The sequence below is a fragment of the Dama dama genome, chromosome 1, assembly GCF_033118175.1.
Source record: "Dama dama isolate Ldn47 chromosome 1, ASM3311817v1, whole genome shotgun sequence".
Taxonomy (NCBI): Eukaryota; Metazoa; Chordata; class Mammalia; order Artiodactyla; family Cervidae; genus Dama; species Dama dama.
In genome coordinates this window covers 33,809,468-33,881,556 of record NC_083681.1, presented here as the reverse complement: position 1 = coordinate 33,881,556, position 72,089 = coordinate 33,809,468, and positions in this window count along the sequence as shown.

Here is a 72,089-nt window from a genome sequence, read left to right as displayed (position 1 = left end):
GGGTTGCAAAGAGTTGGACATGACTGAGTGACTAACACACACACACACACTGTTGATTTCTCAAATCTCATCTATTTGATTGACTCCTTGTTCCTCCATTCCTCTTAAAAGGTGGCCTCCAGACCTGAAGACAACCTCCAGATGAGGGTGACCAACACACAGTCTAATGGGCTTCCTGGTTGCCTCTCCTAAGAAGAACACTGATACAGGAAGACTGTACCATGCAGTGGGTTAAGGTGAAGAATACTAGCCCTGCCACATACTGTGTGCCCTTGAGCAATTATTCGTCTTGTTCTGAACCGTGGCTTCTGCATTCTGCAAATAAGCCCTTCATATCTGTCCTGAAGAACTGCTCTGATGATCTTGGATAAAATGTGCAAGGCATGTAGCGCAGGGCCAGCACTTAGAAAGCAGCTCTAAATATTAGGTGTTACAAATGATGTTGTGCTGTTCTGTTCTATTGTGGCTGAGCGTAGGAGCCCAAACTGAAATAAAAAGGAGGAAAATTCCACTCTGGTTAAAATTAGGTTACGGCAGTCAGCTTCTGCCCTATTCACTCTTTGCTCACCCCACCCTCTGTGTCTCCACCTGTTATCCAATTAACACCCTATTATGCTGAACACCTGCACGGAAGCTTTTTGCTGGCTTCTTTCCAGCACTCTCGTTACCGCCTCAGTCACCCAGAGCCCCCTGAGTCCACTGCCAGGTCTTGCAGGTGTTTGCCTGCAGGAAGGCTTTAGGTTTTGCTGAGCTTTCCCTGGGACAAGAAATTAATGGGGTAATTAATGCAAACGGCTTTGCAGAAGCTTCTCTCCTGGGTCCTAATCAGAAGAGATGCTCTTCACATCTCTTTTAACTTTGAAAATCTAACTCTGTGTGTGCATGTGTGTGTTGGTGGTGGGTGGGTGGGATGGGAAAGACACAAGGAGAAGGGACCATGAGAAACAAGAGCAAAGACAGTGGGAGGACAGAGGGAGAAAACCTAGCTGAGAAAATCTGTGCCAGGCAGTGAGAGGAAAGCTCAGTGATGTTGGCTTTTGAAGTCTCACTTTCTCAAGTGTAAGTCAAGGATATTGAGATCTGGTGATCTCATTACCCTCCTACATGATGGACCAACAGGCTGCTGCCTACAGGCTCCCATGTACCCCGAACAGTGCTCGATGCTGTACAGTTGTTATCACCTTTTTTGCTGAGCCCTGGGTGTGTCATCTCAGTGTTCAAGATGCTGGCAGTGGACTTACACCTACTCCCCTACCTGCTGGCACGTTGGCCAGAGGGTGCCGGACAAGAAGCTGCATTTGTAAAATCTCAAGGATGCAGGGGAGTACAGATAAGCTTCTCAGGCAGAGTGGGTACATGATCCACCTGGGTCCTTGTTAACATGTTGATTCTGATTCAGTGCTTCTAGGGTAGAGTGCGGAGTCTACATTTTATAAGCCCCAGGTGATGCCCACCAGGCTACTTGTGTAGCAAGAATAGAGACCAATTCCATTCTGAGTCAGTCTGAAGGACCCCTGCTTCCAACACCCAGTCTGACGTCTACCACAAATAGCCAGGCTTCATTGCACAACACAGCTTTGTTGTTGTTGTTGTTTAGTTGCTAAGTTGTGTTTGACTCTTTTGCAATCCCATGGACTGTGGCCCACCAGGCTCCTCTGCCCATGGAATTTTTCAATCAAGAAGGCTGCAGCAGGTTGCCACTTCCTTCTCCAGGCGATCTTCCCAACCCAGGGATCAAACCCACATCTCCTGCATTGGCAGGCAGATTCTTTACCACTAAGCTACCATGGAAGCCGCAACACAGCTTTAGGTGATCATAAAGATCAGTATCATGGATCCAGGATATGTGAGCACCCTGAGCCTGCTCACTGAGTCCTGAGTCTAACTCTGAACCTTCGAGCTGTTTATAGTCATTGACTCCGAACCAGTATTTAAGCCCTGTTTCATTCCAGTAAACCTGTTTTATAGCTGCCAAATTCAAGACCCCAAATCAAGTGGTAGCTAAGTTTTCTCAGGGTAGAAACGTCTATTGTTCTGAATTTAGAATGAGCAGGTCCAGAGGCAGGTATATGCAGGCAGATAGCTGATTCACACTGCTGTACAGCACAAACTAACACAACATTGTAAAGCAGTTACACTCCAATTAAATATAGATAAATAAAATACAAAAAAAGAAAATTAACATGAAATAGAGTTGGAAGATCAGAGTCAGCAGAGGCTCTGACATTTACACGCAAAATACTTAACCTTCCTGGGGCTCAATTTTATCATCTGCAAAGTAGGATAACATCCTGTAGTACCACCTATGGTGAAGCATTCATGGACAAAGCAAATGATTCCTAAAACTTTAAATGGAGGTAATACATGTGGGAGTGCTCTAAGTGGCTTTATTTTGAGACAGAATACATAAAGGTGCAATTTCTGTAGAATAAATCCAAAGAGCAAGGCTGTGCAACTGTATATTTGCTCTTTGTAAGTCAAGGATAGGGAGCTGGTCTGAAAGGTTTATGCCAATAGAAACTGTGCTTTCTTCACCTCTCCCTAGCCCACCCCAGCCACACCCATGTGGCTTGTGGGATCTTAGTTCCCTGACCAAGGATTGAACCCATGACCTCGGCTGTGAAATCATGGAGTCCCAACTACTGGACTGCCAGGGAATTCTCGAAACTGCTTCCTTATCCAACGACCTGCACTATAGTTTGACAAGACTACATTTATGGGGATGATGGGGCAGGACAATTAAAATACGAAATATCTTGGAAAATCTGATCTTCTGTGTCTCTATAATGATGCTACCTCTCTGTACACACATAGGTGGCCCGACAACAAATGAGGCGTTCAATTCCCCCAACTTCTGAGTCTACTCCAAGAAGCTTACTTGGTTAAGGTTATGGAACTCCAGGGAGCTGCAAATTTCTGAATCTGCCTGGCTCTGCATGGCTCTTCTGTGAGTCAGATCACGGAATCTGTGAATCCAAGAGTCAGAGGGCCCTTTGAGACTGTCCTGTGCAAGGCCCCCGTCTGCTAGATGCGGAGCGGGCACAGCCGGCCAAGACCACCCTGCTCCTTAGTCAGCGGAGAGCCAGGGCTGGGTTTTGAGGCTTGGCAACAAGCACGACACCTCCCTCTACAGCAGGTTGTCAGTCACTTCTTAGGGAGGGAGTCCCCAACCTCCAGGATCTAATGCCTGGTGATCTGAGATGGAGCTGATGTAATAATAATAGAAATAAAGTGCACAACAAATGTAATGAGTTTTAATCATCCCAAAACCACCCTCTCCTTCACTGGTCCATGGAAAAATTATCTTCCCAAACCCATCCTTGATGCCAAAAAGGATGGGACCACTGCTTTAGGGACTCAAGTGAACTCAGCAGAAGGCTTCTTCCCTTTGGGGAGCAGAGTGTGCTTAAAAACCAACATGCAGGGCTGCCTGTTTTCAGGACCACCCAGTCACTCAGTCTAATGTGTCACTTTTCAGTGAAAACCTTGTGATTTCATCATCAGGAAATTCAGTCAGAGACTGTGGGGAGTGAGGTAGAGCTGGAGAGGGTTAGTACAAGAATTCCTTTGAGGGGAGGGGCAATCTGAGGTCATCACCATGTTTTATATATATATATATATATATATATATATATATATATATATTTATGTGGTTGCTTCGAGTCTTGCTGTTCACAGTATCTTTGTTGTGGCACTCAGTCTTAGTTGCCTGTGGCATCTTAGTTCCCCAACCAGGCATCAAACCCATGTCCCCTGCATTGAAAGGTGGATTCTTAACCACTAGACCACCAGAGAAGTACTCATCACTGTGCTCTTGACTATGGGCAGTGCCAAAGCCAAGTGTACTTATTACTGTAAAAATTAGTGGTAGTAATGAGTTATTACTAAGATAATAATGTTAGCAGATTTTTAAAAATATTTATTCATTTTAATTGATTGATGACTACTTTACAATATTGATTTGACTCGTCATACATCAACATGAATTAACTATAGGTGCACATATGTCCCCTCCCTCTTGAATCTACTTACCACTTCCTGCCCATTCCCACCCCTCTAGGTTATTACAGAGCCCCAGTTTGAGTTCCCTGAGTTATATAGCAAATTCCCATTGGCTATCTATTCACATATTTTAGCGTATGTGCTTCCCTGGTGGCTTAGTCGGTAAAGAATCTGCCTGCAATGCGGGAGACCTGGGTTCAATCCTTGGGTTGGGAAGATCCCGTGGAGAAGGAAATGGCAACCCACTCCAGTATTCTTGCCTGGAGAATCCCCATGGACAGAGGAACCTGGTGGGCTACAGTCCATGGGGTCTCAAAGAGTCAGACACGGCTGAGCGACTAAGCAGAGCACAGTATATATGCATCCTTTCGCTCTCTCCATTCACTCATCCCCTCCCTCTTCTCTCCCACTCTTGTTCATAAGTCCATTCTCTATGTCTGCCTCTCCACTGCTGCTCTGTGAACAGAATCATCAGTACCATCCTTCTAGATTCCATATATATGCGTTAATATACGATATTGGTTTTTCTCTTTCTGATTTACTTCACTCTGTATAATAGGCTCTAGGTTCATCCACCTCATTAGAACTGACTGTTAGCAGAATTTCAACGGCAATTTTAACTTGCCTGAGCGTTCTCAGGACATCTGAGTTTTTCTAGCTCTGGGTCTACCATAATCGGGCTGTCTAACACTAGGACGGTAACACCATTTTCCTAAGCTTCAGGTTTATCATGTCTAGAGTGTAGATTCTGCTGATGATCAAATTTTGACCAGAGTTGACATCTCCTGTATGAAAATAAACTGTCCTCCACCTTGTACTTGACAGACTAATATAATCATGAATTCTCTCCTTCCCTGCTCCCTTTTTTTTTCTTTGCTGAGCAACTCATGGTACTTTTTTTTTTTTAAGATGAGTACAAGGTAGATTTTATCCTGAAGAATGTACTTTTATTTATTTATTTTTTTGAAGAATGTATTTTTAAAAATTAATTTACTTATGGCTGTGCTGGCTCTCTTGTTGCTGTGAGGGCTCTCTAGTTGTAGCAAGCAAGAGCTGCTCTTTGTCCGGGTACAGGGCTTCTCTTGTTGAGGAGCACAGGCTCTAGAGCACAGTCTCAGGGGCCCCACAGCATATGGAATCCTCCTGGACAAGGGATTGAGCCCGTGTCTCCTGCATTGACAGGCAAATTCTTAACCACTGGATCACCAGGAACATCCTCATGGTACTTTTCAGTTTTGACTCAATGCTGCTCCATAATCCTGCTTTTATATTTGCTCAAGAATGACAATCTGAATTTAAGACTGGTGGAAGGGGCCAGGACTCTGTTCTGAAGGGTTAGCCTGGCTGTGAATCTTTAATATGGCCCCCCATTTACTCCAAATACCTTGGGCTCTGCCACTGGGACAGACATGTGGACATCCATGAGTGGGCACCCATGTGTGGGCACCCATGAGTGGACACTCATGTGGATACCCCTGTGCGGGCACCCAGGGCACCCATGTGTGGATGCCCATGGATGGGCACCCATGTCTCATGCCTACAGGTAAGCAGCCCCCAACACCCGCTGCCCATTAGACTTGGCCTGGGGGATTTTTAGAAGTCATGGTGCCTGGCTGCACTCCATCCCAAATTAGATCAGGATACTCAGGTGGGGCCCAGGCATCAGTTTTTCCTTAAGAACCTGTGTGATTTCAATGGGGAGCAAGTTTGGGACTCAGAGATGGGAGACACGCTTCATGTCCATGAAGCAAAACAGAAAGGTCTTTTCTGACTTCCTTCTTGCTTCCATTTACACTGAATTTTTCAGAGGATGGTGAAGAGAAAGAAGCTGCAAAATGTACAGGTTGGAGAAGTCAGAGTGGGGAAGATGCCAGGATTAGAGAAAGTATAACGAAGGAGGGAGACTGGGGAGGAAACAGGGTGAGGGCCAAGGGGAGAAGCCCTGAGACTTCTGAGTTGAAGAATTTGGGATGTCACAGAAGGTGGTGGGAGAACTTGGGAGGAGAAGAGTGTCACCGAGAAACATGGTGGGACGCGGGTGTGTAGAAATATACTGCTGTCTGGTAAGGAATGCCTGAAGATATTTCTGTACAGAGGAATCATTCTTTGTAACTAATTAAGAGAAGGGAATCCTCTCTGAAACACTGCTCAAGTTCCTTGAGTGAAATTTACACACAAGGTTCAATTTATAGCCTGCCAGGCTCCTCTGTCCATGGAATTTTCCAGGCAAGAATACTGGAGTGGGTTGCCATTTCCTCCTCCAAGGGATCTTCCTGATCCAGGGGTAGAACCTGTGTCTCTAGTGTCTCTTGCATTGGCAGGCGGGTTCTTTCCCACTGTGCCACCTGGGAAGCCCAAATAAATCAATATTGAAGAAAAAAAGAAGGTGGGAGTTTAGTGAATACCCACACCCCTCATTTCTTCAGGTACAGTGACCCCTCCTTCCCTCCACTTCACATATTAAGTAATGATTCGTTTTTCCTTTCTTCTTTCTCTTGCCCTCTACTCATTCATTCATTCTTCTGTTTCTTTAAAAAGTTGTGACTTTTATAGCTAAATAAAATTTGAAAAATCTGGGCCAGGAAAATCTTTATAGTTCTATTAATAACATTCTGGAGTATTATATTAGTATTGAGCAGTAATAAAGCTTGCTTCCCAGGTGGTGCTACTGATAAATAATCTGGGTTGCCAATGCAGGAGATGTAAGAGATGCAAGTTCAATCCCTGGGTTGGGAACATCCCCTGGAAGAAGGCATAGCAACCCACTCTAGGATTCTTGCCTGGAGAATCCCACGGACAAAGGAGCCCAGCCGGCTACTGTCCACAGGGTCACAAAGAGTCAGACATGACTAAAGCGACTTAGCACACACCCATGCAGTAGAAAAAGCATAAGAGATCTCACAATTCTCAAAGTCCTGATAATTCATGAGAGCAGAAAACCTTCACACCCTCCTTTAGACCCTGTTTGCTAGCTGAGGTCCTCCAGAAAGATGTATAGAGATGGTTAGATATCTGCATTATCAACTTTCTGCTTGTCCTTTTTGTACGTTTTCTTGTCCCTCCCTGTATGTTAACACGTTTTCCCCTCCAATGTCATCTCTTTGAAGATAAACAACTTCATATATAATAACATAGGGAGACTTACTTTTTTTCCAAAAGACTGACTTCTTAGTGGTCCCATGTATATTGGGAGAGCAAAAGGCAAGATAAGACTCCCAGACCAAAAGGTAAGGAGAACTTCTGTCTTTCTTACACAGGCTGTGTTAGGCCTGCCAAACTAGAAACTCCTCCTCTATGGCTGCAACTCATAATATGCTTCTTTTTTTAAAAAAAGTATAATCCCTAGGTTCTATTTATTTAGTTAATAGTTTATTTATTTGGCTGTGCTGGGTCTTAGTTGTGTCATGTGGGATCTTTCAGTTGCAGCATGTGGGGTCTAGTTCTCTGACCAGGGATTGAACCTTGGAATCTTGCATTGGGAACATACAGTCTTAGCCATTGGACCACTAGGGAAATCCCCATAATTTGATTCTTTTCATCACAATGAGAGGAAAACGTCAGGACGTCAGTATGTAGTGTCAAGAAATGCCTCTATATTCTAAGCATGGTTTCTGACCTCTTTCTGAGGGTGGAAGTCTTCAATTATACAATCAGAGCCTCAAAACAGGTTCAGTTCACTTAGTGTTTACAGGCAGAAGACAGAGGAGTCGGCTGCTATGTCTGTAGCCACGTCCTTCCCATTATACCAGGGGCGCACGTCGAAGGAGGGACGTGTTCTGACCCCCCCCCCCCTTTTTTTAATTGTTTTCAGTGCAGAACCTGTAAGCCAATTGTATTATTCAAACATGTCTCTTACATAATTTGAAGCAAGTTTTTTTTTTAATATTTATTTTTATTTACTTGGCTGCTCCAGGTCTTAGCTGCAGCATGTGGGATCTAGTTCCCCGATCAGAGACTGAACCCAGGCCCCCTGCACTGGGAGCATGGAGTCTTAGCTACGGAACCACCAGTGAAGTCCCTGAAGCAAGTTTTATAAGGGCATCTCATCCCTGCCTTGCTTTTTAAAAATCTTATTTGGACAACTGAGAATTTCCTTCCCTATTCTTTAACGAAAACTTCACAAATACGTATAATTTCTGAGCGAAGATAGGCTTTTCACAGGAAATTTGCAAACAAAATATGTGCTTTTCTTGGTTGCAAGCCTATAGCTTCTCTTTTGGGAGGGCAGACACAGATCCCTTCTGTACTTAGGAACAACAGGCAATCGTCAAGTCTGTAAACCTTGCTGGATTCCCAAGAGAGTGAAAAGCAGTTATGATAATGTAATCAGTGGGTCTTTAAGGCTTCCTCCAACTGGTCTTCCATGGTGACTGGAGATGTGATTCAGGAGGGCAGTGGGAGTTAATGTAAAATCTTTTGAAAACCTTTTATGCAATTCAGATGGAAACTGAAACACTATCCAATTTTCATAATGTGCTATATAAGCACAATCTCATGAATCTTCTAACCAATTGGTCCTGGGCTTTAATCCATTCCAGGATCCCTTAAGAGTCACAGTGACAGAAACTTTGGGGATGGGTCCCTGATGGCCAAGATGATGGGTATATTTGTTAATAATTCAATAAAAACACCGTCCATAGGTTTTTTTTAAAGGATCTGACTTAGAGCCTCTGTTATTGCCCTCACCAAATTTCTAGGTTGAAGCCCTATGAATGTAATTGTATTTGGAGATAAGTTCTTTAAAGAGATAGTTAAGTTAAAAGGAGGTCATTAGGGTGGGCATTAATTTAATATGCTTGATATTCTTAAGGAAGAGGAAGTTTGGACACAGACTTGTGTGCACAGAGAAAAGACCACGTGAGGACACAGCAGGAGGGCGATCAGCTGCCAGCCAAGGAGAGAAGCTTCAAAAGAAATCAACCCTGCTGACACCTTGACTTTGGACTCCTGGCTTCCAAAAGAGAACTCTCAGAAAATAAATTCCTGTTATTTAGGCCGCTGAGGCTGTTGTATTTTGTTATGGCAGCCATAGCAAATGAATACAGTCACTAATATATTCTTATGCCTTTAGATTTAAAATATTGTGTTTATTTATTTTTGGCTGTGCTGGGTCTTTGCTGCTGTGTGCGGGCTTTCTCTAGTTGGGGAGAGTGGGGGTTACTCTGTAATCGTGGTACATGGGCTTCTCACTGCAGTAGCTTCTCTTGTTGCAGAGCATGGGCTCCAGGCATGCAGGTTTCAGTAGCTGTGGTGCACAGGCTTAGCTGCTCCGAGTCATGTGGGATCTTAGTTCCCCAACCAAGAACTGAACCCATGTTCCCTGCACTAGCAGGCAGATTCTTAACCACTGGGCCACCAGGGAAGTCCCAGATTTTTTAAATTATAAAAGTAAGATGATTGCACAGTGAGTGAAGTGTTAAATATTAGATTGAACTGGATTTACTGGGCAGTTAAGATCTAGTCAACAAACTATAGAAAAGAAATGTTACTGACAGAGATATTCTGTGCTGCAGTGACCAGAGGTGGCCCTCTGAAAAAGGCTTGGACCTTGGAGATTTTTACCGGAATCCTCCATCTACCACTTAATGCCAATGTGGTTTGGGGGCAAGTTTCTAAACCTTTCCAAATGTTCTTTTCATTTGTGTATTGCAGGACAATAGAATTTATGTCCAAAAACACTGTGAGAGTGAAAATAATATAGGGTGGCCTGAAAAAAAAGGCAAAACCTGGAAGTTGAAAATGATGTTTTATTTGGTGAACATACTGAGGATTCAAGCCTGAGACAGCCTCTCAGAGAACTCTGAGGGATTGCTCTAAAATAGGAAAGAAAGAGCCAAGATATACAGGAGGTTTTGGGAAAAAAAAACCCAGGTAGTTGGAACATCAAAAGATTACTATTAATTAAAGGAAAAACAAAACATCTAAAGTGAATAACTGTAGCACTTTTCGAAGTATGAGAAGATGCAAGGCTCTGGACTTCATGAAATCACTTCTCTGAGATGCACCTTAACAAACCAGGGCCAGTATCCTGAAACAGTATCCTGTTTCTCTCCATCCTGACGGTGCACTGTTGGGGGTGCCTGTAGAGGCTGCTGGCTTGATGGCTGCAGGGTCCTTTGTTTACTGATACGGCAGACAGCATCTTTCATCCACAACAGACATAACATGATTCTCTTTCTGGACATAAAACATGCTCAACATTAGACAGAGCAATTGCAACGATAATAATTCTGAACTGATTCTAGCCAATACCTCGTTGCCAGGACATTCGTGAACCTCTTGGTCAGGAATGCCTGGTAAATGTCTATTGTGATTTTGGTTAAGTTCCTTCCACCCCTCTTTGAGGTCATTTTCCAACTGTTTTCTACAAGTCCCAGTGATACCCATCTCACTGTCACCATCACCTTTGGACACATCAATTGCAAACGGTCCTTGGTCATTCATCCTGGGACTGCTTCAAGTTCACCACCTGGATCTGCACTGGTCTGGAAGTTTCTGTTCTGATTGCATCTGAACTCTGCTTAGATGCTCACAGACTTGCTCCAGCTTAAGATAATACCCTCTGAGGTCATTAAGTGAGGGGATTTTTAGAATGAATTTTGGCAGGGAAAGAACAACTTTCCAGCTGGGTTATTCTCAAGAGATTTCCATCCTATGATTATAAACTCCTTACCCCACAACTGCTTCCCTTGTCCCCCTCTCAAATATCTGTCCCTCTGAAGCAGCTGGGCTTAAAAAATATAACTTCCGCCTCATGACTGTTTTGTAGTTTAACTATTTCATGAATGTGTACAGCTAGAGTTCACATGAACCTTGAATTGTCTTTTCAGGAGTTAGGATGGACTTTTTCTTTTTTTTATTCTACTTCCCTCCCCCCACCCCCTATTTTTTGGCTGCACTATGTGGCATGTGGGAACTAGCTTCCTCATTAGGGATCAAACGTGCAGTAGAACTGCATGGCCTTAACCACTGGACCACCAGGGAAGTTCGAGGATAGATTTTTTTTTTTAATGTTTCATTATAGGAGAAAAGCCTCATAAATCATGACATTAGCTTTCTTAAAACATTTATTTATTTTTAGCTGTGCTGAGTCTTCTTTGCTTCAAGGGCTTTTCTCTAGCTGTGGCTAGTGGGGGCTATTCTCTAGTTGTGGTGCAAAGGCTTCTCATTGAGGTGGCTTCTCTTCTTGCATAGTGCAAGCTCTGGAGACCGTGGGCTTCAGTAGTTGCAGCTCCCGGACTCTAGAGCACAAGTTCAGTAGTCGTGGCACGGGCTTAGTTGCTCCTGGGTGGCATGTGGGTTCTTCCAGGATCTTGTTGAATAGCCATGTTAATGGGTATGAAGTGATATCTCATTGTGGTTTTGATCTGGATTTCCCTAACTATTAGTGATATTAAGCATCTTTGCACATGCTTATTGGACATTCGTTTACCTTCTTTGGAGAAATTTCTATTTAAGTCCTTTGCCTATTTTTGATTGGATTTTTTTGCTGTTACATTATGAAAGTTCTTTATATATTCTAGATGTTAATCTCTTATCATATATATGATTTATAGATGTATTTTCCCATTCTGTGGGTTACCTTTTCATTCTCTTGATAGTGTCCTTTGAGGTACAATTTTTTAAACTTTTGATGAAGTCTAATTTATCTATTTTTCTTTTGTTCCCTCTGCTTTTAGTGCCACATCCAAGAAATTAGTCAAATCCAATGTCATGAAGTGTCTTTTCCTATTCTCTTCGAAGAGTCTTATAGTTTTATCTTTTACATTTATGTCTGTAATCTGCTTTGAGTTAATTTTTTATGTGGCTAAGGTAAGAGTCAACTTCATTTTTTTTTATTCATGAGGATATCCAATTTTTTCATTACCACTTGTTGGAGAGACGATTTTTTCCTCATTGAAGTGTCTTGGCACCTTTGCCAAACATCATCTGATGATATATGTATATGATATGTGTGTATTTCTTGGCTCTCTGTTCTAGTCCACTGGTGTGTCTGTCTGTCTTTATGGCAGTATCATATTGTTTTGATTGCTGTAACTTTATAACAACTTTTCAAATCAAGATGTGTTGAGTCTGACTTTGTTCTTCTTTATAAGACACAGTGTTTTGATAACCTAATCTTAGAAGTGACAGCCAACTTGTCATATTTCATTCATTAGATGTAATTAATACATCAAGCCCATACTCAATGGGAGGGGATTACACTGGACTTTGAATACCAGAGGTAGTGATCACTGGGGTCAATATAGAGGCTGCCTGTCTTTTCTACAGAATATCTACTACCATTTCAGGAGACAATACTATTCTGTAATTTATTTTGAGAGACCATGAAACAGAGACTCACCAGGCATTCCCAGAAGGGCCACGGCATTAACTTTTTGGTTTACTCATATCCTTCTCAAATAATCTATCCAGGGTGACTCTGAGAAATGGTGGACAACTGGAGAAAAAGGTAAACCATGCTTGAACTGGTCTGACAGTCCAGTTGAAGGGACAAAATGTAGAAGACACACAAGGAGAATATTTACTGAAACAAAATTCAACGAATATTCACAAAGTGCCAGCTGTCTGCATAGCACTTTGCCAGAGGCTAAACCATCCAGGACACATCAGAGCATCTGCAGGTCTCAATATGCTGAGAAGTGCAGTAAGGCAGGTGAGGCCTCACAGTGCAGTCCCCTAGGTAAATGAACACCCATCAACACCTTTCAAACCGGAGGCCATGGGAGACTGTCATGGGTATGGAAGGCATTTCAGAAGGAGTATTTCAGGAGGTGATTTGTGTGCAGAAAAGCCTACTAACCTGGATGAAGCAGGAAGTCTGCAGAGAGAAGACTAAAGAAGCATGAAGGCCATGACGAGCCACCAGAGGGGCTGGACAGCCCGGCACGATCTACATCCCAGGCACAGGGGAGGGGATCTTTGCTGGAACTTGGCTCATCTGCTATAGGCAAGCAGCCCGCTGACCTCTTGTCAGCTACTTCTTCTGATATAGGGTGTACACAGTATCCGTTCACTGCCCTTAGTGTTGGACAGTTTTCCTGTCAAGCCCCTTCTACATTTTTCTTTAACTCTAGCCCTTTGATGGTAATTGATCTGTTAAGCTTCCACTTCTTAGTCTAAGTAATATCTTCCCAGGAAGCCAACCACCTCATATGGTTTTCTACAGTTATATGCATAGTTTTGAGCAAAGCAGTCTCAATGAAAACCTTAATCTCCTCTGTAAGGGTGAACATTTTTCTTCAATAGCATTCCTTATTTTCTGTATTTGTTGCCTATTTATTAAAAAAAATCAAGTTTTATGATTCTTCTCTTGAGTTCTCTAAAGTACATTCAATGTTTAAAAGCAAAAATTATAACATTGCCTGATGGGGTTTTAATGTATGTAGATGTAATATATTAAACAACTATAACATAAAAGAGCAGGTATAAATAGCCCTACATGGTGGTAGAATTTCTACATTCTACTTGAAGTGGGAAGGACCCTGTTAAGAGAATAACAAGTTCTAGAATAAAAGACATATTTGTAAATCATGTATCTGACAAAAAAAAAAAAACATACTTGTGTCCAGAATATATAAAGAACTTTCAAAAGTCATTAGCAAGATAACAAACAACCAAATTTTAAAAAGAGCAAAACTTGAACAAACACCTCACATTGAGGATATATGGGCAACAAATATGAATAATGAAAAGATATTGAACGTCCTTATGCATGAAGGAAATTTAAGTTAAAATCTCAATGAGATACCTCTGTACGCATGTTGGAATTGCTAAAATTAAAACACCAACCATACTAAGTGCTGAGCAGGATGCAGAATAACTAGAATGCTCACACATAGTTGATAGAAATAAAAAATGAAACCACCATTCTGGAAATATCCTTGGACATTTCTTTCAAAGTTAAATGCACAAATACTATTATTACCCAGTATTTGTGTTCCTTGATAGTTAGTTACCCTAAGGAAATGAAAAATTAAGTATACAAAAAAACCTGTGCACATTATTTATAGCAAACTTATTTGTAATAGCCAAACACTGGAAACAACCCATATATTTTCAACAAGTTAAGAGATAGCTTACATTATATGCATAAAATAGAATACTACTCAGCAATAAAAATGAATAAACGGCTGATGTTTGTAATAGCTTGGATGAATCCCAAAGGTATGACGCTGAGTGAAAAAACCTTCTCAAAAGGCTATATAACGTATGTTTCTATTTATATGTCATTCTCAGAAAGACAAAACTGTGGTGATGAAGAACAGACCAGAAGTCACCAGGGGTTAGAAGGTCAGAGAGGGTGTGATTATAAAAAGAGAATGAGGAAATTTTGAGTGATGGACTGTTGTGTCCTAGGTAGTGGTTACATGAACATATGAAAGTGTTAGTTGCTTAGTTGTGTATGATTCTTTGCGACCCCATTGACTGTAGCCCACCAGGGTCCTCTGTCCATGGGATTCTCCAGGCAAGAATACTGAAGAGGGTTGCCATGCTGTTCTCCAGGAAATATTCCTGACCCAGGGGTTGAACCTAGCTCTCCTGCATTGCAGGCAGATTCTTTATCATTGAGCCACATGAATATATACATGTGTTCAATTTCAAAGGTCTATATACCAAAATAATTTAATATTAATAATACTCCATGTTGAAAAGTAAGATTAACAATGTTAGTGGTAGAATCTAGGTGGTAGTGGATTTACACCTATTCACTATAAAATTCTTCCAGTTACACTGCAGGTTTGAAATTTTTAATGATACGTCAAGGGGGAATATAACCAACGCATAGACCTCTGTCCATTCAGATTGCTGTAACAGAATACCATGGACTGGGTGGCTTACACTGGCTGCACCCCATGACCTGATCACCTCCCAAAGGCCCCACCTTTGAATATCACATTTGGGATTAAGATTTCAACATATGACTTTTTTTTTTGGGGGGGGGGGGAGGGGGCATAAACATTATAGCAACCTCACTCCCAGAAATTCTGATTTAATTTTCCAAGAAGGCCTGAGCACTCATATTTTATAAAGCCTCCAGAGGCAGTGGGATGGGAGGGGTAGGACCATCAGTGAGGACAAAGCCTTATAAAGTTGTGTTGTCCAATCACTCTTACTCCTCTGCACAGATTTTCTTCCCACCTGCCACCCACTTTCTGGTTTTCTCCCATAGAAGACTTACTAGTGTTATGGAAAGGTATGAGTGGGGGTGTCTGGCTGCTTGCTGCTCAAAAGCCAATAAGCAGGCCAGGCTGGTGGAAAGGAAAGTTTGATTTCAGATGCTGGCAACTGGAGGGGAGGTTGGCAGACATTTGTCCAAAGATCAACTCACCCCTACCCCACTGACCCTTGACAAGCAGGGGTTGAGAGCTTTTATAGACAGAGTGGGCAGGTGGTGGGGGAAGGTTCCATGAGGAAAGAGCACAGTCATCTCTAACAGTCATCTTCAATTGGTCACCAGTGGTCTGACTAGTATCATCTTGGTAGTTTTAGGTTCAGTTAATCTTTGGTTCCAGGGTGCACTTATTCCCATTTCTTTGCAGACAGTTCTTGGAATTGTGGCAGCTCAAGTCCTGGGCACAGTCTGGTCATCCTGTAGTTAACTTCTCCACCTGGTGCTTTGGTGTCTATAAGACAGCTCACAGGATATGGCTCAGAATATTATCTATAGCCCTTGAGAAAGCACTAAAGGTCCTTGACTATGCTTAATGACTGAATTATTATTTAGTCTCCTTAGACTGTTTTCCTTTGTTACAGCTTTTCTCACTTCTCTGATTAAACTTATTATCTGATTATAAAGTTTTGCACAGACAAAAGGCAGGCAGAGGACATGGTGGTGGGGGAGGGGGGGGGGCACAGACCATATGGTCCTGCTCCATTTTATGAGATGTGGCAGCCTTATCCTAACCATATCGTTTCCTCCTGTTCTTGTTCTGTTATCAGCTGTTTTAATGCTCACACTTGAAACTCAGGTCTGATCTGTTTCCTTTCAGTTTGTATTTACATTGTTTGCAATTTTTTTTTTTTTTTGACCAATTTATTCGGCATGCAGAGCATCCCTGACCACAAACACCACACCCCTCTTTGAGTGGAAGCATGGAGTCTTAACACTGGACCACCAGGAAAGTCCCTGCAGTGCTTTATAGGCACTGATGCCAGCACTCCACACCTGCATGCCTTTGCTCATACTGTCGTCTCCGGGAAATTTCTTCTACCTGTTCCTACAAAGTAACTCCATTCTAAATTATCTTGGGTGTGGAGTTGAGGGCCATTCCCTAAGGAATTCCAAGTATTGCGGTCTGGATAATGTGAGTGACACTGCTGCATCACCTAAGTGAGATGGTGATAATTAGACAGAGGTGAGGGGGAGGAGAACTGTACTGATACCAAGAGGTTCGGAAGCAGACATTGGGAAGAAGCCAAGGGAGACGGGCAGGACCAGAATTCCACAGGCAGTGTGGAATGTTGGAAGGAATCTGGGCACAGGTCAGGATGTTGAATCTACTGTGTCCCAGTCTGGGCACTTCCAGGAAATACTCTGGGACTCAGACCATACACTGAACATCTTCAGGATTCAGCTGCATCATTTGGAGAATATAGGATGTGAACCAGACAACCTCTAAGCTCTCTCCAATTTCTAACATTCAGCAGTTCTAAAATTCTGACAGAGGATTATGTAATGCTAGGATCCAAGAGGGAGAGACTGTTATTAGTCATTTTCACATGATTGTACATCAATTCAGTGAGCTTGCTTTCTCAGAAACTGACATAGCCTGACACTGAAGAAAAATGAGTTTTGGTGACAAGGTAGGAACAGAGCATGTAATTTGGAGGCATGCGGGTGTTTTTAAAGAAAGGTTAGACTGAAAGGATGAAGCCCTACAAGAGCGGGCTGGTGAGATTCCGGTACTGTCATTTCACAGATGAGAAACAAGGTCGAGAAACATGAAAATGTCATCCAGCTAGCAAGGGAGGCCATCTGAATTTAAACTCAGATCTGTCACAGGCCAAAGTGTAGAAGAGTGGTGGCTTGGGAAGTGGAAGAAAAATGCAAAAGGGAGGAAGGAAGGGAGGGAAGAAGGGAGGGAAAGAGGAAGGGGGAGGAGGAGGGGAGGGGGGCAGGGAGGAAGGGAGGGAGATTCGGGGCTGAGCTTGGGTACTCTGAACATTTCCTCTGGCCAAACTGAAGTAGGAAAAACATGGTGCCTTTTTCCCCCTTCTTCTGCACCCAGAGATACCCTGGTCCTCTGCTAGGTTCTGTGTTCCTGGCCCAGGAGTTTGAGCAAGATGCTGTTAGGGAGACCTGGGAGTTGTTGCTAAGACAAAGCTTTTGGAGGAGAATCGAAGACTTACTAAGGCTTTCTGAAATGGTGGGGGGTTAGAGAAAACTGACTGCATGCCCTGATTATGAGGCTCTTGCTCAAATAATAGTAGGGTGCTAGGGTAAGGCCTTCATTCTTAGGGAGCGTGAGAGGTCCTTTGCGATGTCCACTGGGACTGTCAAGGTGGCAGAGACCGACTAAGTCCTCACAGGCATCTGTGAGTATACTGACCACCCGCTTCGGACCTGACACCACGAGGTGCTGGGGGTGACAGGACAGCGCTGTGACAGGTGCCACAGAAAGCCCACGTGAAGCATGGACACAAAGGTCTTGCTTGCCTGTCTAGACAGAAGCAGCTCACGGACACCTCCGGGTGGCAGTGGGGTGCTCCTTTTTGTTTCCAGTAAGTTGGCTCCAAGGAGTCACAGCCCTTTGTATTAAAGCAACTACACTTTGCTTCTTCCCTCCCCAAATGTTCCTGTCCTGTCCCTACATATTCTGAGCTGTAGTGTGTGTGGGTGTGCACGTGTGGAGGCGGCTAGGGATGAGGGTTGGGGTTGGAAGGGAGAAAGATAAACCTTTAGGATAGATTCTGTTCTCTCCTTTCCTCACATCATCTTTCTATACCCCTGAGGCAGCTCGGTTAGGTCTTTGTTTTATTAATAGAGATTGATAAGGAATTAAAAAAATAGATAGCAAATGTAAACACAACGCTGTGGGGGGAATTCATTTCTAGGCTGAGATGTAAAGTATTTCTGTTCCAAATTTTACTTAGCAGAAAGTCCTAAAAAGAGGAAAATAAGGTATTTTTCAAAAGATACACTGATGCTTTTTGCCAAGAGCAAAGCGGCAGAGGTAACAGAAGGTGGAGCCTCAGGAAGGCAAATGTAGAGCTGCTCTGCCATCTGGTGGACAGAGTGCAGTTTGTAAAGGGCATGGTTCCCAAACTTAACTTTTATGAATAATAAAATAAGAAGTATAAACAAGCAACCAAGCAAAAAAAAACCAACAAAAAGTAAAAAAAAAAAAAAAAATAAAGCCAGTTCATGGTTGCAACTTTTTAGTCTGGCCACTAAAATTTTTAAAAATCCAGCACCTATAGTTACTATCACCTTATCCTTAAAGGACAATATTCCACAGTGTTTGCTAGGAAAAAAAGAGCAGCCCTTTTAATGGTATATTTGGCTTAATTAAAATATCATCACACTTTTCTTATTTTTATTATTTACAAAGCGGTGAAAAACTTACCAAGATTTGACATTGCCCTAAGGAGTATTTGAGAACCGGTGATATAAAACAGGGCTTCCCAGGTGGCTCAGAAGGTTCACACGATTATTTCAAATCCTTTAAAAATATGTAGGGCCTCTAAAATATTTCAACATAGGGACCTGGGGTTAAACTACCACATTCATAACTGTCTTTGGTGGTTACGATTATCAGTTTTTTAAATTTTTGGCTGTGCTGGGTCTTCGTCGATTCTTGGGCTATTCTCCTGGTGATCGGGGGCTCCTCTCCAGCTGCAGCGTGCAGGCTTCTCCTGCCGTGGAGCACGGACTCTGGGGCACTGGGGCACCAGCACCGGCGGCAACTGGACTCAGTAGTTGTGGCACATGGGCTTAGTTGCTCACACGTGGTATCTTCCTGGAAACACGGGGTCAAACCCACGTTTCCTACTCTGGCAGGCAGATTCTTTACCACTGAGCCACCACGGAAGCCCTTTGGTGGTTATTTTTAACCATACTTTTTTTTTTTTTTTTTTTTTAATGTCACTATTTCACAGTTTCTGAGTTGTAAAGATTCCTGTGGGTTTCTCACATTTGTTCCATCTTTTCCCGGCTTAAGAATAAATTGCTTCATTCTAGTATCATCTCAGTAATTTACTGGTGGTAGCATATTATGTTCCTCTGGCTTAGTTGTCTCTAAATTTTGATTGTAAGAATCATGTTTGAGCTTCACCTCTTGTTTTATGTGTACTTATGAAGTTCATAATATACTATCATGTATTATACATGTTATAAAGCATATGCATGACCAGCATATGAAGTTAGGGCAGTCTTTTCCTTTCTTGTGACTGCATTGCATAGAGTGTGAGATCTTAGTTCCCAGGCCAGGAACTGAACCCAAGTCCTCAACAGGGAAAGCATGAGTCCTAACCCCTGGACTGCCAGGGATGCCCTGGGCAGTCTTGTTGGGCACTGTGCCCCTTGACCTCTGGGGTCTGTGGTAAGTAGGGTAGTTAGTGTATTTGTGTGTTAGTCACTCAATCATGTCTGACTCTTTGCAACCCCATAGACTGTAGCCCACCAGGCACCTCTGTCCATAGGATTCTCCAGGCAAGAATACTGGAGTGGGTAACCATTCTCTTCTCCAGGGGACCTTCCCGACTCAGGGACTGAACCCAGGTCTCCTGCATTGCAGGCGGATTCTTTACTGTCTGAGCCACCAGGGTAACCCAGGGTAGTTAGTGCTAGAATTAAACTGTGGGGTTACAGTACTTTCATGTCTTCATTTGTAAGATGGGACATAATAATAGTGTTTAGTTAATACACTTATTAGTAAAGGATAATACATGTATTAGTATATGCCTCACTTTAGGGAAATAAAATATTATTGGATGGTAATTCTTCAAAATTCAACATAAAATCAAAATCACACAGCAATCATTTTGCACTTCTGAATTTTACCAAGGAGAAGAAGCAGGAAAAAACATTAAGGACAATTGGAAAGGTGGAGTAAAAAGGGAAATTCCCTAGCAGGTAGTAAAACATCTAATGCTGCTACACTGAAATCAGTGAGGTGTTGCCATCAAATAGTGACACAGAGAAGAGAATTCAGAGACAGGCAAGACCCTAAGACTCCTTTTTCTGTGTGTGAGATGAGTACAGCAAAGTTCATTGTGAATCCAGAGGTTTTATGATTTCATAACCGAGTTGACAAAATGCATAAGGGAACTGTAAGAGTTAGGAGTTTTAGATTCTCAGTTTTAACATCAGATTTACACATTTAAAAACATGTCTCATCTGCAAAATATTCAATCCATTCATGAAAAAGACTGAGCATTGCTTTAACTTTAAAGTGAGAACAGAATGTGTAATTATCCTAGTTTGTCACTTCTGATATTCATTAACATCAGTAAGTTTTTAATTTTGTGAGGTTAACTCTATGGGTGTTTATGGTTTGTTTACTTTTTTTTTGGCTGCACTGCCTGGCATGAATGTGGGCAAGATGCTCAAATTCAAGCTTACCATAATATATAGTCAAAACCATTTTTAAAGTCATAGGATTTCTATATCTGGTATTGTAAACACTTAAGCTTCCTGACCATGTAATTGGTTTACTCAGCCACCCACCTTTGTATCTTACTATATGATCGACATTGCAATACTCAGGGAATATAAAGATACACAGGACACAGTCCTTGTTTGGAAGTCGATGTATTTGTGACTGGTGCGGATAAACCAATTGCTACACAATTCCTGAAAACCCCTTGGACTGCAAGGAGATCAAACCAGTCAGTCCTAAAGGAAATCAACTCTGAATATTCATTGGAAGGATTGATGCTGAAGCTCCAATACTTTGACCACCTGCTGCAAAGAGCCTACTCATTGGAAAACACCCTGATGCTGCAAAAGATTGAAGGCAAAAGAGGAAGGGGGTGGTAGAGGCTGATATGCATGGATAGCATCGCTGACTCAGTGGACAAGAATCTGAGTAACTCCAGGAGATAGTGGAGGGCAGAGGAGGTCCATGTGTCCACGAGGTCACAAAGAGTTGGACATAATTTAGTGACTGAACAACAACAACAACAAAAGTGCTCTTGATCAGTGTTCACACAAAGCAGGGACTGCTCTGAAGACGCAGAGCAGGGAGTTCTAACATGGCCTGTGTCAGGGGAGGGAGTGACACCTGAGATGGATCTTGATGCTTTTTTATTATTTTTTTATTGAAGTATAGTTGATTTACAAAATTGTTAATTTCTGCTTTATAGCAAAGTGATTCAGTTATACATATATGTATCCTTTTAAAAATGTTATTTTTAATGATGATTGAATATAGTTCCTTGTGCTATACAGTAGAACCTTATTATTTATCCATTCTGTGCATTATATTATAATTCACATCTGCTAACCCTAACCTCCAACTCCAACCCCCCCTCAGGTCCCTCCCCTGGATCTTGATGTTTTAGTTAGTGTTATTGAGTGAAAGGTGAGGTCAACAGGGAGCAGAGGGAATAGTGCGTGTAGGTATAGTGTGAGCTATAATATCAACTGGATTTTTAGTTTTCATCATATGAGCTCACCACATGTTTACAGTAGGTATAGATGTTGACACATGAGCATATAATTACTGCTACCCCAACAGGAGTGGAAGTATTTAGTTGATTAGCAACCCTTCACAGAGGCAATATTAGATGATCTCCAGCCATAATAAACCCTAGGTTTAATTTTCTTTTTTATAGTAGATGGACTAACAGGAATGGTCCTAGCTAATTCATCACTAGACACTCCTCCATGATAGATATTACATCATTGCACACGTTCACATACTTTGAATAGGAGCCATGTTCGTTGTTATAGGAGGCTTCATGCATTGATTCCCACTATCCTCAGGCTATATGTATATGCTCAACTTAACATGGGCAGAAGTTCACTTTGTAATTATATCTGTAGGCATGAATATAACTTGATTTCCACAACATCTCCCAGGTCTATCTGGAATACCACGGTGATATTCTGACTACCCAGATGCATAGACAGTATGAAACACTATCTCATCAACAGGCCTCATTTATTTTACTAACAGCAGTAAAGGTCATAATTTCCATTATTTGAGAAGCATTTTCATAAAACAAGAAGTCCTAATGGTAGAATTAACTACTACACATCTAGAATGACTAAATGGATGTCCTCGATCATATCACACATTCGAGGAGCCCATGTATGTTAACTCAAAATAAGTAAGAAAGGAAGGAATTCAACCCTCTTCCACTGGTTTCAAGCCAACATAATAACCATTATGCCTTTCTCAATATGTGACCTATTAGTTAAATTGTACATAACTTTGTCAAAGTTAAATTACAGGTGAAAAGCCTTTATATCTCTGTGGCATATCCTCTCCAATTAGGCTTTTAAGAGGCCACACTACCCACTGTAGAAGAACTATGACATTTTGGGGATCACCCATTAATAGCTGTGGTTTTAATCACCTCTTTGGTCATCTATATTATTTCACTAATAGTGACAAGTAGATTAACACAAACAAGTACAGTAGATGCACAAGAAGTGGAAACTATCTGTACTATCTTACAGGCCATTAGTTCAGTTCTAATTGTCCTGCCATCATTACGAATATTCCACATGATAGATGGAGTTAATAGTCCTTCCCTCACTGTAAAAACTGAAGACATCAGTGATACTGAAGTTATGAGTATGTGGACTATGAGGATTTAAATTTTGACTTCTACATAATCCCAGCATCAGATCTAAAGCCAGAATAATGACTACTAGAAATAGATAACCAAGTGGCATTCTCTATAGAAATGACAATCCAAATACTAACTTCCTCAGATGATGTTTTATACTCATGAGCCATGCTTCCCTAGGCCTAAAGACTAATGCAGTCCCAGGCCACCTAAATCAAGCAACTCATATTAACATAATCAGGTCTTTATTATGGACAATGTTCGGAAATCTGTGGGTCAAGTAATAGCTCCACACCTATTGTCCTTAAACTAGTATCACTAAAATACTGGGCTGGCCAGAAAGTTCTTTTGGGGTTTTCCGTACGGTGTTACAGAAATGAACTTTTCCACCAACTCAATACTATAAATCCCTACAGAAGCTAAACGGCATTAACCTTTTAAGTTCAAGACTGGGAGTTAAACCTTTCCTTAATGGTGTGCCACAATTAGATACATCAACATGATTTATTAGTGTTTTATCAGTATTTCTAGTTCTGTATATTCTATTTCAACTAAAAATTTCAAAAATATTATTCAACTAATTGATGTCTACCAAGGTACAAAAACAATCACAAGTGTAAATGATATATGACACACTCAGGAATGAAAGCAGCTAGGTGTTGCTGAATGACAGTTGTGTGTATGTGTGAAAGAAAGTGAAAGGGTTAGTTGCTCAGTCGAGTTTGACTCTTTGCAACCCTATGTACTGTAATCCGCCAGGCTTTTCTGTCCATGGGATTCTCCAGGCAAGAATACTGGTGTGAGGAGTCATTCCCTTCTTCAGGGAACCTTCCTCACCCAGGAATCAAACCCAAGTTTATAGCACTGTAGACAGATGCTTTACCATCTGAGCCATTAGGGAAGCCTGTGTGTGTGTGTGTGTGTGTGTGTGTGTGCGCGCGCGCGCACGCGTGTGTGTGTATGTGTGTGTGTGCTCGAGTGTGTGCGTGTGTGTTAGGAGATAAAAGTGGAAAGGTAGTTTGAAGTAAGAATGTGAAGGCCTTTAGGATGCTGAAGGTCTTAGCAACTTCTGGGGGTTCTGACTTTGAACACATTTGTTGAACCTCATTTATATGTGTGTAGAACCTGCTGATTGGGTTGATGGAGAAGAGAGAGGAATCACTTGGTGAAGATGTTTAATACTCACATATAAGGTCAATTAACTCTCCATCACTGTTGGAAAGAGGCAAGATAGTGTCTTGTGTGGTACTCTGATTCCTATGAGTGCCTAGTGTGGGCTGTCAGCCTTAAAAAGGAAGGGTTAAGAAAGTCTTCTGTTGCTTTTCACTCTGCTGCATTCACATTCTCTATAATGAGATACTCAGATAAGGAGAGTGGCCTGGGCTAACCTGGCTGGCCCCTGGGAAGAGAGGTAAAGACATACATCAGAAGACTGCAAGGGTTTCCCTGATGGCTCCGCGGTAAATAATCTGCCTGCCAATGCAGGAGACACAGGTTTGATTCCCGATCTGGGAAGATCCCACATGCCATGAAACAAATAAGCCCATGCACCACGACTATCGAGCCTATGCTCTAGAGCTTGGGAGCCGCGAAGCCCAAGAGCCCATGCTCCGTAGCAAGAGAATCACCGCAATGAGAAGCCTGCGAACAACAACTAGAGAGCTGCCCTGCTTGCCGAAACTAGAGAAAAGCCGGCACAGCAATGAAGACCCAGCACAGCCAAAAATAAATTAATAAAATTATTAAAAAAGAAAAAGACTACAAGCACAGATTCACTTCCAGGCTCAAATTCCCTCAGGATTATTGTTGTTTAGTCGCTAAATCGTGTCCAACTCTTTTACGACCCCACGGACTGTAGCCAACCAGGATAAGCTAAGCTATTATAAAGGGAATGAATCTTAAGTCTACAAACCCAGGTGTGCAAAGCATATCAAATTTCTTAATTTCCTCTAAATCAAATTGCTTCTGACTCAAAATCGCTAATCAATTTGCCGGCAGGAAATTAAGCCGCAGTCATTACTGGAGTTCCTTTCCCCAAGAACATACGCAGGTCCAAAGGTCACCGGGTGCTAAAGCACTGGTGAGGCCCTTCCAGTCACTGTCTGCTGAGTGGCCCAGGTCTATGAGTTTGTCCCTTTAGGACCACTGCCCACCCGTCTCCATGCTACATGCAGAACACAGGAAAACTTCTAAGACTTGAGACCTCAGATATTGGGGTTCAGCCTCTTTAGGTTCACAGTGGAAGCACATTACAAGAAGCATCTGATACATAGTTGGAGCCTCGAAGGCTTCTTGAAAGAATGCTCTTTCTGCTAAAGCATTTTGCTTTGTCTGTCAGACTCTCTTCTTCTCCTGAACTAGTTAATCAATTTTTCCATTTTTCCCTCCCCATCTGGTCATTCCAGCTCTGGTCCCTCTGGAGTCGTCTGGCCCACTCTCCACTCGCTCTGCAGCTTGCTGATATCATTCTTGCAGAGATAAAGTAAGCACCTCCACCATGCAAGCAATGCATTTTTTTTCCATAGGAAAAAGCATTACAGAACTTCCTTGGTGGTCCAGTTGTTAAGAATCCACCTGTGAATGTAGGGGACATGGGTTCGATCCCTGGTCGGGTAACTAAGATCCCACATACTGTGGAGCAACTATCTGTGTGTGGCAACTCCTGAGCCCACAGACTGCAGCAAAGATCCCACATGCCCCAACCAAGACCGACACAGCCAAATAAGTAACGTTAAAAAGATCCATCTACCTAGGGGGTGGATTAGGATTCTTAAAGCAGGGATCTAAAGGAGAAGGGAGAGAAGATGAGAAGAAAGGCAGCCTCTACCGTTTCATTTTTCCTTTCTCTCTCGAGGCCGAGACACTCAATAATCCCAGAGTCTTGGCTTCCACCACGTGGTCCAGTAAGGGACTCCCTGCGTCCCCATCACACACAGAGCCCACTGCAGAGGAGAGCTCGGGAGGCAGGCAGGAGACGAGAGCCGTCTGAGGGCATAGGTATTCCGCGTTCCATATAAAGACTAAGGATTCCCTAAAGGGACAGTTCTGATTACTGTTCTGGATTCAACCCAACTCAGGGAGAGTCTCCTTCCCACTTAACCATTTGGTGTGGGCTTATGAAGAATACTGGATCAGCAAGACAAATAAACCAACCAATTTTCTCTTGCATCTGAGTATACTGTGAGTGGATTTCCACCTTCATGTGCCCTATGAGGGGGGCATGGGGTGCGATACGGGACAGAGGGAGGGAATTTTAAAAGCTGTAGCACAGATAAAGGCAGAGACAAGAATGTTTAGGGTATGTTTGGAATTGTGCTGTGCTGAGTTGCTCAGTGGTGTCTGACTCTTTATGACCCCATGGTCCCCCAGGCTCCTCTGTCCACGGGGTTTCCCAGGGAAGAATACTGGAGCGGGTTGCCATTGCCTATTCCAGGGGATCTTTCCAACCCAGGGATCGAACCTGAGTCTCTTGGGTCTCCTGCATTGCCACAGGGGCAGCCCTATGCTTGGAGAGTAGTGTGCAATCCAACTGGGCTGGAATGTTGAGTATATATGAGGAGATAATGGAACATGGGTCCAGAAAGTTGGGCTAAGTTTTAGAGTGCTTTGCATAGTGGAGTGAGAAATCTGCATATATATCAGTGGGAACTGAGCATCATCAAGAGATTTAGAGGAGAGAGATGCCATTATAGGATAACTCTTCACCTACTGGGTTAAATACTTGAACCCTTTGACCTACAAAAATAGTGTCCTTATAAGGTTCCACCTAACACTTAAGGCAATGGTGTTGAGTCCCTGTGATATCGAGGCTAGTTTTCACTTGTTGGCTCAGGATCCACCAGCAGGAACGTCTAAATGAACACATTTTCATTAAATTAATTCTTTGATTATTTGTCCTACTACTTGCTAATAGTCTTAGTTACCTTTTCATAGATACATACTTCCTTGTTTTTTATTCTCTCTAAAGGGTATCATTGAAAGTCATTGTCAAATGCTTTGGTAGAAATCTGTTTTAGTGCAGTAACTCTCTCAGGGAAAGGAACAAGGTTCATACAATGGGATAAGCCCTTGGTGAACCAGTTCTGTGTCTTAATGGTCATTGCTTCCCCTGTCAGTATTTTCAAACATCCCTGTATATGTCCACTCATCAGTCTTGCTCAAGTGTGTCATAAAGACAGCCTATTTTCAGAATTCCCTGTCTCTGAGTTTCCGGTAATTCCCCCATTTTCTACAGCAGAAGTATTTTACTATCTACCTACCTACCTACCTACCTGTCTATGTATCTATCTCAGTAGTGCGGCGGGGAGGGAAAGCACTGTACATCATAGCAGTCTTTTCTATAAACATATGCAGTTTCTCACGTGTTTTTATTTTCTTCTAGAGCAGTGGTTTTTCTTTTTTTTTTTTTTTGCAGCTTTATACATTTTTTTTTAAAATTATTGTCTTTTTTTTTTTTTTTATTAGTTGGAGGCTAATTACTTCACAACATTTCAGTGGGTTTTGTCATACATTGATATGAATCAGCCATAGATTTACACGTATTCCCCATCCCGATCCCCCCTTCCACCTCCCTCTCCACCCGATTCCTCTGGGCCTTCCCAGTGCACCAGGCCCGAGCACTTGTCTCATGCATCCCACCTGGGCTGGTGATCTGTTTCACCATAGATAGTATAAATGCTGTTCTTTTGAAATATCCCACCCTCACATTCTCCCACAGAGTTCAAAAGTCTGTTCTGTATTTCTGTGTCTCTTTTTCTGTTTTGCATATAGGGTTATCATTACCATCTTTCTAAATTCCATATATATGTGTTAGTATGCTGTAATGTTCTTTATCTTTCTGGCTTACTTCACTCTGTATAAGGGGCTCCAGTTTCATCCATCTCATTAGGACTGGTTCAAATGAATTCTTTTTAACGGCTGAGTAATATTCCATGGTGTATATGTACCACAGCTTCCTTATCCATTCATCTGCTGATGGGCATCTAGGTTGCTTCCATGTCCTGGCTATTATAAACAGTGCTGCGATGAACATTGGGGTGCACATGTCTCTTTCAGATCTGGTTTCCTCAGTGTGTATGCCCAGAAGTGGGATTGCTGGGTCATATGGCAGTTCTATTTCCAGTTTTTAAAGAAATCTCCACACTGTTTTCCATAGCGGCTGTACTAGTTTGCATTCCCACCAACAGTGTAAGAGGGTTCCCTTTTCTCCACACCCTCTCCAGCATTTATTGCTTGTAGACTTTTGGATAGCAGCCATCCTGACTGGCGTGTAATGGTACCTCATTGTGGTTTTGATTTGCATTTCTCTAATAATGAGTGATGTTGAGCATCTTTTCATGTGTTTGTTAGCCATCTGTATGTCTTCTTTGGAGAAATGTCTGTTTAGTTCTTTGGCCCATTTTTTGATTGGGTCATTTATTTTTCTGGAATTGAGCTGCAGGAGTTGCTTGTATATTTTTGAGATTAATCCTTTGTTTCTTCATTTGCTATTATTTTCTCCCATTCTGAGGGCTGTCTTTTCACCTTACTTATAGTTTCCTTTGTAGTGCAAAAGCTTTTAAGTTTCATTAGGTCCCATTTGTTTAGTTTTGTTTTTATTTCCAATATTCTGGGAGGTGGGTCATAGAGGATCTTGCTGTGATTTATGTCAGAGAGTGTTTTGCCTATGTTCTCCTCTAGGAGTTTTATAGTTTCTGGTCTTACATTTAGATCTTTAATCCATTTTGAGTTTATTTTTGTGTATGGTGTTAGAAAGTGTTCTAGTTTCATTCTTTTACAAGTGGTTGACCAGTTTTCCCAGCACCACTTGTTAAAGAGGTTGTCTTTTTTCCATTGTATATCCTTGCCTCCTTTGTCAAAGATAAGGTGTCCATAGGTTCGTGGATTTATCTCTGGGCTTTCTATTCTGTTCCATTGATCTATATTTCTGTCTTTGTGCCAGTACCATACTGTCTTGATGACTGTGGCTTTGTAGTAGAGTCTGAAGTCAGGCAGGTTGATTCCTCCAGTTCCATTCTTCTTTCTCAAGATTACTTTGGCTATTCGAGGTTTTTTGTATTTCCATACAAATTAGCAGTGGTTTTTCAAGTGATGACCCAGACTAACCATTTTAGAGAATTTGGGAGTTTTTATGTTTTTAATTGATTAATTATATTTATCTATCTTTGGCTGTGCTAGTTACTGCAAGCGGGGCCTACTCTCTTGCAGTGCGCGGGCTTCTCATTGCAGCGGTTTCTCGTCGCAGAGCACGTGCTCCAGGGCATGTAGGCTTCAGTAGTTGTGGCTCTTCGGCTCTCGAGTGTGGGCTCAGTAGTTGTGACGCACTGGCTTAGCTGCCCCCACAGCATGTGGCATCTTCCCAGAACAGGGATCGAACCTATGTTCCTGCATTGGCAGGTGGGTTCTTTATTTTTTTTTTAAAGATAGGTTTTATTTATTTTGACATGGACTATTTTTAAAATCTTTATTGAATTTGTTACAATATTGCTTCTATTTTATGTTTTGGTTTTTCAGCCACAAGACATGTGGGATTTTAGCTCCCTGACCGGGGATCGAACCCTCAGACCCTGCATTGGAAGGTGAAGTCTTAACCACTGGACCACCAGGGAAATGCCGGCAGGTGGATTCTTTACCACTGAGCCACCAGGGCAATCCGGGAGTTTCTATGTTTTAACAAGACATCTTGGTAATTCTGCTGTACACTGAGGTTTGAGAATAACTATTCTAGAGAAATATTTTATTATGTGATAAAGTGGACCCTACACAAATACAGTCTTCAAAGATTTTAGTTAAAAATTAATGCATTAACTAACTACTAAAGACCAAGCACTTTCTACTGGACATTTTCAATTTATTTTTTCTACATGTGAATTAACCATATTCATTTTTACAGATGAAGAAATTAAAGTTCAGAAAATTGAGCAATTTCCAATTCAGGACTTTGTCCACTATCCTAAGATTTGTAAGTCCAGTTAACAAATGTCATCCTAATGTCATTTAAAAGGAGCGTGTATGTTGTTGGTGCTGTTTTCATTTCAGGCAAAATGTATGCTCTGTTACACATTCTGAAGTCTGTCACTATTGTTGGGGTTGGCTGAGGGTTTTTTCCCTTGTCTGCATAATAAACTGACTGGCACATTTAATTAACAAAACCTGTCCTGTGAAAGGTGCAAATACAATTACACACAAATTGACAAGTCAATGCACTAGAAGAATGGAGAGATGAATGGAAGCTTGTACATGAATACACTCATAGATGCACTACACACACCTGCATTTCCCAAGCTGCTTCTATGAAGCTTTGCTACGGAAATTGTGGTCTGTGGACCAGTTGCCTTGGAATCAACTGGGAAAAACTTAGACACGAAGAACCTCAGGCCCCATCCCAGACCTACTGAATCGGAATCCACATTTTAAGAATAAATCCAGGTGAGCCATAGACAAATTACAGTTTGAGAAGCTCTGCTCTGAAGTTTTCCTTTGGGACTTCTCTGGTGGTCCAGTGGTTAAGACTCCAAGCTTGCGCTGCAGGAGGTATGGGTTTGACCCCTGGTCAGGGAACAAAGATCCTGCATGCCATTGCAGCATGGCGAAAAAAAAAAAAAAAAAAAGAGTAGTTTCCTGAAAGATAATGATATATGTTTTCTGTAGGTCAAGGGTACCATTGTCAAATAAGCTTGAGAACACTTGCATTTAACAGGTGGCTTTATTTTTTTATTTTTTATAATTTAATTATTTTAGGTTTAGCTGAGTCCTTGTTGCTGTGCTCGGGCTTTCTCTAGCTGTGGAGAGGGGGTGGCTACCCTCCAGCTGCGGTACTTGGGCTGCAGTGGCTTCTCTTGCTGTGGAGCACGGGTTCTAGGTGTGTCAGCTTTAGTAGCTGCAGCAGGCGGGTGCAGTAGCTATGGCACATGAGCATGTGGGATCTTCCCCGACCAGGGATAGAACCTGTGACCCCTGCATGGGCAGGTGCAGTAGCTATGGCACATGAGCATGTGGGATCTTCCCCGACCAGGGATAGAACCTGTGACCCCTGCATGGGCAGGTGGATTTCTATCCACTGTACCACCATGGAAGTCCCAACAGGTGGCTTTACATTGCATAGCTCTGATCCAAGGGAGTAGAAGGAATAATATTGCTCAAATTTAAGGTCATTTTCAGGTCTAAGACTGTAGCTCTCTGACCAAGATCAATATCCTCAGAAACATGCCCACACTTCTAATTCTAATTCCACCTTCATCTTTTATCTGTCCTGAGAGACACTGCAGCATAATTTATTATTTCATCACTCCATCAATGCACTGGGTGAAACACTGAACAGGGATGATCCCATTTATCTTACAAAGGAACAATCGATACTTTGGTTTTACAGGTATATAAACTGAGGCACAGAGATGTTAATTAACTGACTCACAGATTGTAACTGGCTGGGCTGGGATTCAAATCCAGGGAGTCTGGAGCTGCAGTCTGTGGTCTTAACAATTATTCTAATATATGCCTGTGCAGATCTGTGTACTTCAAACCTTGGGACATGTGGTAACTTGTGAAGAAAAGTAAATAACAAAAATATTTAAAAGACTTAAAGGCATTTGATTTTTATTTAGTGTTTGTGTGTGTGTGCTTTGTCGCTCAGTCTTGACTCTTTGTGACCCTTTGGACTGTAGCCTGCCAGGCTCCTCTGTCCATCGGACTTTTCAGGCAAGAATACTGGAGTGGGTTGCCATTTCCTTCTCCAGGGGATCATTCCCACCCAGGGATTTGTCCCACCCAGGGGCTGAACTTGTGTCTCTTATGTCTCCTGCATTGCATGCAGATTCTTTAGCTACTGAGTCATCGGGGAAGTCCTATTTAGTGTATAAACAATAGTTTTAAATGGTATTTAATTTTTGACTAGTTAATACACTTCACACAGTTCAAGGATCAAAACATAGAAAAGGGCAATTTGATGCAAAGTCTTTCTCTGACTCTTCCTAATTGGCTATCTCCCCTTTCTGGAAGCAAATAATGTTATCAGTCTCTTGTGTATCATCCCACAAACATTTTAGCAAATGCCTAAATAGGTATGCTTGTATATCTTTTCTCTTACTACCATTTTTAGACAACTGGTAGAGACCATAAATATGTTTTTCACCATTAGTGTGTTTAAATAACAACATATCTTGAAATACATTTCACATCAATATATAAAGGACTTTCTCATTCTTCTCTGATGGGTACTTAGTATTGTTTGGATACACTTACAATACTCTGTGTGTGTTAGTTGCTCAGTGGTGTCCAACTCTTTGTGACTCCATGGACTATAGCCCACCAGGCTCCTCTGTCCACGGAATTCCCCAGGCAAGAATACTGGAGTAGGTAACCATTCCCTTCTCCAGGAGATCTTCCCAACCCAGGAATCAAACCCAAGTCTCCTGCATAACAGGCAGATTCTTTACCATCTGAGTCACCAGACAATACTTTAACAGTTCTATACGGCTAGACTGGTTGAAATATTTTGCTATTTCAAGTCCTATGGTCACATATAATCTTGCATTCTCCTCATTTTGCATGTTCAGAAATAAGTATGTAGAATAAGTTGTGTTCTCCAGGAGTGTTTTTAGGATTCTGTCATCAAACACACAGTTCTTGATTCTTGGGTATTAGAGTATGGTCCTTAGCATTCTAGATTTCTATTGCTACTCTTTCAGGGTAATGTCTAATATTTGTATGTTTGAATGCTATTGTGACATATTTCTACTCACAACACTTTTGACACCAAATACATGGGATTCCCCCCCCCACAATAACAACAATCAGTTCTCTAACTCTCCAGACACAACAGAATGCCCAGAGTTAATCAATCAATCAATCAATCCTGATACGAACTACCCAGAGTTAATGCAGACCCCAGAGGTTAAAGGCTCCGTCCCACAAGACTATCCCACTTCAGAGGTCAGAAGCAAAGGTGAGAACTTCCCAGAAGTCAGCACTTCACAGAAGGTCAGCACTTTCCGGGTATCTTGGTGTTCTGATCAACCAGTTATATTACCAGCTTATTATTTATTTTTTTCATTTATTTTTATTAGTTGGAGGCTAATTACTTTACAATATTGTAGTGGTTTTTGCCATACATTGACAAGAATCAGCCATATTGGAAATAAAAGCAAAAATACACAAATGGGACCTAATTAAATTTAAAAGCTTTTGCACAACAAAGGAAACTATAAGCAAGGTGAAAAGACAGCCCTCAGAATGGGAGAAAATAATAGCAAATGAAGCAACAGACAAAGGATTAATCTCAAAAATATATAAGCAGCTCCTGCAGCTCAATTCCAGAAAAATAAATGACCCAATCAAAAAATGGGCCAAAGAACTAAACAGACATTTCTTCAAAGAAGACATACAGATGGCTAACAAACACATGAAAAGATGCTCAACATCACTCATTATCAGAGAAATGCAAGTCAAAACCACAATGAGGCACCATTACACGCCAGTCAGGATGGCTGCTATCCAAAAGTTTACCAGCTTATTATAAAGGGTGTCAAAAAGGACAGGCACGTAGGGCAAGATGAAGGCAAAAAGCTGCACAGGGCAAGGTATGGGTGGGGGGTTAGAACTTCCACGGGAGCACCACCTCTCCAGCATTTTATGCACTCACCAATCTGAAAGATCCCTGGACCCCATCATTCAGGGATTTTTATGGAGGCTCCTTGACACAGGCATGAGTGATGAAGTCATTGGCCATTGGTGATTAACTCAATCTCCATTCTCTGTCCCACCACCTGAGGTTGGGGCTGAAGTTGAGGCTGTTTCCTCTGGTAACAGATCTAAGGGACCACCAAGAGTCACCTCACCAACATAAACTCAGGTATGATTGGGGCCTCCCCATTGGCTCAAGTGGTAAAGTATCTGCCTAACAATGCAGGAGTAGCAGAAGACGTGGGTTTGATCCCTGGGTTGGGAAGATCGCCTGAAAGAGGAAATGGCAACCCACTCCAGTATTCTTGCCTGTACAATCCCATGGACAGGTGAGCCTGGCAGGCTACAGGTCATGGGGTTGCAAAGAATCGTACATGACTGAGCATGCACATACATGTATGTACAGGTATGATTAAAAGGGGTTTATTAAGAATAATAATAGATGCTCCCCCCCATCACTCAGGAAACTCCAAGGGTTTTAGAAGTTCTTGTGTTAGGAACCCAGATAAAGACCAAATAAGTTATTTATTTTATCACAGTATTACAGCTATTGATTCCGGTATTCTGATTATACATTCATTCATCTTTCTGAATTTTATTTTAGTTATGGTTTTTCAGCTGATTCTTTTGAGCTTTGCAGATATATATCATACTATTTGCAAAAATTCATTTTCTCTCCTCCTTACCAATATTTCTATTGCTTTCTTTTTTTTTTTTGAAATAGCCAAACATCTGCTTAACATGTTTAATCTATTCATTTAAGCACACATAGGTTTTTAAAATAGCTTTCTTTTTATAAATTAGTGTTGCTGGAAATGGGTCAGCAAATGACAGCCTATTGGCTGAATCCAGCTCGCCCCTTCTTTTTGCAAAGTTCCCCAGGATCACAACCCCGTGTGTTCATTTACATATTATCTATGGCTTTTCCACTACAACTGAGTAATTTCCACAGAGACAATATGGCTTAAGAAGCCTTATATATCTACTATCTAGCCCTTCAGAAAAAATTTACCTATCTTTATGCTAGAACAATGTCAAATACTAAATTATAGTTAATAGTGGGCATCCTTGTTTTGTTTCTCACTTTAATGGGAATACTTCTGATGTCTCCTCATTTAAGCATGATGCCATGGTGGTTTTCCAAAATGTATCTGAACATTTTTGACAGTCTCCCATAGAGGTGGAGTCCTGTCTCCTCTCCTTGAACTTGGATAGGCCTTTATGGCTGCCTCAGGGAACATAATTCAAATTGACTCAGGGAACATAAACAAATCGACTCCATTGGTTTTCCCAGCAAGGTTTCCCAGAAAAGGCCATGCCTGTTTCTATCTCCTGGGACACTTGCTTTGGGCATGTTCAGCTGCCATTTAAAAAAATCTAGCTCCAACAAATATTGTATATTAACGCATATATGTGGAATCTAGAAAAATGGTATTGATGATCTTATGTGCAAAGCAGAAATAGAGACACAGAAGTACAGATCAAACACATGGACACACCAAGGGGGAAAGAGGGTTGTGGGATGAATTGAGAGATTGTGATTGACACTATCGATGTGCTGTGTCCTATGCGGTGCTGAGTCACTTCGGTCATGTCCCACTCTGTGCAACCCTATGAACCGTAGCCCGCCAGGCTCCTCTGTCCATGGGATTCTCCAGCAAGAATACTGGAGTGGGGTACCATGCCCTCCTCCAGGGGACCTTCCCCACCCAGGGATCAAACCCGACCAAACTCTGCATTGCAGGCAGATTTTTCACCAGAGAAGCCACCAGAGAAGCCCTACACTATTGATACTGTGCATAAAATAGAACCAATGAGAACCTACGGTACAGCGCAGGGAACTCAACTCAGTGCTCCGTGGTGACCTAAACGAGAAGGGGATCCCCAAAGAGGGGATACATGTACATATAGAGCTGATTTCACCTTGCTGTACAGTAGGATCACAACATTGTAAAGCAACTATACGCCAATAAAAATTAATTCAAAAAAATCTAGCTCCTCTGAGTTCTCGCCCTGAGGTCTCACACAGAGAGGGATGCCTGCTGGGACCTGCCTGTTTGGTTCTCTGCAGGCTGAGCACCAGGCTTTGGAGTGGAGACGCTCTGTTGAAGGCCCAGCCTCAGGCAAGTTTGAGGGTATTCCTTGCAAACTCAGGCAGGAAGTGCCTCTCTGAGCCCAGGAGACCCTGACTTGTGAGCAAAATAAATGTTATTGTGTTAAAGCCACTGATTCTGAATGGCTTGTTGTGTGTGTGCTCAGTCGTGTCTAACTTTGCGGCCCCACAGACTGCAGCGTGCCAGGCTCCTCTGCCCATAGGATTGTCGAGGCAAGAATACTGGAGTGGGTTGCCATTTCCCGGTCCAAGGAATCTTCCCCACAAAGGGATCCAACCTGTGTATCCCGTGTCTCTTGCATCGGCAGGTGGATTCTTTACCAGTAGCATGACCTGGGAAGCCCATGGCTTGCTACAAAGCAACAGATAACTGGACACTGGCTTTTCAGTAAAGTTACATATACCTTTATTATGTTAGGGAAAACTGCATCTGTTTCTAATGAGTTTTTTAAAATAAAAAATATTCTACATTAACTAATGGCTTTTTAACAACTAGGAAAATGTCTGATTTTTCTCCTTAGATACATTGTAATGATAAGCTGTATTAGTAGATTCCTAATACTGACCTATTCTTGCATTCCTGAAATATGACCTTCTGGGTCGTAATCTTGTATGCAGCTGAGTTCTGTCTGATAAAATATTATTTAGGGTTATTTGCATTGGTCCTCATCAGTGAACTCACACTGTGGTCTTATTTTTGTGCTGTTTTTACTAGATTTTGGTTTCAGTAGGAGTGGACATAAGTTTTAAGAGAACAGAAGCTTACACAGTTTGGGAGGCATGCTGAGAAAAAGAACAGAGTAGGATGAATATAAATTTGGGGTCAGGGCTTTGGGAGGAGCTGTTGCTAGTGAGGGAACCTGAAATTTAAGCCTCTTCAGCTTTGTTTTATATCTGTCGCCAGGTGTCAGTGTTATTCTTACTTCACAAAAATTTTTGGAAGCATGTCTTATTTTTCTTTGGGCTGTAGCAGTATAAATAATTTTTTAGATAAGAAAAATAAAACAAATATCACTTAATATCATCATTGTACCAAACAATTTTCTTTTTTTTTTTTTTTACAACTTATTATAGTCCTTGTCTTTACAGAGGCATTTAAAAAAAATAGTTCATTCATTCTTCCATTACCTATTAAACAAATGTTTATCATGTTAAGGAGATTTTAGCACTTCCTAGTGGTCTAGTGGCTAAGACTCTGCACTCCCAACGCAAGGAGCCTGGCTTCTTCCATCCCTGGTCAGGAAACTAGATTTCCACATGACCGCACCTAAGAGTTTGCATACTACAACTAAGACCTCATGCAGCCAAATAAGTAAAAAAATAAATAATTTTTATAAATAAATTTATAAATAAATAAAGATATATATTTTAAAAAAAGACATCATACTAGCGGCCATGGGCTTAAAGGGTCCAGAGAGAATACCTACCTCCCAAGGCAGAGGCAATGACTGAAAAACACGCAGCCATTTACAACACAGTGGAAAAACTTCAAGGATTAGCCATATCCATCTCACCGTCACTAATCAAGGCCGTTTTAACACTTGCAGGTCCACAAAGCAACCCGTAACCACAACAATCACTTGTCTACTTCAGTTGTTTTCAGGGACCATCCAGTCAGCAGTGTTCAATTCACATTGAGCCGGTTCAGACCGGACGGGACCACGGACCCTCCACCTGGGCATGCGCGGCGTCCTTCTGCGGGCGGAGGGCGGAAAACTCCACTCGTAGAACGTGGAGAGGCCGCTGGTTTAGCTGCGCCTGCGCACGAGAATCATGGTCTCCTCCCCATCACTTTACCCACATGCCCCGCGCTCCTGACGCGTTGCACCCTGCGGCTTTAGTCCTTGACTCAGAAATACCCCAGTCCTTTGCCTTCAGCAGGTGAATTTCAGATTTGTTCTCCTGCTTCTCCCCTTGGCTGTCTTTCAAATAAACCGTCTTTGGAGCAGACCTTGGCATCTCAGCCTTTCGACTTGCTGTGCCTCTGGCGAAACAAAACTGATTCTGTAACTGACCAAGAGCTCTTACAGGAGAGTGGAAGGCACCATGGAAATATGTCGGTGTGCTGCTTACTCAGCCTGGGGGAGGAGTGGGAGGGGAGAAAGAGCCTCAGAGAAGGCTTCCCAGAGGGGCCAGCATCCAAGTTAGATTGGGATGGAGAAGTACTTCCTTATTTTGCTTTTTCTTCTGAGCTAAAGGTCATAGTGGACCCTGACACTGGGTGTGTGTGTTAGTCGTACTCTATGACCCCCATGGACTGTAGCATGCTAGGCTCCTCTGTCCATGGAACTTTCCAGGCAAGAATACAGGGGTAGGTTGCTGTTCCCTTCTCCAGGGGATCTTCCCGACCCAGGGATCAACCCGAGTCTTCTGCATTGCGGGCAGATTCTTGACCATCTGAGCCATCAAGGAATCCCTGACACTTAAGTAATACTGAAAGTCCTCCCAGAAGACTCAGTTGACTGGCTGGTAGGAAACCTAGGAAAGTCTCGCTGGGCTGTGAGCTGAGCTCAGAGGCAAGTGGTCCGACAGTTGGTCTGCTCAGTGTCTTGGTCAGGCTGATTTCCCAGGGGACCGAACCTCTGAGGCAGAGTCAGAAATGTGTAGCGTCTGGGGGGAACATAAGGGGGTGTTGCAGCCAGGTCTGAAGGTCAGGTATTTCCACTACAGGTCTGAGGCTTCCTCCACAATTTTAAGGGCTGATATTTTGTTTCAGGCACAAAGTTCAGTAGGGGTTGGGCTGAGGAATAATTTTACCTGGCCACATCCTTGAAACTGTGTTATTGAGCGTTTTCATTGAATACTTTGTTTCCTAGGGCTCCTCTTGGTTGCTTTCTTGTCTTGGGATACCCTACACCCACCTCTCACACACAGGAGGTTGGAAACTGTGATATGAAGCTGAGGATTCTGAGCCAGGAATCCTTCTATGCCACTTGGTAAGTCTGTTTCCTCTTATGCAGTGTTACACATGATTACAGGGTGATTGTCAGGATAAAATGAGAACACATTTGTGAAAGAGTTGTATATACATTGTATCAGTATACTAATACAATGTGTAAGTCTTATACCTTATATGATGTGTTAATGTTGTTATCCTTTAGTCCTGTTCTCACTCTTTTGCAACCCCATGGACTGTAGCCTGCCAGGCTCCTCTGTCAGTGAGATTTCCCCAGGCAAGAATACTGGAGTGGGTTGCCAGGTTTCCTTCTCCAGGGGATCATCCCAACTCAGGGATGGAACCCACTTCTCCTGCATTGGCAGGTGGAGTCTTGACCACTGAGCCATGTAGCCCCTGTTCTTATGGTTTAGAGATTCTTAGTCTTCAGTTCAGTTGCTCAGTCATGTCTGACTCTTTGTGACCCCATGAACTGCAGCACACCAGGCCTCCCTGTCCATCACCAACTCCTGGAGTTTACTCAAACTCATGTCCATTGAGTCGGTGATGCCATCCAACCATCTTGTCCTCTGTCGTCCCCTTCTCTTCCCACCTTCAATCTTTCCCAGCATCAGGGTCTTTTCAAATGAGTCAGCTCTCTGCATCAGGTGGCCAAAGTATTGAAGTTTCAGCTTCAACATCAGTCCTTCCAGTGAATATTCAGGACTGATCTCCATTAGAATGGACTGGTTGGATCTCCTTGCAGTCCAAGGGACTCTCAAGAGTCTTCTCCAATACCACAGTTCAAAAGCATCAGTTCTTTGGCTCTCAGCTTTCTTTATAGTCCAACTCTCACATCCATATATGACTACTGGAAAAACCATAGCTTTGACTAGATGGACCTTTGTTGGCAAAGTAATGTCTCTGCCTTTTAATATGCTGTCTAGGTCAGTCATAACTTTTCTTCCAAGGAGCAAGTGTCTTTTAATTTCATGGCTGCAGTCACCATTTGCAGTGATTTTGGAGCCCCCCAAAATAAAGACTGTCACTGTTTCCCCATCTATTTGCTATGAAGTGATGGGACCAGATGCCATGATCTTAGTTTTCTGAATGTTGAGTTTTAAGCCAACTTTTTCACTCTCCCTTTCACTTTCATCAAGAGGCTCTTTTGTTCTTTGCTTTCTGCCATAAGGGTGGTGTCATCTGCATATCTGAGGTTATTGATATTTTTCCTGGCAATCTTGATTCCAGCTTGTGCTTCATCCAGCCCAGTGTTTCTCATGTTGTAGTCTTAGAGATTAGAGAAGTGAGACTTGATGGCTTGGAAATGTTCGGAAAGCCACCCAAACATCCAAACAAAATGATACCAAGCTTATGGGGACACACGGAGTTCTACCAATTGGCCAAAGTAGAGGAGTCTCAGGTGATCTTTAGCTGAGCTTGAAAACATGCAGGGAATGGACTAAAACACATGTGTCAAGATGGCAGCACTTCTCACTACGCCTTGTACAAACACATATTTTGTGTTTTAGCAGAATTTTCTAGTGAGACTCCAAGAGGATGGCTGCTTCTCACTTACGTTTAAGATAACAGAAGCTGCAGGTGTTACGTGGAAGGAATGGAGAACCAGATAATGATCTGGTATGGATGGTCTAATGCTGAGGTAGAGTTAGTCATCAACCTGGCCACATAATGTCCATTGATGGTCTGGGAACTTTGCATTCCCAATTTCTCATGGATTGGTTTCAGGAATTTAACTGGCATCAAAATGGCCCCAGCTATAATCCCTCGTATCTGCAAAGCACTTAAAAATTACTGAACATTCAGCTGTGCATTATTCACACAATTATGATGGCACCAGGTGAGATAGATGAGACAGGCGTTTTTTATACCCCATGAGTAAACTACAGTTAAGCATTTGCCTGAAGAAAATAATGACTTTATGCCAGGCACTGCACCAGGCCCTGAGGATGCATTGTGTTATTTCTTCCTCAGTAACTCCAAGAGACAGGAATTTAATCATGGTCTGACAATTGGGAAACTAAAATTGCGGAGAGATTAAGGGAGCCAAAGAAAGTTGCACAGCTGTCTCCAGCAAGTGGCAGATCAGTGGTTGGAATGGAGGTCCGTCTTCTGACTCGAAGTCCTGTGTTATTTCCACCTTCCTCCTTTTATTAAAAAAAGAAAAAAAAAAAAAAAAGGAACTCTGTTTTACCTCCAATTGTTTCCAAATGGAAGCATATGTTTGGGCTGGTTGTTGAGTCTGAAATAAATAGCTCCTTTTAGACTGTTGAGACAGCCAAATGCTTTCAATATGCTCCCAAGGTTAGTGATTGGATCTGAATAGAAGCCAGATGTCCTGGATTCCAGAGCTATGTCCTCGTGGTCCAGTTTTCCCTCTCCCCCAACCCTCCATGACACAGAGGAAGGGAAGGGGAGGCCAGACTGCTCCCATTTTTCACATAGTTCTTTCTGGAAGAAGGAGGTCAGGGAGCCGTCGAGGTTACAGTTGGGCTGGAGCAGGCCATGGGCTTGGGTTGGAAAGCAGACTGGATGAAAAATAGCCAGGAAGAATGTGCAATCGCTTATTCCAGACCCGTTGCACCCCTCTGCCGCCTGACCTTTCTGTCCTCCTTCATCGCTGACAGCCCGGGCTCAGCTCCCCGTGAGGAGGAAGTGCCCCGCAGTTGGTCTGCTGATTACAAAAACAGAACCATCATAACACTTGTCAGCTCTGCTTCCTCCATGTGCTTTGGCAGATTTTTTTTTTTTTTATACCGATTTCTTGTTTTATTACTGTTTGTCAGACTGAGGAGGCTTTGAAGTTCTTTACAGATCTGACTTTTATCAGAGCATGTAGGAGTTGGGGGGTGGGAAATGGGGTGGATGGGACCCATCAAAATATTCTATTCCACACCCAGCTCACTCGCCGCCCCCCCCCCGTCTGAAAAGGTTTTTGACATGGTGTTTCTATACGTGGCCTGCCTTCCGGATGAGAGAGTGACATCTATTGTCGTAATATAGGGAGGAAATTATGATTACTTAATGATAGCATGTCGCAGCTTGTCGCTTCTTTATTTTCCTCTTAAATACTTGCTGTCACAGCACCACACAATTGGCCTTCAATCCTGGGGCTGGTGGGACCTTGTGTGGTACAGGGTGGTGGAAGCATGACTTACAGGGGGAGCTGGGGGAAATAAGAGGGAACACACAGGTGTTTCTGCTGCCCTGCTTGTGACGTGAGCATCCTGCCTTGGCCAGCTTATACACGTCAAGTGCACCCTTTGTCCCCCAGATTCTAACTGTCTTTTCTTGTCTGGTTGGCTCTGAGCATGTAATCGGCATTGTTCATGGAGACAGTGAACAAAGGGGGATGGGCCAGGTCTCAGGTGGTTGGGGTCACCCCTGACTTAGCTGTCTGGTGACAATAAAAATCACTTCAATCCCTCTTAATAATCTGATGTGATTCCCTTTGGTTGAAACAACAAAACACTCATTTTGACATGCTACATCTTCCCCAATCTGGCCCGGATCTACCAAAACCCACCTCTCAACCACCTCCAATCCTCTGCCCCAGTTGTGTACCTTTCTTTGTTTCCTGAAAAATCAGTTTGAATCAAGGAACATTCCAAAGCTAGGAAAAAGCCAGAAAACACAGACTTGTGTCTCCATCATGTAAATACATGGGCAAATGTAAAATACATACTACTGTCAAAAGAAAGTTGAAAAAGTCTGTATAGTGAACTATTCTTTGTGAAGGCACCAGAAGTCAGTTCTGTCTCCACCTCTTGAGCTGCTTTTATTCCTTATAACCCTGTTCAAATACCACCCCCTCATCTCCCAGTTTCCAGATCAGCAGGGTCGTTGCCCCTCCCTCATGACTTCCAGCTGCTCATTTATAGGATTTCCACTGCATGTTCATACTCCTTGAATTATAGTTACCGTTTTCATGTTGGGATCCCTCAGTAAACGGTGAGCTCTTTAAGGCCTGGGCTGCATTCTTCTTTGTACACTCGGGGCCTAAACTCATGGTAAGAGTCTTACCAGGAGTCTAGTGAGACTGAAATATTATTATATGACACAAGTGTGACCTGACTATCAGTAATGATTTCAGGAAGAGTTCCTGACTTTAATAGCAGCAGCTCTTCAACTGTTTACAAAATGCTTTCAAATGCATCCATTCCACTTCATTATAACTCATTAATGTATGTCATGCAGGCACATTCCCATTTATTGGATGAAGAAGCCAATTCAGAGAGGTTAAAGGACCTGTCTGTTGTCACACAGCTTGTGGGTGATGGGGCTGACTCTCCAGCTATACAGGTCATGCTCTTTTTTTGTTGCTTTTAGATTTTTCTTCCAGTTTTATTGATATAATTGACACAGTATTGTATATGTTTAAGGTGTGCAGTATAATGATTTTACCTACATACATCATAAAATAACCACAGATTTAATGAACGTCCATCATCTCATATAGACACAGACTAATTAAATGGAAGAAAATATTTTTCCTTTTGATAAGAATTCTTAGAATTTACTCTCTTTTAACTACTTTGATATGTGACATATGTGTGTACTCAGTTGTGTTCAACTCTTTGCAACCCCATGAACTGTAATCAGGCAGGTTCCTCTGTCCACTGGATTTTCCAGGCAAGAATACTGGAGTGGGTTGCCATGTCCTTCTCTAGGAAATCTTCTTGACCGAGAGATCAAACCCACATCTCCTGCGTCTCCTGCATTGGCAGGCAGGTTCTTTACTACTGTACCACCTGGATACAACAGTGTAAATAATTTGTTATTTTGTGTATTACATCCGTAGTACTTACTTATGACTAGAAATCTTTCCCTTTTGACTTCAAAGATCATGCTCTTTTATTATGACTTTTGACTTTGGAGTAACTCCAGTCAATTGTTCCATCCCCCCCTCTTTTCTTCTCCCTCCTTTCTCTTTATTCAGTCACTTGTGTAACTGTTCAGCATCTATACACACTGTGTTAGTCTCTGGGGATAAAATAACAAGCCAGACTATTCCTAGTTGTGGCACCTACAGAGGTACCAGTCATTTGGAGAACTTGAAATCCTTCTAAACAATTCACAGCATGCAGGCTGGTGAATGTTTGGTAACTCCTTGCAAGACTGTAATGACAGAATGATGATAGTAGGATAAAAAGCTTCCCAGTGCTTTGCAGAGTCCTGAGTACTCTGAGATTTTTCTAAAGCTAATTGAAGGGGGTGGGGTTTAATTCACTTTGTTTAGCTCTTAAGCACTCTTTCCCCTGGTAGTGAATTGCTTAATGGTGGGTGCTTTGATGCTGGCAGGTACTTTTAGTGGAATATGACGGCTGTTGCCCTCTCTTACAACCTGCACTGTTGTGTGGGCTGAAACCAATTAGACCTAAATTAATTAGCAAGAAAATGATGGGCCCACTTGCTGAGCCATTCACAGTACCATGTGAAGAAAGAGGAACAGTGTTTGAAGGATGCTGTGTGCTTCTGCTCAACCCTAATGATTGAAGTAGTTCCGAATATGGAAGTAGATTTAAGGCATTTCTGGATTAAGTGGTCCACTTCTTTTAACCCATGGAAGTCCTTTATTGAAAGGTGAGTTAGAAAACTATTAAGAACTCCTTATGAGTCCTAGGACATTTGATATGCTTTGAGATGAACTTAGAAAATATGTGGGATCATTATGTAATTAAACTTTCTAGGGCCCAAAGCAGATGAGGAAATGGATGATAGAAAAATATATAAGGACCAATGTCCTAAAGCACAATGTGAGCTACAGGTAAGAAAGCTTTCTTCTGAAGGACAGACTCAGTTTTCCCTTGTTCTTGGTTTCTTTATTATCTTCTTGGCTGGTACCTCTTCCACTGCTTGCTTCTTAAATCAGAGCATTCCTAGGGCTCCAGTCTCAGCTAATGGCTTCTCCAGGACCATCTCTTCTCTTCTTCTCTGCTAATGATAAACACCACCACTGCATGGACCCCCTCCAAGGCTAGACTGCTATCCAGATGCTCTTCTGAATTCCAGCTTCCCACACTTCTTCTTCTGGCTGTCTCACTAGTATGTCAAACATTTATTTCTAGAACCTAACATCTTCTTCCTTCTCCTGACCAGCCAACTGTTCACGCAAGCTGGAAACCTGAGATTCACTCTCTCCCCCTTCCACTCCCTCATTCCCCTCATCCAGGATATTGAGGAGCTCCATTCATATCTTTGTACACTTCTTTCCAACCCTTGTTCAGACCAGGTTCCTGTTCGCTGCCCCGAGGCTGACTCTTCTGGTCTCCCTTGATACCTCTCAGTCATCCCTTGAATGGCAGTTTTTCCTAGACTTTTGCTGCCAGGATTCTTCTCTTTGAACATTATATTGTATCAGAGTGACTTCACCCATTCCAAGGTTTTGGCTACTGTTTTTATGCTCATAGCTCCCAAATATGTGTTTCCAATTGCAGATTTTCTCCTGAGCTCCAGATCCACATAACCAGTGGCAAGCCAGGGCACATCCCCATGGATATTCCATAGGTGTCTCAAACGCAGTATGTCCTTTAGCAAGTTCATTCTCTTTCTCCCCAAACCTGCTCTCCTATTGGGAACAGCATCCCTGTCTATTCAGTCACACAAGTTAGAATTCTAACTGCCATTGTTGGCTCCTAACTCCTTTATTTCCTTTATATGCTTATCCTTGTTTCCAAGTACAGTTGCATCTAGAGTTTAAGACGCTTTAGTCTGTCTACTTCTCTTCCCATTGCTACCATTTTAGTAGAGGGCACCACCATCTCTGCCCAGAATTACTACAAAAGTCTCTTCTGTGAAGATCTTGCATATGTATCATTTTGCAGTCTGTATGCCACATGGCCAGACTGATTTTTTTGAATGCTGATTGGATAATACCACACTCTGATTTTAAAATGTTCATAGTTCTGCAAAACTCCGAGGGTGAGTCTAACAGCTTACTTTAGGTTTGCAGAACTCTTTAAGATTTGGCCTCCTAATGAGTTGGTCTCATTTTCTGCTTTACTCTTGGCACTCCATGTTCTTGCAGTATGGAACGTACTGCTTTTCCAAATGTGCAGTGTTTCCGGTTGTCTCTGATTGTCTTTGGGCCCTGGTGGCTCAGATGGTAAAGAATCTGCCTGCAGTTCGGGAGGCCTGGGTTCGATCCCTGGGTGGGGAAGATTCCCTGGAGGAGGGCGTGGCAACCCACTCCCGTATTCTTGCCTGGAGAATCACCATGGACATAGGAGCCTGGTGGGCTCCAGTCCATGGGGTCACAAAGTGTCAGACCCCGACTGAGCGACTAAGGACAGCACGCAGCACTGGCTGCAGACATTGTCAATGTCTGTTTATCTTTAAGGCTTAGATGACACTTCTTGACACATCAAGAAGACTTCCTGTAGTTACATCTGATATAAATGCCTGTTTTCTCACCTGTCTCCCTCACAAGACTGGAGGCTCTTTGAGTGCAAAGACTTTGTCTTTTTCATTGCTCTGCCTCTAGGTGGAGGTTTCTTCTCTGTGGACAGAGAAGAAATGATATGTTGATAGTTGATAATTTTGAATTTGAATGATGTCCTCTTACATGTTCTCTCAGCCTCAGCCTTTGCTGTTGTGCCCTCCATCTGTTCCAGGATGCTTCTTCTGAAATACAAATATGACCATGCTTCTTCCCTTAAATCTTTCAGTGGCTCCCCACTGCTAGGAAGAAGAGATGGGCTATGCCCTTTCTTATGAGCCTCTGTTGTTTTTGCCACATAGTCTGCATTAACTCAACTTTTATCAGAATTAATTTCTCCTCCATCTCAAACTCTGGGACTGGAGTGAAGTTGACGTCATCCTAGCCGTCAGGGTAAAACATGTGATTCAGGCCTAAGACAACTATAATGAAGTGTCCTCTTGTACCTGGTGACTGGTTTGGGAATGGACATGTGAATCAAATTGGGGGGCCTTTTTGGCAAAGGTGCTCTTCTCAGATCTTGCTTTCACATGAAGCTCGGGACTGAGGCTACGACGATGGAAGATAAAGCCTATATATAGAGAAAACTTGAGTCCTGATTATTTAATCCTTGAGCTCAGTGATATCTGAAGACTGCCTTATCCTGTGACTTTAGTTTGTATAGGCCAATATGTTTCCTTGCTTGTTTAAGTCTGATTAAGCCACATTTGTTCATTCATTTATTTATTAATTGAGTAATCACTGAGTTCTCCAATTGTTTTATGGAGATGCTAGGGATGCAGCGGTGAGCAGTAGACAGATAGACAAAGTGATTTTAAGGGAATATCACAAGATGAATGAATGCCATAACTTTCATAATCTATTTCCTGCCTGTTTCTTCAACTGAAGATTAATTCAGTCCTGACCATGGTGCATCTGAAGTTCTGTGTTCCTTATCACAGTTTTCCTCCATCTCTGAAATCATCAACTTTAACATCCTATTGTTTAACCAGTCTTTTATCCTTACACCTGTTGGCGCCTCCAGCCTTCCCCCCATCAAAACCTCCAGTTTTTACAAAAAATTTATTTATATATTTGGCTGCATTGGGTCTTAGTTGCAACATGCGGGATCTAGTTCTCTGACCAGGGATTGAACCCAGGGCTCCCTGCGTTGGGAGCACAGAGTCAGCCTCTGGACCACCAGGGAAGTCCTGACCTGCAGTCTTTTATCTCTTGTAGCCAGTTCATCACACACCCATTAGTATCCTGGCTCTGTGTTTCCCTTCAAGACCAGCCTAGATATGTAGGACATCAGTTTCAATTACCCAAGTTCCTCTGCCGTGTTAGTTTCTCTCTGCCCTGCCCTTGGAAAGCCTCAGTGCTGTATCAACATTCCCAGCCACATCTACAGCTCCTATGCCTTCTTTTCAGAGCATGACTGTTGAAAACACAGACTCATGAAGATCAGTACCACTGTATATTCTGTATATTAATGATCTCCAGACTCTACTGGCTCTTCACTGTTGCCTGGAACTTTCTGTGCTCTAGTCAACAATTTTCTGTATTCCTTTTAGCTATAATTTCAGTTCTTCACTTTTCTACATGAGACCTCTACATAATCATCTAACTTTAACCTTAACTTATTAATTGTTTAATAAAGACATTGAACTTGCCTTGTGGTAAGCACTATGCTGGGTATTACAGTCACACTGAATAAGGTGGACAGTGATTTCAGATGTGGTGAGTGTTATAAGAAGGAAGGAGGTGACAGGGTGCTGAAGTGGTACTTAACCTGGAGACATAAAATTTTGGGAGGGAGGTTAAGAAGACTTTACAAGGAAGTGACATTTAATGGCAAAGGAAACAGTCAGTAGGAGCAGCTCATGGAAAGTCCCCATGGTGACCTACTATCACTTTAGTCATGTCTGACTCTCTGCGATCCTGTGGATTGTAGTCTACTGTAGGCTCCTCTGTCCATGGGATTTTCTAGGCAAGAATACTGGAGTGGGTTGCCGTTTCCTCCTCCAGGGGATCTTCCAACCCAGGGATCAAACCTGAGTCTCATGTCTCTCCTGCATTAGCAGGCAGGCTCTTTACCACTAGCACCACCTGGGAAGCCCCTCCTTGAGACAAGAACTTGGTCAGAAGTCCATATGGATGGAATGTAGAAGTTGAGGAGAACATGGGAGAGATGGAGAAGGCCACTCTTTCATTCAGTCACTGATTGCAGTTTTCATTCAAACATCTGTCGCAAGCTCACAATGTACCCGGCACCCTTTTCTATTCCAGGGATCTGAGAGTTACAGTGGGTGCTATCAAGAGTTATAGTGGATGCTCCTGTTCCCTTGAACCTACTATTTCTAGGACCCTGTGTCCTAATGGCTGCTTTCCTTTGCTGTATGTGGTGTTTTACCCCAGGGCTCTCTCTGGCTGCTGGAGCAATTCTACCAAACATCTAGAAGTGTTGGGAAATTAAAGCCCTTCTTCCCCAGCCCCCAGCATTACTCCTGTAGTGACCTAGCAGTGATTCCCAACCTTTTCGCACCAGGGACTGGTTTCATGAAAGACAATTTTTCCACAAATGGGTTGTGGGGGATGGTTTGGGATGATTCAAGTGTATTACATTTATTATGCACTTTATGTCTATTATTATTGCATCCATTCCACCTCAGATCATCAGGCATTAGATCCTGGAGGTTGGGGACCCCTAAGTGTAGGAGATAGATGGATAATGGAAATCTCAACCCTTTTGTCCCCACTTGGGAAACCTCTGTGTCTTCCACACTGGCTGACAAACATTCCAGGTGGGATTACACACCAGTTGCTCACAGTGGTAACTGGTCTGAACACCCATTCCTTATTGTCTTCTTGATGTTTCCTTGAATCACCTCCCACATTAACTCCTTGCATGCATATCCCAGTTTCAGGGTATGCCCTTGAGAAATCCAAATGAAGACAGTGGGAAACTGCCTTCATGACACTGATATCCTATCAACAAATGCAAAGGAGACAAAAAATAAACAAGGTATTTTTAGCTAGAACTAATGTGATGAGTAGTAGAATAGAAAGTGACTAGTGCGGCAGGAAGACAGGCAGAAAGGGTGGGCCCCAGGGGTTGGGTGTTCAGGGCAGACGAGGGGGGGTGAGGCTCTGCATTCTTCTTGTCACTTTTTCCTGTGCCAGTTCTGTGCCAGATCTTCCTTCTTGAAGCTGTCCTCTTGCCGTGCTCCAGTGTGACTCCTCTCCTGTGGTTTTTCTTCCATCCTTTCTGGTGGTGACACTGAAATCCCCTCCGTGAACTTTTTCTCTTCATCTGCCTAAAATTCTAAGCATCATATTTTCCCAGGGGCTCTTCTGGTCCTTCGTTCATTCTCTCTGATGGCTTCAGCCAGCTCTGCTTGGTGATGACTCTCAAATTTATATCCATCCTGGACCCCTTTCTTGAATTCCAAGTCCAGATGTCCAAGTGTTTGTTGCATATCTCTTCTTAGATGTTTCACAGACACCCTAAACTAAAAATTTCCAAATCCAGCTTAATCTTTTCTCTCCCCAAACTGGTTTTCAACTTAAATTCCTTGCCTCAGAGAATAGCATATCCGTTAGTCAGTACTTTTTAAAAAGAAATTCCCTTTTAACTTTTGTCCCCTCGTTTCCATTTTCATCTCTGATTCATGTCCAGGATGTCATTAAAAGTGCTTTTCTGGATTACTACAACAGCTTGGAAACAAACCTCTCCATCCCCCTCCAGTCCAGACTCTAGATGGCAGCCTGAATAATAGTTTAGAAGTTCAGATTTGCCCATGTCACCGTTACGCTTAAAAGTATTCATGGTCTCTCTTCAACTTGGATACAGTTCAGAGTCCTTCATATCACAATCAAGATGTTGTATGACACACTGCTATATTTAACATGGATAACTAACAAGGACCTACTGGATAGCATATGAAACCTGCTCAATGTTATGTGCCAGCCTGGATGGGAGGGGAGTTTGGGAGGAGAAAAGGTCCATGTATATATGGCTTAGTCCCTTCACTGTTCACCTTAAACTATCATAACAGTGCTAATTGGCTATACTCCAACAGAAAATAAAAGGTTCAAAAAAAAAAAGGGAAAGAAAAAATTTAAAAAAGATGCTGTAAGAGTTTGTTTTTACCTCCATTTTCAGTCTCTTGAGCCGCTTTCCGCTCTCACCCTTTTTGTACCTCTGTGTCATTCTGTATGCCACTTGCTCCCTCACTTTGATGCCTGGTTTATTAAGTCTTGTTGCCTGGCATATTCTGCAGGATTCAGCTGAAGCATCACCACTTCTAGTAAAGATGTCTTGACCATCCAAAACCAGAGGCTTATTCCCTCTGAACTCCTTCAACTCCCTCCCCGTGGGGTTATCTATGTATCTGTATCCATAGTGCATTGTCATAGTTTGTGCTTTGCTTATTTCTGTCACTAACTCCAAGCTCCCTAAAAGCAGGTAATTGGTTATTTATGTCTCTCAGTGCCCAACACATGTAGATGTTTGGTCAACCTTTGTCACATGAATTAACAGTGTAGCTTGCTCTGTGTGTAGGTCTAGGATAACATCTGACCTAGCCTTGACCATTTTCCCTAAATCATATTATGAAGAATTCTATTTGACATAGAAATGTAAATTGTTTATAAAGATCACTCACCCTGTTCCTTAAACCACCTAGACCTTTGTCTGCTCTGTGATAGAATGCTTCAAGAACAAAGATACCTTCACATTAGCTAGACCGTTTCCTGCATTTGCCGTAATTTATTACAGAGGGAGCTGTGGTTTCATCTCTGAATTCCTGTTGCTTTTGTTCCATTTCTGTGCTTAGCCTTAGACAACAGAATGGAGAGGATGAGTTATTCAGTAATGCTTAGCTATGTTATTTCTGAAATATGCCTTTATTCTCCCTATCTCAAACCAGTTGTTGTAGGTGACCCATGAAAAACAAATTGAAAAAATTAAAGCAGATTTGATCATTTCCATTAAGCTTCTTATTTAGTTTAGATCTGTGTTGGCAAGGTCTCTCACGTTTTTTCCCTACTGTCATACAAAGCATTGCCTTTCTGTTCTGTCAGTCCTTTATTTAAGCACTTACTATGTTCAGAGTACAATTATAAGCACTTTGTGGGTGGGGAGAAAGTGGGTTGAATTGGAAGAATGGGATTGACATATATACACTATTGATACTGTGTATAAGATAACCAGTGAGAACCTCCTGTATGTATAGCACTGAACTGTACTCAGTGCTCTGTGGTGACCTGAATGGGGAAAAGAATCCAAAAGAGGAAATATAGGCATATATTTTGAAATATAAATACATGAAACATATGTATATATCTTGAAATATAAATACATGAAATACATGTATATACATAAAATATATGTATAGTTGACTCTTTACAGTAGAAACACAGCATTGTAAAGTAACTATACTCCAATAAAAATTAACTAAAAAATACTGTAGAAAAACATATGGAAGAGAAAACTCCACAAACTGTCAAAAATTGATGGTTAGGGCAAATGGGAGAGTTTGGAGTATATTGTTCTAGACTTGAATATAGCTTTATCCATTTATAGATCTGATTATATGCTCATATATCTGGATAGACAGTTTTTTTTTTTTAATTAAAATGAGATTTTAAAAAGAAGCCATGTGAGTATCACTTTGAATACATCTAGGCATAGTTTTAAGTATACATAAAATATGCTATCTTTTTTTTTTTTTTAACAGATGAATTACATTTGTTTTTCTACTAAAACAAAACAAAAGAAAGTACAGTTATAAGCACTTTGTAAATTTCTTAATGTGTCCAGCAATCCTATGAAGGATTAGTATGTGGAAACATGATATGATGGTCATACCCAAGAGAAGGTATGAGAACTTTGGGAAACTGATAGTATAATTGTGCTATGTTGCTTTCAACATTGAGATTGTGGGGGGAGGGGGCCAGGAGAATGATGGGTGAAGATACAGTTAAATAGAGGCTTTGTCTTATGATCCTTATATCCCATGTTTAAAAGAGTCTGGGCTTTATCCCAAAAGTAAGGGGTGTCATTGGTGGTGACCTTACTACATGTGTTCTTTATACGTAAAGAGTTCTGGCTGTAGAATGGAGAATGGACAGAAAGATTATAAAAGCAGAGGAAGAGAGACCAGTTAGGATAATCCAGTAATCTAAGTAACTTCAAAAGAAAAGTGCTTGGGAATTCATTCTGTTGCCATGGTTTAATTTGGAAAAGCTGAATTTGGGGAATTGAGAGATTCATGTGGACATGTTTACCTGGTGGTTGAGATATAGGCTCTGGACCTTAGATCTGGGCTCCAGATACATATTTTAGAGTTATCATCACAAAAAGAACAAGTTTGTTTCACTCCATCACACTCAGTAGAAAGCTGAGGAAAAAGGCTGCCTTCTCTGGTCCCTGGTTTCTCAAATTGACTTCTTGGGCCTTAAACTCAGGATTGCCTGGGGGCACAAGGGCGTAGCTGTGTCTTGGTCAACCATTTTTGGGCTGAAATCAGTGTCTTAAATGTGGCTGTTAACCCAGGGGAACACTGAAATTGAATGTTACTCCTCTTTCTTGAAGCAACAGAATCCAGCTCTAAGGGGTTATTTCACATGTGAAAAGTAGCCATGAAATTAAAAGATGCTTGCTCCTTGGAAAGAAAGCTATGACAAACCTAGACAGTGTATTAAAAAGCAGAGACATCACTTTGCTGACAAAGATCTGTGTAGTCAAAGCTATAGTTTTTCCAGTAGTTACATATGGATGTCAGAGTTGGACCATAAAGAAGGCTGAGTGCCGAAGTATTGACGCTTTTGAATTGTAGCACTAGAGAAGGCTCTTGAGAGACCCTTGGACTGCAAAGAAATCAAACCAGTCAGTCCTAAAGGAAATCAACCCTGATTATTCATTGGAAGGATTGATGCTGAAGCTCTAATACTTTGGCCACCTGATGTGAAGAGACCACTCATTGGAAAAGACCCTCATGTTGGGAAAGACTGAAGACAAAAGGAGAAGGGAGTGGCCGAGGATGAGATGGTTAGATAGTATCACCAACTCAATGGATGTGAATTTGAGCAAACTCTGGGAGATAGTGGAGGACAGAGGAGCCTGGAGTGCTGCAGTCTTGGGGGTCACAAAGAGTCAGATACAACTTACCGACTGAACAATAACATCAAGCAGAAGGGAACTGTTGCTAGGTGATTGTCTTGCCTGATTTTTGAGGTATCGAGCATGCCTCTTAACTACCAGCAACCTCAGCCACGAGGTAGACTGATTTTTTCCCCTGCTTCTTTCTGTTACTACCTATAATCCTCCAAGCTGGATCTGTAATATTGTGCTGTGCCTTAGATGTCAAAATACTTGTGTAACTGCCATAAGTGATTCTGCTGTGAGGATTTCCTAGCTTACTGTGTCTAACTCCAGCAATAACAGAGTGACACAGGAACTCAGTCAGACCTCCACTCTGACGTGATTTCAAGCTCAGAAAAAGGCCCTGTGACTGCCAGGTCAGTGTACAAGTGCAAATCCGTGTGTTCCAACCCAGCACAACTGGACAGAGGCACTCTAGTTGGGCCTAGGCCTTCTCCACGTCCTAAGTCCCACAAAAGAACTACTGGTGGATGAAAATATCAACTAAGGCTTCAGGGTTTCCTGGTGGTTCAGAGCTTGTCATAGGAAGACACACCATGTTATAATCACAGCCACCACCGTTTCCTGGGGGTCTGTCATTTGCTTCATCCTGTGCTTATGGTGCTTCACATGTATGACTTCTTATACTCACCACGGTTTAGCGGGAAGAGTACTGTTATTTTTATCTTCATATATTTTTTCTTAATATACTAGGGCTTCCCAGGTGGCACTGGTGATCTCCTCAAGGAGGATATGACAACCCACTCTAATATTCTTGTCTGGAAAATCCCATGGACAGAGGAATCTGGAGGTCTACAATCCATAGGGTTGCAAAGAGTCAGATGGGACTGAAGCAACTTAGCATATTAGGTGAAGAAATGGAATCTTAGGCAATTTGAATAAACTGCCCAGGCAAATAAAATGGCACAGCCCTAACTTAAAATCATTTTCATATGCTTCCAAAATTAACAGTGTTTCTCATGTACACGTTCACATTGTTTATAATGAAGGACAAAGCTGGGACGGTACAAGACTTTCTGGAGCTTCAGTATGAGCTGTGGTATCTGTGGGAACTTCAGCATTAATTCTGCCATACCAGGATTGCATATATATTCTTTATTTCAAACCAGCATTTATTATCCGGTGTTCACCATGCCAGACACTGTGCTACTTAAGGAAGATGTGTCTGTTACCTTCAAGGAGCTCATTTTCTCATGGGATAAATGAATAAGATATATTCTCTCAGAACACAAGAAAGCAGCTTGCTATGGGGACTTGATGAAGAACTGTAATATTCTTTTGATCGTGTCATCTGTCTTTCCCTGTTCTACATTGACTGTGGGCCTTCAGCTGCATGCATGCGGTCTTGGAACACTAATGCAAAACTGCTTAGATGCAGTCTGCTGGGCTACACGATTTCCCATCTCAGCCACTATTATTTCCCTTCCCTGTCTGTCTTCCTCCATTCATGATAAAATAAAAATGAGGGTCACATAGCAAACCCTACAACAGTCATTATTTATTATCTAGAGGCTGAGGAAGGGGTCTAAGGCTCTGTTATTTCCCAGATGCTCAAGACCTGTCTTTGCCCCACTGGCCTCTGGGGGGTCAGGCCCCTCCTGAGTGTCAGAACTGAACCTTTCAGGGCAGCCTGACTTCTTTGCCATCAAGTGCCACCCCTCCTTTGCAATAACCACAGAGCAGCAAGATGCTGTTCAGCAGAATGAAACTGGACTTCTCTCTGTTTCCACTGGGACTTCCCGTTCCCTGAGACCTTGACCTTTGCTCCTACGCATAACTACACTGACGGCCCTTGTGTTGTAAAGTCTTCTCCTTCCGTGTCCTGTGCAACCCACCCCCACCTGTGTACCCTCTAACATTGCCTCTAAGACTGGATTTGATTGACACCATAGTGTCTGGATATCAGTAATAGGCAAATACCTGATTTTGATCTCCTTTTGCTTGTCTTTCATTGCTGTGGCTGGGTCTTATGTCAGTTCATTCTTCCTAAATGTTGCTGCCTTTCTTCTCAGTGCCATAGTGAATATTTTAAATACTTGGACCTGTCTTCTGATCCCAGCTTGCCTCTTAGCCTTGTCATATGTGCATGCCTGCTCAATCGTGTCCCACTCTTTGCAACCCCAAGGACTGTAGCCCTCCAGGCTTGTCTGTTCTTGGGATTTTCCAGGTAAAAATACTAGAGTGGGTTGCCATTTCCTCCTCCAGGGAATCTTCCCAACCCAGGGATCAAACTCTCATCCCCTCCTTCTACATCAGCAGATGGATTCTGTACCATTGAGCAACCCAGGGAAGCCCTTGTCTTATCCCTAAATCTCTCTATTATATAGCACTATTGTACAGCATTTGGGCCTATCTGGACTGCTCTCTGCTCTCAATGCATTCTTTTTTCTGTGTAAGCTACTTTATATCCCAGATATGCTTCATTTATTTTTCAAACTCTTTCATTTGCCTGGCTAGCTCCTACTCATGCTTTAAGACCCAGTCAAAGCTTTTCATTATTGGGTCCCTTGCCCTTTACAAAGGCTGAAATAATAACCCCCATTTTTATAAGAAGTATGGAACTTGCATGTAGCACCTTACTAACACCAAATGGCAAATTATTTCTTGACATATTTACCATCGGTTTGTGAGTGTTGTGAGGTCAGAAGTCTCTCCTCTTTCATCTGTTAATTCCAAATACCCAAGCACAATGACTGGCATTACAATAGACATCCTATTATTGTTTCTTGAATAGATAAACAGATTAGTGTTTGCTCTACTTGCTGTGTTTTGAAAACATCCCACAGTGGCTGTGAGACAACACTGCAGGTGTCACCAAGACATCATTTTCTGGTGGAAAGAAAGTGAAAGTGAAGTCGCTCAGTCGTGTCCAACTCTTTGCGACCCCATGGACTATAGCCTACCAGGCTCCTCCGTCCATGGGATTTTCCAGGCAAGAGTACTGGAGTGGGTTGCCATTTCCTTCTCCAGGGGATCTTCCTGACCCAGGGATCGAACCTGGATCTCCCGCATTGTAGGCAGATGCTTTACCATCTGAGCCACCAACTCTTACAAAGGATCTTGTTGTTTAGTCACTAAGTCCTGTTTGACTCTGTGACCTCATGGACTGTAGCATGTCAGGCTCCTCTGTCCTCTACTATCTCCCGGAGTTTGCTCAGAGTCATGTTTATTAGAGTCAGTGATGCCATCCAACCATCTCATCCTCTGCTACCCCCTTCTCCTTTTGCCTTCAGTCTTTCCCAGCATCAGGGTCTTTTCCAATGAGTCAGCTGTTCATGTCAGGTGGCCAGAGTATTGATGCTTCAGCATCAGACCTTCCAGTGAATATTCAGGGTTGATTTCCTTTAGCATTGACTGGTTGGATCTCCTTGCAGTCCAAGGGACTCTCAAGAGTCCTCTCCAGCACCACAATTAGAAAGCATCAATTCTTCAGCATTCAACCTTCTTTATGGCCCAGCTCTCATATCCGTACATGACTACTGGGAAAAAACATAGCTTTGACTGTATGGACCTTTGTTGGAAAAGTGAATTCTCTGCTTTTTAATACACTTTGTCATAGCTTACCAGGAAGAGAAGTGAAGAAGGTCATTTAGACTAGAGGAAACAGCACAGCATTTGGGCCAATCTGGACTGCTCTCTGCTCTCAATGCATTCTTGTTTCTGTGTAAGCTACTTTACACCCCAGATATGCTTCATTTATTTTTCTTTTTCAACTCTTTCATTTGCCTGGCTAGCTCCTAGCTTAGTGTGTATTGGAGAATGGGGAGATTGTAAGACATGACAGGTAGTCATGTCTGGATTCTAAAGAGCCCTGTCTGCTTTACTAAGGAGTTCAGACCTTACTCTGTAGTCAGGGGAGGAGCCATTGGCCATTTAAGGTCTGTAAGTGATCCGTAACTCTGATGCTTCTTTTGATATATATTTTCTATTTATTTATTTGGCTGTGCTGGGTCATAGTTGCAGCATGCAGGGTCTTTGGTTGCAGCATGTGAGATCTAGTTCTCTGGTAAGGGATCGAACTCGGCTCCCGCCCCGCCCCCCCCCACGTTGGGAGTATGGAGTCTTAGTCACTGGACCACCAGGGAAGTCTCTTTTGATATATTTTTAAAGATGCCATGCATAGGTTTTCTGGAAAGCGGTCCTTTCATCCTGCCTGCTGGCTGAGGGAGAGCCGAGTGCAGGCATTTTGTCCCCTTCCAGAGGCACACCTACCGCTGGAGGTCACTATTGCACCATAGATGCGCATGCACGATGCCGCGCTGCCCTTTGGCTTCTGCAGAGGGTGAATTCAACATGCCCTGGGCAGGTTGGAAATTACCTAGGGCAGACATCTTTCTGTCTCCACTGGTGACTGGCCTGGTGACCTGAAAAATGTGGGTGAGGAAGAGCTGTGTCTGAGGCAAGAGGGAGGGAGAGTCTGGACGACCTAACGTGAGGAGGGCATATGCAGTCATCAGAGACGGGGAATTTGGTACGGTCTGGACTTCATTATCCTGCGTCTGGTGTGGGAGAGGCTGGATACCCCTTTGGGTCAAGGCGACTCTTCTCCTGCTGCTTTCTAAAAGTTTGAATCTGGTTGAGGTTGGGGAAGGTTGTTATTGTCCTGTGGATCCATAGAGGTCAGGGGACACAATGTGAGTTGGCATCTCAGACTCCATCCTGGGGGTCATCTGGGGACTGAAGGAGGCCTTCCTTGTCCTGCTTGGCTGTGCCAACAGAGATGCCGGGTGCAGGGGGAAGTGGACACTGAGCCCCACCCCTTAAACATACCCACTGGCTTCAGGGCCAGGTGTCAATGAGGCATCCAGCATTCACAGAGACGGGAAGGAACTGCTGTTTCTTGTGAGAAACTCTGTGCCAGGTCTTTGTATCTGTTTCCTCAGTTCTCATCATAAGTGTGTGCAGCAGATATTATTCTGCCCATTTATTATTTGAAGCTTGGGGTTTGAGCCGACGTTCAAACCCATGTCTCTTGAAAAACAAAGAGCACAGTTGGTAAGATGATTACTCATGGGCATCTTCTAAAAATTTATCCAAGCTTGAAATTTTAGTTGTGTCCCATAGGAAAACAGAGACTGGCCGTAGAGTGTGGCAGTAGCTCACTTGAGCATTGGTTGAGAGTAACTTCTAGTAGAAGCTGCGTAACTCTCTAATAAGCCATTCTTTGTTTATAACTTGATGTAGACAGAAGCACTTAACTAATCTGATTCTTAGAATAAATACATTATCCCCATTTTTTTTAGATGGATCTGAGCATCTAAGGATTTGCTGAAGAAACTATAGTTCGTTAGTGAGGTGTGGTTCAAATTCAGGTCTTTTTTTATTCCCCATGCAGTACTCATTATATGACACTGGAATTACACACCTGGGTAGGTCTTGGATGATGGAAAGATGTTGCATGATAGCTTGGTTAGCAATAGAAGTCACAGGTCATGCAGCATAATATTTTCAGAGCTGAGGGAATTTCAACCCAGAAAGGTTAACCTCTGGAGAGAAAAATCTTGTCTTCTGAAGTTCAGGTTCCCAGATTTAGTCAATAAAAATAGAGGATGCCTAGTATGAATGGGATATGCTTATCCTAAATTATTCACTGTTTGTCAAAGTGAAAGAAAACTTAAAGTGTCAGTCGCTCAATCATGTCCAACTCTTAATGACCACATGGACCGTAGCCCACTAGTCTTCTCTGTCTGTGGGATTCTGCAGGCAAGATTCCTGGAGTGGGTAGCCATTCGCTTCTCCAGGGGATCTTCTGACCCAAGGATTGAACCTGGGTCTTCTCACATTGCAGGCAGATTCTTTACCAGCTGAGCCACCAGGGACATACTTAGCCTAAATTATTCACTGTTTATCTGAAATTCAAATTTAACTGGACCTCCTGTGTTTTATCTGGCAACCCTGTCCTGAGTCCAAAGAGCGAGTTGTTGTTCTTTTGGACCTCTTTTAATTTTGGAAATAAAAATGCTTTGAAAAGAGCACCCTAGAAAATTAGAATGACTTTCTGTGGCTTTATCCTGGCTTTGCTAACCCCAGCCTCCCTGAGCTGGGCTTGCCGCATGACGTCGCCTAACGGGTTCATGCTAAAGAGCATCCTTAGAAAAAACAATTGCAAAGCAGTTTGAAAATACAAAGGGCTGCAGGACAATTATGAGAGAAACCAGCCCAGTTAATCATACCAACTACTCAAGGGAAACCAAATCATGGAAAGAAATCCCCAAGGAGCATCAGTTTGAATACCCTTCCGATGTACACCTTTAATCAAGATTCAAAAGGAAGACAGCCAGTTCCCTTTGGAAAGTTTTATGTAATGAAATCAACCCTGCTTTGTACTCCCAGACTAATTATTGGATTTATTCTTCTTACTCAATTTATTGCTAGGTATTTGGACATTTTTCATTAATATTCTTTATTTTACTCAAGAATAATATATATGAGTAGTAATAATTATCTGACCTGACCTGGTATGAGAATGATTTTAGAGCTAATATTAAAGACTAAAATATTAAGGGAGTTTTGTGCTTCTTAAATATATTTATATTTAACTATAAAGAGACTTTTCTGATCTATTGTGTGTATGATTGTGGGTCTAAGATTTGTAATAGTAAAGCTGTGTGCCTATATGGTGACTGTCATCCTGGAAAGAAGAAATTGTTGGTTTTTAAAGCCTCGTGGTGACAAGGTGGACAATAATGCATGTATGTTTCACCTAACGCAGCATAAACGTTGGCAAGTTTCTTTGTTTCTACATCAGAGTCTTCCGCCTTTCACCATCTTGTCCATTCACTCACACTTTGTGCTTCCCTCTCATCACTCATTATTTCCACAGATATTTATTGGGTGCCATCTAAGAGGCACACTTGGTGCGAGGAACTGGGGGAGCAGATGAAAGCCACAGTGCTGTCCTCAACGTGCTCCCAGGCTGGAGGAGGGGAAGGACCTGTGAACAGTGAAGTCGAGCAGATGAAATGTGAAAGCACAGAGGAGCAGGCATTCATTCTGCCTGGGGTAGAAAGGAGCAGACACCTCCGTGCAAGCCAGAGAACAGTATTTACAAGACAGAGGCTTGTGGAAAGATGTAACATATTTTGTGAATGACAAGCTTATGGTGGAGGGAAGGATGAAGAGACTGGGTAGATGGTTGAGATTCATGGCAAAATGGTCTTTGTACACGAAACAAAGGGATTTGAATTTAATGGGAAGTCATGGGAAATCTTTAGCAGGAGTGTGACATAAGCAGGTTTTAGAGGAGAGGAACTGAGAGACAGGAGTCTAGGATAAATGAAGGTGGGGTGAGGGGAAGTCAGTAGAGGGGGCGACTTAGGATGCCACTGTTATCCAAAAGGGTGATAAGGGGCTGATGTAAAGCTTGGGCTTGTAGGGGGAAGAAGAGGGGGGAAGAAGACCAGACTCCCTCTGGTTGTATTCCTTTAAAAGATTTATTTTTTAAATTGGAATATAATTGCTTTACAGTGTTGTGTTTCTGCTACAGCAGCATGGATCAGCTCTATGTGTGTGTGTATGTATCCCCTCCCTCCTGAGCATCACTCCCCACCCCTCTATGTCATCACAGAGCACCAAGCTGAGTTCCCTGTGCTGTAGAGCAGCTTCCCACTAGTTATCTATTTTACGCATGGTAGTGTACCTATGGGCTTCCCAGGTGGCACAGTGGTAAAGCGTCTGCTTGCCAATGGAGGAGACGCAAGAGACACAGGTTCAATCCCTAGGTCAGGAAGATCCATCCTCTGGAGTAGGAAATGGCAACCTGTTTCAGTGTTCTTGCCTGGGAAATCCCTGGGAGCCTGGTGGGCTACCGTCCATGAGGTCGCAGAGCAGACATGACTGAGCACATCCACACAGTGTACATATGTTAACACGACTCTGTCAGTTCACCTCCCCTCCCCTCCCCTCCCTTCTTGGTGTACAAGTCCGTTCTCTACATCTGCACCTCTGTTCCTGTCCTGCTAATAGGTTCATTAGTACCATTTTCTAGATTCCGTGTATATACACATATATATGTTATGTATTCATTTTTTATTTTTTGATTTTTCTCCTCTGCAAGTCCTGCAAAACTCAAAGTATCAATAGTAATTGAGTAGATGGTCCAGTTCAGTCACTCAGTCGTGTCCGACTCTTTGCGACCCCATGGACTGCAGCACGCCAGGCTTCCCTGTCCATCACCAACTCCCAGAGTTTATTCAAACTCACGTCCATTGAGTCGGTGATGCCATCAAACCATCTCATCCTCTGTCATTCCCTTCTCCTCCTGCCTTCAATCTTTCCCAGCATCAGGGTCTTTTCAATAGAGTCAGTTCTTCGCCATCAGATGGCCAAAATGTTGGAATTTCAGCTTCAGTATCAGTCCTTCCAATGAATATTCAGGACTGATTTCCTTTAGGATGGACTGGTTGGATCTCCTTGCTGTCCAAGGAATCTCAAGAGTCTTTTCCTACACCACAGTTCAAAAGCATCAATTCTTCGGCACTCAGCTTTCTTTATAGTCCAACTCTCACATCCATATATGACTACTGGAAAAACCATAGCTTTGACTAGACAGACCTTTGTTGGCAAAGTAATGTCTCTGCTTTTTAATATGCTGTCTAGGTTGGTCATAACTTTTCTTCCAAGGAGTAAGTGTCTTTTAATTTCATGGCTGCAGTCACCATCTGCAGTGACTTTGGAGCCCCCCAAAATGAAGTCTGTAACTGTTTCCATTGTTTCCCCAACTATTTGCCATGAAGTGATGGGACCAGATGCTATGATGTTAGTTTTCTGAATGTTGAGCTTTAAGCCAACTTTTTCACTCTCCTCTTTCACTTTCATCAAGAGGCTCTTTAGTTCTTTGCTTTCTGCCATAAGGGTGGTTTCGTCTGCATATCTGAGTTATTGATATTTGTCCCAGCAATCTTGATTCCAGCTTGTGCTTCATCCAGCACAGCTTTTCTCATGATGTACTCTGCATATATATTAAATAAGCAGGGTGACAATATACAGCCTTGATGTACTCCTTTCCCGAGTTGGAACCGGTCTGTTGTTCCATGTCCACTTCTAACTGTTGCTTCTTGACCTGCATACAAATTTCTCAAGAGGCAGGTCAGGTGGTCTGGTATTCCCATCTCTTTTAGAATTTTCCACAGCTTGTTGTGATCCACCCAGTCAAAGGCTTTGGCATAGTCAATAAAGCAGAAGTAGATATTTTTCTGAAACTCTCTTGCTTTTTTGATGATCCAGCGCATGTTGGCAATTTGATCTCTGGTTCCTTTGCCTTTTCTAAATCCAGCTTGAACATTTGGAAGTTCACGTTTCACATACTGGTGAAGCCTGGCTTGGAGAATTTGGAGCATTACTTTACTAGTGTGTGAGATTGTGCAATTGTGCAGTAGTTTGAGCATTCTTTGGCATTGCCTTTCTTTGGGATTGGAATGAAAACTGACCTTTTCCAGTCCTGTGGCCACTGCTGAGTATTCCAAATTTGCTGGCATATTGAGTGCAGCACTTTCACAGCATCATCTTTCAGGATTTGAAATAGCTCAATTGGAATTCCATCACCTCCACTAGCTTTGTTCGTAGTGATGCTTCCTAAGGCCCACTTGATTTCACATTCCAGGATGTCTGGCTCTAGGTGAGTGATCATACCATCATGATTATCGTGACATCCATCTGACTTGGGACAGTTAAGTGAGCAAGAATTCAGTTTTAATTATGTTAAGCCACTGAGATTTAGGAAACTCTTTTTTACAGCAGCTATTACCCTATTATCACACACCTGCTAAAACAGCATACAAAGCCATTTATTTTGAAAGAAGGGACCTCAAACCAATGTGTTATCACTGAAAATTCCTCATATAATGAGGAGTACAAGTGTTCTCTAATTAGAGGAGGTTCCAATTAGAGGCCAGAGTTAGAAAAGGTCTGTAGAGAGCTCACAAAAAATGCAGTCATGAAAATATTTCTGGAAATGTTAGTCCAAGCCCAGCTTTTCAATAACTTTTATTAATGGCTCAAAGATAGAAACTTGATTAAATTTGCAGATGCCAGGGAATTGAAAGGAATAGTAAATGCACAGACTAAAAAAAATCAAACTCCAAATGGATATCTGAAATATTCAGAGATTGTCTAAATCTAATAAGATGCAATTTAATAAGGATGCATGTAAAGTTCTGTTCTACAATTGGATCCAAAAAAGCAATGCAGAGTTACAGAGTGGGGAAAATCTTAATTTGCTTATATGGGGAGTTTTGAATGACAGAGGTCCCTTCTTTCAAAATAAATGGTTTTGTGTGCTATTTTAGCAGGTGTGTGATAGTAGGGTAATAGCTGCTACAAAATAGTTTCCTAAATCTCAGTGGCTTAACGTAATTAAAATTGAATTCTTGCTCACTTAAACTGTCCCAAGTCAGATGTCACACATCTTGCGTGTTTTCTTCCACATGGAAACCCAGATCCCGGGCTCATTCCATGTGGAGTCCCAGCGATTCTCTAAGCTATGGTGTCACTGTTGTTTACATCCAACTTGAGAAAGAGAGAAGAAAGAGTGCACAGAGGACCTCTGTTTCAAACAAACCTTGGCCCAAAGATATTCCATGCCATGTCCTCTCACATTTCATTATTGAGGGAGACTAGGAAATATATTAAGGAGACTAGGAAATATGTGAATAGTTCTTGGATGGCAAACTTCTTTCCAGAAACAAATCTATATTATGAAAGTAGAAGACCCATGTTGCTGACTTGTTTACCATCCATCCATCCCTTAGGCCATCCAGACTGGAGATGATAGCCCCAGCTTTGGCCTGTCCCCTGTTGGTGGGTTAGTATCAATTCAGAGCATTCCATTTTAGGAGGAAAAATCGGCAAAAAAAAAAAAAAAAAAAAAAAAATATATATATATATATATATATATATATATATATATAATACACACACAGACACACACACACACACACACTTGGAAGCAATGGAACAGAAGAGACAGTAGAAAGATCTGTGAATGTTTATTCTAGATAAGAGAAGGCCCTGAGGGACTCAATGGCTATCTCTAGCTATTGGAAATCATCTTTAAATGTTCGAGTTCCCTGGGGTTCTGTTTTATGCTTCTTCTTTCTCAGATTATGTTTTCTGTACCTGGATGATCCCACATATTCTTAAGCTCATTATTCACTGAGATGCTGGGTTTATTTCTCCAAGCTCATTTTTGCCTCTGAGACACTAACTTGTATCCAGTTACTCTCCATTCATCTTAACTGACATTTTCAAGTTAGATCAAACAAATCCAGTCTCAACTCATTGGTACTTGGTGTACCAACAATTGGCAGTACCAACAGTCACATAATTCCTCATGTTAGAAGCCAGAGACTATGAACTACCACATTTCCTTTATCATTTGCATCAAATGAGTTATCCAGGCCTGTCAATTTTATTTCATAAATATTCCTTAAACGTATCTATGTATTAGTAAAGGTTGAACTCAGGTTTTTTATTTATTTTTTTTTTTCACCTGGATAACAAATAGTCTCACTTCTTCAACCCTTGTTTCTCTACACTGCCTCTGGAGTAACCTAACAAAAAGCTACTTTTATTTTATTCTCTTTTTCAAGTCACTTTTAAGGTGCTAGGTCTGATACTTGTTTAGTTGCTCAGGCATGTCCAACTCTTTTGCAACCCCATGGAATGTAGCCCACCAGGCTCCTCTGTCTCTGAGATTTCCCAGGCAAAAATACTAGAGTAGGTTGCCAGTTCCTTCTCAAGGGGATCTCCCTGACCCAAGGATCAATCCAGATTCTTGTTTTTATCTCTAATCTCATTGCCTACCACTCCCCTCATCATTCCATTTGTAATTTCCTTGAATAGATAATAGTATTTCTCATTTCTTCGTTTACTTATTTTCCTTTAGGGAATTACTTCCTTGGAACTTTGACTTTCTTTAACCCTTCAAATCTGAATTAAGTACCCTGTTCTATACATCTGAACACTCTGAGTATACTAGTAGGCACCTCTCTGCCCACTGCAGTGTGCCTGTCCCTAAAGCATGGGCCATGACTCATTCATCTATTCACTGTCTAGTGCCCAGCACCATGCCTGGGGCACACTCAGGTAGTGTCTGACTTGAATTCTCCCATGGGAGATGGGACAGATTTGGCCTCTGTATCTCAGAAGGCAAAACCACAAAACTGAAGGATCACAGCAGTTGGCTTTCATTGGGTGGTAATGCATGAAATTGATAGGTGACTTTGGAAAGCTGTAGATTTCCTCTCATTCATTGTATTCAAGTAGAGGCTGGAAGAGACACTTCATAGGGTACAATAGTGGGGGTTTAAGACACTATTGAAGGTGGACTTGACATCCCGTAACATCCCAATAAACAGTAATACTCCCTAATTTTGATTTGTATTTGATGGTTTTGTAAAAATGTATTTTAATCATCTGAAGTGTGTATGGGGCATAATCAGTGGTCTTGGAAAATGTTTAAAAGAGGAAACAGACATAAAAATCTGTAGGTAGAAAACCCAGTCTGAGTAAAATTTGTATTCCAATGAGCTTTGGAAAAAATAGAGATCTTTAAAAATCATTACTGATAACTCTCTTCTGATGTCTATGGGTGTTATAATAAGGTGGGTCCAAAAAGGGTTTTAAGACTGGGGTCCAGATACTTTAATGAGGAATTACCTTTTTATTGTGTTACCTTCTACACCCCAAATATCTGTGTTTAGTTTCTCAAAGGATTTAACAGAGAAAATGACTAATAATTTGAGATTTCATAAATATTCCTTTGAGGGATCTGAACTATTGCATTGATTCCTATACCTATTTAAAATACTTGGACCCTTAATACTGTGACCCCAAAGCAAATCCTTTGGGTTAGCTTTTCTAGGGGCAGTGTTTAGAAAGGCAGCAGCATTAGGCAAATGAAGTAATAGCTTTCTTTTCACAAAGAGATCTCTTTTCTTTTAATCTTCTCAGGCAAACTTTGCCTTCCAGAGGAATCTGAAACTCAAAGAGAAATATGGCTTTTGGCTAGCTGGCCTTGAAGCTGGCCAGAAAATTTTATTCTTATAATGTACAGGCTTGTTTTTCTTTTAGTCATTAAGAAAGATTATCCCATTTGTCTTGCTATAGGATGAGCATCCACTTTTATATTTCCTTGCATGGAAAACACTGTTTGGGTGTTTGTTTTTTTTTTTTAAACAGGTGTAAGTTCTTTGAGGGGAGGCTTATTTCCTATTTAAGAAAGAGTTGGATGTAATGGAAAGTGCATTAGATTTGAGAATTAGGTACCTGCATTTTGGGCTTCCCTGGTGGCTCAGATGGTAAAAAGTCTGCTTGCAGTGCAGGAGACCCAGGTTTGCTCCCTGATTTGCGAAGATCCCCTGGAGAAAGGAATGGCAGCCCACTCCAGTACTCTTGCCTGGAGAACCCCATGGATAGAGGAGGCTGGTGGGCTACAGTCCATGGGGTCACAAAGAGCCAGACACGACTAAGAGACTTTTACTTTCAACCTGCATTTTAACTGTGGTTAATTTTGACTGTTGTTTGGGCCTCTGTCCACACCCAGAAAATGAGGTCATTGGACAAAATAGCCTCTAAGCTCCCTGCTACTTTTTTTTTTTTTTTAATTTTTATTGGAATGTAGCTGCTTTACAGAGTTGTTTCTACTGTACAGCAAAGTGAGTCAGCAGTACGTATACATATATCCCCTCTCTTTTGATTTCCTTCCCACCACAGGGCCCTGAGTTCTCTGTGCTGCATAGTAGGTTCTCATCAGTTACCTATTTTATACATAGTATCAATAGTGTATGTATATCAATCCCAATCTCCCAATTCATCCCACCCCCATCCCCCGTGGTGTCCATACATACATTTGTTCTCTACGTCTGTGTCTCTGTTTCTGCTTTGAAAATGTGGAGAACAGTATGGAGGTTCCTTACACTGAAAACAGACGTACCACATGTCCCTCACTACTCTTATATTGTGTCCTGAGATTCCAGATGATACTTCTCTAATGCCCGTGACAGGGTTTGCCAGTTGGATTCAGTTCAGTTCAGTTCAGTTGCTCGGTTGTCTCTGACTCTTTGTGATCCCATGGTCTGTAACACACCAGGCTTCCCTGTCCATCACCAACTCCCAGAGCTTACTCAAACTCATGTCTGTTGACTCGGTGATGCCATCCAGCTGTCTCATCCTTGGTTGTCCCCTTCTCCTTCCGCCTTCAATCTTTCCCAGCATCAGCGTCTTTTCCAATGAGTCAGCTCTTCACATCAGGTGGCCAAAGTGTTGGGAGTTTCAGCTTCAGCATCAGTCCTTCCAATGAATATTCAGGACTGATCTCCTTTAGGATGGACTGGTTGGATCTCCTTGCAGTCCAAGGGACTCTCAAAGAGTTTTCTCCAACACCACAGTTCAAAAGCATCAATTCTTCGGCACTCAGCTTTCTTTATAGTCCAACTCTCATATCCATACATGACGACTGGAAAAACTATAGCTCTGACTAGACAGACCTTTGTTGGCAAAGTAAAATATGCTGTCTAGGTTGGTCATAACTTTTGTTCCAAGGAACAAGTGTCTTTTAATTTCATGGCTGCAGTCACCATTTGCAGTGATTTTGGAGCCCCTCCAAAATAAAGTCTGTCACTGTTTCATTGTTTCCCCATCTATTTTGCCATGAAGTGATGGAACCAGATGCCATGATCTTAGTTTTTTGAATGTTGAGCTTTAAGCCAACTTTTCACTCTCCTCTTTCACTATCCTCAAGAAGCTCTTTAGTTCTTCTTTGCTTTCTGCCATAAGGGTGGTGTCATCTGCATATCTGAGATTATTGGTATTTCTTCCAGCAATCTTGATTCCAGCTTGTGCTTTATCCAGCCCAGCATTTCTCATGTTGTACTCTGTATATACATTAAATAAGCCGGGTGACAATATACAGCCTTGACCTACTCCTTTGCCAATTTGGAACCAGTCTGTTGTTTCATGTCCAGTTCTAACTGTTGCTTCTTGACCTGCATACAAATTTCTCAAGAGGTAGGTCAGGTGGTCTGGTATTCCCATCTCTTATAGAATTTTCCACAGTTGGTTGTGATTCACACAGTCAAAGGCTTTAGCATAGTCCATAAAGCTGAAGTCGGTGTTTTTCTGAAACTATTTTGCTTTTGCAATGATCCAACAGATGTTGGCAATTTGATCTCTGGTTCCTCTCTTTTGATTTTTCTAAAACTAGATTGAACATCTGAAAGCTCATGGTTCATGTTCTATTGAAGCCTGGCTTGGAGAATTTTTAGCATTACTTTACTAGCATGTGAGATGAGTGCAATTGTGTGGTAGTTTGAACATTCTTTGGCATTGCCTTTCTTTGGGATTGGAATGAAAACTGGCCTTTTCCAGTCCTGTGGCCACTGCTGAGTTTTCCAGATTTGCTGGCATATTGAGTGCAGCACTTTCACAGCATCATCTTTCAGAATCTGAAACAGCTCAACTGGAATTCCATCACCTCCACTAGCTTTGTTTATAGTGATGCTTCCTAAGGCCCACTTGACTTTGCATTCTAGGATGTCTGGCTCTAGGTGAGTGATCACACCATCATGATTATCTGGGTCATGAAGATCTTTTTTGTATAGTTCTTCTGTGTATTCTTGCCACCTCTTCTTAATATCTTCTGCTGCTGTTAGTCCATGCCATTTCTGTCCTTTATTGTGCCTGTCTTTGCATGAAAAGTTCCCTTGGTATCTCTAATTTTTTTTTTGAAGAGATGTCTAGTCTTTTCCATTCTATCGTTTTCCTCTATTTCTTTGCATTGATCACTGAGATCATGAACTCCTTATTGCAAAATTCAAACTTAACTTGAAGAAAGTAGGAAAAACCACTGGACCACTCAGGTAGGACCTAAATCAAATTCCTTATGATTATACAGTGGAAGTGACAGATACAAGGGATTAGATCTGATAGACAGAGTGCCTAAAGAACTATGGATGGAGGTTCATGACATTGTATAGGAGGTCAGTTTGATTGGACCAACTTGGATGAAGAAAATGACCTAAAGCTGGTGTCTTTGGTTGAGGATCCTGGATTTGAAGTTCACTACATGTAAGGGATACTTCTCAGAAATAATCATGGCATTTACCTTGGATTGCCTTTCTTGGACACCAACTCCCCATATAAGGATTGCATATTAATGATTGTTAAATGTAAGCATAGGACTCTGCTTATAGCAGTTACTTCTGAGATCTCCCCTCTTTCATCAGTATCTCCTTATTCGTATTTTGATCCTTATTGCTTACTAATCTATATTCTCATATTATCTTGTTCAAATCAAGATTGTGAGGTATTGATTATATGATTTAATTGCTCTTTATGTTTCTGTTTTCAGAGGTAGGGTGTGAGTTTTTTGATTAAAAAAAAAAAGCAAACTGTCTTTTTCCCCCCCTAGTGGCCAGCCCCAGTGGCCGGCACATGGTAGAGATACTCCCTGAATCTTTGTTGAGAGAATGAATGCTGTCCTATTTGATTTTGCCAGAAAGAGCTGACTCTGTAAGAAGTTGATGAATTGAACTGCTTTATGATCAGTCTAAAACATAGAAGGTGATTGCTTCTGAAAATGGGATGCATCTTTTCTTTGTTTCTTGGCATTTTTCCTGTGAGGAATGGAACTTGAGCAGATTAAATAGGACCCGATCATGAATCCACAAATGACACCAAGCTTGAAATGATGCTGAGGTTGGAAGTGGTTTAGTTCACTTGAATTTTATTTGAGGGATAATGTTTTCCTTCTGGGAAGAGAAATGCTAATGAAAAAAATCACCTCCCGACTACAACTCAGAAGTAATAGGAATCTGGCCAGAAATATGATCTTATGAAAACTCTCCAAGCAAAGCGTCTTATACTCATGTCTGTGCCTTTGGATTGACATTCTGATGTTTGCCTTTCTCTGGTTTCCAGAGATCAGGGTGGAGAGAGGCGCCAGGGTAACAAGCCAAATAGGTCTATTATGGGATGTCGTGCTCACTGGGCATGTGTGCTGTCTCCTAGGACATTTATAGCGTTTATTACTCAGCCCAACTTTAATAACACACGGACAAGCCTGGGGCAATTTGTAAAGGATCTGAGAGTTTTTTTGTTATGAATGTCTGTATTATAGAATTAGTGAATTTCAGGATTGGACTGGATTGGAAAGATGATCTCATCAAAGGGGCCCCAGCTCTCTACTGGAGAAGAACTGCTTTCAATATCCTGATATTCTAAATAGTCATGGGTATTGGGGGACCGTTTATAAGGATAAGTTGGCAGATGGTGACTGTTAAATTGTAAGATAGAACATGGGCAAAATTGGCAAATACTAACTGTACCTTTTCCCTTGGAGCCACGGAGAGATGGGGAAGGACAGGAACGACCAGCCGTCCTGAATTTTCTGCTACAAACCATAGCTAGGAGAGTGTGAATGAGATGCAGTGATGTAAGTCAACAAAGAAAGGTTCCACTATCTTAGAGATCAGTGGTTCCTTTTTAAATTAATATTTAATGACTATAGTTGCTTTATCATGTGTTAGTTTCTCATGTACAGCGAAGTGAATCAGTTATATATATATATCCCCTCCTTTGCAATATTCTTTTCCATATAGGTCATTACAGAGTATTGAATAGAGCTCCCTGTGCTATACAGTAGGTATTTAATAATTTAATAGTTATTTTATATATAGTAGTGTATACATGTCAATCACAATGTCCCAATTTATCTCCCCTTCCTCCTTGGTAACTGTAAATTTGTTTTCTACATTTATGACTCTATTTCTGTTTTGTTTATAAATAAGTTCATCTGTATCCTTTTTTTTTTTTTTTTAAAGATTCCTCATATAAGCGATATCATATATTTGCTACTCTGTCTGACTTTCTTCACTTAGTGTGACAACCTCTAGGTACATCCACATGGCTGCAAATGGCATTATCTTGTTCTTAGACTTTAATGCTCATCAAGTCACCTGGAGATCTTGGTAAAATTCAGGTTCTGATTCAGGAATTCTGGAGTGGAGTCTGAGATTCATTAGAAGCTTCCAAGTGATGTCAGTGCTGCTGACATATAAACCACATTTGAAGTAGTAAGACTGTAGAATCTACAGGGCTGATCAGCCTATTGGGAATTGAGCCCCATGATAACCCTCTTGAATAGAGAAGAAGCAGAGTCTCACGTCATTATGATGAAAAAATTACTGAGTTATAGATGGTCAGAACTGTAAAAGAACTTCTAGAGATAATCCAATCAATTGGTTTCCAAATTTGTTTTTTAAATTCTTTGTTTTTTTAAAGCAAAATTGCACATAGAACTTCACTGTATAAAACAGTTCGAAACTTTGATGCTTTGAAATCTGGAAGAGAGAGTTGGGAGCCAACTTGCCCTCCCTCGACTCCCCTCATTTCTTTAGAACTTGTATGTCATTTCCTTAGAACCCCAGGACTCTTGAGTAGCACTTGAAAAACTGCTAACCTTATTCAGTGCATTCAGGAAATAATTAGGTGGAACCCAAATCCAAATAATGATTGCTTGACTGATATTCTTTCTAGTATGCAAGGCATCATGACTTATTTATGACCTTGGTTTGGAAGCTAATTATAATTGATGTGGCTATCTCTGGTTATCTGGGCATTGGTCTATCTCTGACATAATTCCTGCATCCGTTACACTCACAGCTAACTTTGGACTGGGGAAAGTCACTTTACCTTTCTGGGTCCCAGGTTTCTGATCTATAAAATGAAGAAAATTATAACCTTTTCTATTTGGGCTTCCCTCATGGCTCAGACAGTAAAGAATCTGCCTGCAATGCAGGAGACCTGGGTTAGATCCCTTGGTCAGGAAGATCTCCTGGAGAAGGGAATGGCTACCCACTCCAGTATTCTTGCCTGGAGAATTCCATGAACAGAGGAGCCAGCAGGTCATGGGGTCGCAAAGAGATTCTTTGCTCAAGACTGAGAAACTAACATTTTCACTAAATATATTACCAGCACAATGTCCAGAACTGTATGGGAGCTAAATAAATACTCAGTGAATGTAAATTAAATGAGGGCAGAGACTGTATTTCTCCTCTCTACCATTGTAACT